Genomic DNA, 64873 nt, shown 5'->3' with positions numbered 1-64873 from the left:
ATTTAGAATCTAAAAAAATAATTAAAATTTTATTAACTAAATTAAAACACAGATACAAATAAGAGACCAAATTAAATATTAATTCGTAAAAAAATTAAAAAAAAATGTATCATATATAATATCCAAAAAAAATAAGTACGTGCACTTGCACTCTTTTTAGGAATATCTGCATAAGTATCAACGTAAGTTCCAAAATACCCAAGTTAAATAACATTATATGCTTAGTTTATTTTTTTCTTTCTGTGTATTTTGAAATTGGTTTCAAACTTCCTTTGCTACCAAACTATTTATGTTTGATGCATCAATCATAAGAATCTTAGTAAGGATATGTGGTGTTATAATGTTTAAGATAAAGTATAGTATATACTTTTGTATACACTTTAATAATTTGAATGAAAAATATATCCCTTTAAACTTATAGCTTCTGCCGCCGTCATCGTCCATTGCGCTCAGGAGCCACCGCCACAGGGAGTAAGAAACTGCCTTCGTTCGCCGCGTTGTCGTCCTGCTCCAAGTCTCCCCCTGTTCCCTCTCATGGTCTCACCAATCGCAGCTTCTTCCTTCTTTTAATTAGCCCGCTTTATATGGCTGTCCGTGGTAGCTTCGTGTATTGTGGTAACTAAGAATATTATAGTTCCACTTCGATATGATGTGTTGGTTGCATGATGATGCGGAATTACATAGATACGAATTTTGTCTCACAATAGCATTTTCAAATTAAAATAAAATGATTACAATTAAATCAAGAATTAAGAATATCTAATTACTAGTCATTAGAAACTTTAGACTTTGGATTTTGAACAATTTTCTATTAACTAAGCCAGTGATAGTGACCCTTTAATTTCTTTCATCTATCAAGGAGTTTACTTGGAACTATTATTTGACGGTAAAACTCACTTGTAGTCGACTTTACATTAAGTTATTTTTGGATAGATGACAAGTGTTACTATTTGCACAAAATTCATCTGTCACATTAACTAAACTCATTTATTTACGTAAAATTTATTTATAGACTGTAAACTTATTTATGTTTTAATACGATTTAAATTGTATTAGTATATTTTTATTTTTTAATCAATTTAATTTTATTTAAATAACTATAATTTTAAATTATAAAATTTATATTAATTTATAATTTAAAATTTAAATAGATATAATTTAAATTAATAATTTATAAAATTGTATATATTCGTATTATTATACTCATATAACTAATTATATTTATTCGATTTTTTTAAAAAAATAACGGTTGTTAATGGGTATCAGTGTACCAGTCAAATACATTGGTACATATAAAAACTAATGCATGCAAGTTAAAAAATATCTCATCTGGTTGCTAACTTGAGGAACATTATACAGAAAATATCTTGTGACAAAATATTCTCAACACACACTCTCTCTTTTTCTATCCTCCAATTTTGATAGACACTATAAAATTGGTGATATAATAAATTCATTTTAAATTTCAGCAATATAGGGGTTTGAAGTATGATTTTTTTTAAGCAGCTTATTATTACCCTCCATCTTTTATATTTATACCGATAGCGCATATATTTTGTGCTGCATATTTATTTCTCTTTTGTTCCACCACAAACGTCCACAACAATAACGATGCATACTTTCATGATCAAAAAGAAAAAAAAAACATTTTCCGGTAAAATAAAACAAAGATGATAAATACAATGGGGCCTCAAAATGATAATGCATATTTTTTAGGTGATTTTAGTAGGCCAAATACAATGAAATAATGAAATAAAGGTCAACCGCGGCTTACAATGTGGCCTCAAAGAATAATTAGGACTAACCTAAGTATGCAAAAAAAATATTATGGGTTGACTCGTTTATTTTTTTTTCTAACAATACAAAAAAATAAAATAAATAGACCGTTCCATTTAATTTATATTTTTCAGTTCATTTAGTTTTAAAATTTAATTTTAGAGACAAAATTATTAGTTGTAACAAAATTAAATTTGAAGTTTGAAAATCAGTTAGGAAATGAGTTTAGAATTTTGAAATTTTGGATAGGAACTTGGTAACCACCCTCAGTTTGAAATTTAAAATATCCCAACCACCCCATCCCCAAATGTATATAAATAGGGGAGCACCATAGGAAGAAAATCACTTCTCTCAAACACTTATCCTCTCCCTTCTCTCTCTACAAAGAAATAACATTCTGTGGGCAAATACAAGAGGCAAGCTCAAAGAAGCGTTAGAAAAGAAGGTAGGGAATTATGCCTTTCTTACTTATGTTGGCATGTAGTATGCTTTATTTTGTTTTCTTCCATCCATGCATGGCTACCACCTTTCATGTATTTTATGGCATGAATTATTCTTTGCTTATCTCTCATCTACATTGAGCATGATTATCTATTTCGTCAATTATACCCTCTTGAATCCATTAATATGTATCCCATACCTTTTCTATGTGCATTTACATGACCCTTTAATCACTATTCCTTTTATGTTGAGAGTATATGCCCCTTTATAACGTTTTATTAAATTATTTAACATTTCCTAATTTTACTATGTGCCCTTACATGACTTTTGATACCGTTACATTATTATTATTCCTTTTATGTTGAGAGTACATGCCCCTTTACAACGTTTTATTAAATTATTTAACATTCCCTAATTTTACTATGTGCCCTTACATGACCTTTGATACCGTTACATTATGGAACCCTATTTTATTATACGCAACTAAATGACCCCTTATATCATTATTGCTCCTTTATTTTAAAGATCAAGGGTACATACTTCTTATAATATCTAATCCAAGTATTTCAAATACTCACTTTCTTACTATATGCACTTAGATTATACTTTTTACATTATATCATTAATATCTTCTTAGGGCCAAGAGTACATGCCTTCTTATGTCTTGTTCAACATTTAGGTATATGTGTGATCTCTTACATGGTTATATTATTATTTATAATATTTTAATTCAATTATTTAAATTACCCTATTTCATCATGTGCATCCATGTAACCTATTATACCAGTATGTTATCATCATTCCCTTAAAGTCAAGAGTACATGCTTTCTCAAATATTTTATTTAAAAATTTAATCCTATGTGCATCTATGTGATCTCTTCTATCATTATTCATTTAAAGTCAAGAGTACATGTTTTTCTTCAAAATATTTAATATTCTTATAATGTGCACTTATATGATTTTTCCCTTGTGTACGTTTAAAACAACCTAAATGTAAATTAAACTGAGGGAATGATCCTTCGGTAAGGGAAGGTGACCCCCAAAGACAAGATATCGAGATGATCCCTCAGTAAGGGAGGGTGATCGATCGAGATGATCCTTCGGTAAGGGAAGGTGATCGAAAAATGTTTGGGATAAGAACCTTCGGTAAGGGAAGGGGACTATCCCATCAATTTTATATAATAATATATCTTTTTATATGACTCTCTTCTTGTGTATGTCTAAATAACCTTGATTGTAAATTAAACTAAGGGAATGATCCTTCGGTAAGGGAAGGTGACCCCCAAAGACAAGATATCGATATGATCCTTCGGTAAAGGAAGGTGATCGAAAAACATTTGGGATAAGAACCTTCGGTAAGGGAAGGGGACTATCCCATCAATTTTATATAATAATATATCTTTTTATATGACTCTCTTCTTGTGTATGTCTAAATAACCTTGAGTGTAAATTAAATTGAGGGAATGATCCTTCGGTAAGGGAAGGTGACCCCCAAAGACAAGATATCGATATGATCCTTCGGTAAGGGAAGGTGATCGATCGAGATGATCTTTCGGTAAGGGAAGGTGATCGCCAAAACGTTTGGGATAAGAACCTTCGGTAAGGAAAGGGGACTCCCACTTATACCGGTTTGAGTTCAATACCCTCCATATAAGTTATAAATTAAGAAAGAAAGAAGGCACGAATGAAAGCTTGAGTTCTATGTTTTCCTTAGATTTAATTATGATTATGTTGATGTTATCCTTCTATTTTCCTATATGTTTTCCCTTTCTTTTACACACATGTTTTACAAAAAAGAAGATGCATATTACATGCCATGTTATACGCTTGTTTTTAAAATCCCGCACGTGGGCTGGAGATGGATATGGAGGTGTTACATAGCACTCCTACTGAGACGTTAGGTTCTCATTCCCTTTCTTTTCCCATACTATCTCCAGAGGAACATGGCATAGCGGATAGAGACGACGCAGTGCCCCCCGAGGGTAACTTCTGAGTATGACCCCTCGAAGCACGCGTGGGTAGTCGCGACCACTACTACCATACTCCAAACTATCTACTTAGGTCGAGAACTCGTGGAAGAAGAACCCCAGCTGCCCGTCATAACCTTCCTAGATAGGGACGCTTCAACATCTAGGAAGCGGTCATCCAAGGTGGTACACCTTGAGTCCGACCCCGAGACCGAAGAAGAGAAATCCGACAACCCTGGCCAGAAGGAAGACACTATGGAGGAGGACCCAGAGGAGAAGTTGAACCCTTGTGGAGGCCCAAAGGTGGAATACGTGCCCTACTCCCCCATTTCGGCACCCCGTCGAGTTTTGGTTCATCCCACGCAATGGAACCAGGTCTTCACTGCGCGAAAGGGTGTTGGAGGGAGACCCCTGGTACCTCGATTCGTGAATAACTAAAGACTCCTGATCAAGGATAGGATAGGATGCAAGTAGGGAAGCCTCTTCGACGAGATTAGTTTAGGTCGTAGTTAGCTTCTTTTCCTGTTTTAGTTCCCTATAAGTATTTTGAAACGTACTCATGGTTAGGATGTTTATTTCACTCTAATTCAAATTCCAACGTTTTAGCACTACTCGTTTTCCGCTCTACACGTATTTACTCCTGCCTCGCGTAACGATTTAGTCATTTCTTTGCTTAATCAAGTGTGGCACCTTATTTTAAAAACCTCCACGATAGTATAAGAACTTAGGGTGTTACATTAGTCTAATGAGTTTAGTTCATTTTAACGACCTAGCAATAGGTATTAAATAGAGTAGGATGGAATCGTTTAAATTTCACCCTAATTCTGCTTGCAAATTAAATTTTTTTTTAAAACTCAATTTTATCTTATTTACGAATTGAAAATCTCTTAACTCTAATTCTATCTGTACTCTAGAAGATATTTTTTACTAAATAAACTGATTTTTGAGGGTAAGAGAATTTGTCACCAACAAATTTTAGAGACAGCTAGTAAATTAGGTAGCGTTTGTTTTGAGGTACTGAGACAGAGACTGAGAGACTGAGATTCAGTATCGTGTTTGTTGGTTCAGAGACTGGTACTAAAATTTATGTTTCTGTCTCCAAAATTTCAGTATTTCAGTACCTCCAAAAAGTAGGGACACAGGAGACTAAAATTTTTAGAGATAGAGACTAAAACTTTAATAACATTTTATACCTAAAATACTCTTATTTTAATTAATTAATTCCAATTTTATCCTTTGTGCAAATTAAATTAGAGTTTCATTCTTATTTCAATTCCTGTCTCATATTTTGCACCAAACAGAATACTGAGATTTATTTCAATCTCTGTCTCTTAGTCTTTGTCTCTCAGTCTCAGTCTTTCCATCTCTGTCTCTCCACCAAACGCTACCTTAGAGAATGACTTTCAAGCACGGAAAAGAGAAGAAAGATGAAGCGCCTAAAAAATATTTTCTTTCTTTTTTTATGTGTAGGAAAGACTACATTATCTTGCAAAATAATGAATGAGAATTACAATGTTATCTGATAATAATAGTATTAATATAAAATTAAATAAATATATATATTTTTTCTTTTGCAAATAGCATATAGCTAATTGAAGTTTGGAGTTGTTTCATTCATTATATGTTTTGGTGGTCGATGCATGTCTATGATATTGAGCATCGACGTAGTGAAAGGTAACAAGTTGTTTGTTCATCATCTATGGCATACCTGAAATCAAGATGCAAAAATGGAAGTATTATTATTAGTTTATGTATGCTTTTGCTGTGCTTGGATTCTGTGGAGTCCAACGATGGCGATGGTGAAGGTGCATACAAATGTCATGGGCTTTCTAAAAAGGTAAAAAAGATGACCAATTCATTTGGTGAGAAATTAGGATTTTATTACGAGATAAATAAGAGAACTTTGATTTATGAATTCATGCCAAATGACTCTTTAGATAAATTTATCGATGAAAAAGCATCAAAATTATATTGGAGCAAACTCTACCAAATTATAATTAGTATTACTATGAGAATTAGAATATTTACGTTGGGATGTAATATTAAGATTTTATATTTTGATATTAAATTTTAAAATATTCTTTTGAATATAGATTTCGTCCTAAAATAGTTAATTTTGGATTAGTTAAAATATACATAAAAAAAGAGAGTATTGTATTTCTACAGTATGCAAGAGGAACAGCAAGATATGTTGCACACTTGTACCAAAAGTATATAATCAAATATACCGTGGAATTTTTTTGGTTTCTCAAAAATATAATGTGTACAGTTATGGAAAGTTGATTCTTGAAGTAATCGAATAAAAAGAGAATTATAATGGTAAAAATACACCTATCAATAAAATATACTTTACAGAGTGAATTTACAAGGAACTGAAGAAAGATAATTTTTCAACAAGATGCCTGACAAACACAGAGAATAAAAATGATTTAGTAAATAAGATTATTTTGGTAAGCATGTGATATATACAAAAAAATCTATTAGACATCCATGAAAATAGTGATTGAAACGTTAGAAGGACGACTTGATTCTATCCCACTTTCTCCGAAGCCAATGTGATTTTTTTCCCAAGGATCAAAGTTGCAATCTCCAGAAATAATTTATGACAATACACATGAGGCAGATTCATCAACTTTAGTGCAAAATGAATCCATCAATCCAAATGAGTTTGCCTAAGGTAACAAAATTTATGTAATTGTTGTGTAACATATTTCTCATTATATTCTTGACACCACTCTTGTACGGTATCTCTTTTTCTCAAATGGTATGTTTTGTGGAGCTATAACAACTTGTTGACGTGAGAAAAGTGAAGCTTCTCATGAGCAGTGTGTTTTGCTTTCTTGATGCCTTGCTATATAAGTAATATGTAATAATCGTTTCTTTCGTTTTCTTTTCTTCTTCTTGTTTTTACTTCAACTACAAGAATCAAATCTCTGTCTCACTGTGCAATCTGTCACAAAGAGAACTTTAATATAGTTTGTTTTAGTTTGATTTTGATTTTACATCATTGATATATACTCAAATTTCTTCATATAATACGTAAAATGAATAATATTACAATTTTATTCTGTATTTAAATCAAGTAAACTATCCGAAACATTACTAATATTTTCTCTTTCATTGAACGCATTTAACAATTTTATTGTATCTTACAGATTATGTCTTGAAAAGTCGAAAAAAAATATTTGAGTCATTGCTATCTTATACTCTAGTTTTTCTATTCAATTTTTCTATGATGGCTACTCTGCTTGTTATGTAAAAATAATGTTTAATGATATCTTAAAAAATTACCAAAATAGGTTGAATATTTGAATTCCTATATATTCTTATTACATATACTCTATATGTAAGTCAAATTAAACTCTACAATACGTTTATAAGTCTCACTTACTATCCTTTTCTTTGAAATTTCATATCTTGCAGTATCCCTTTAATCTTGTTTAACTATCTTATTCATTTTGCCAAGTTAATTAAACACAAACACTACGATCCTCAGCTATTTGCACTTAATGATCCTCTTGATAATGATTCAGATTCCTCCTTACTTAAGCCCCAATGATGATAACCATACAAGTTGTGCTAATACTCGCTATGATTGTGGGAAGATTAAACTGAAAGGTTTTATAGAACCACTTAAAAGATTCAGAGAAAGAAAAAAATAGTAAGCTCAGCTCTATGAGAAAGAGCAGTGATAGGTTTGGAAGGAAAAGAAAAATTAAAATAGAGACAAAAACTAGTAAAGAGAGTGTAATCAAGTTTCATTTTATTTCAGAATCACATACTTGCTAAGCCAAGTTTGCTATACATATATATACATGGCTAGTGACTATTGAAGCTCAAGACTTATCAAAAAGGACGCTAGTCACTAATCAAGAAAGACAGCAATACAAAGAAAGACAACAATGCAGTTTTACACACTGCTCTTGTACACTATTACTCTCTATCCTTAATACCACTAAGACTGCTACTTCCATATTGCTAATTGATGAAGTGTTTAAACTGCATAGCTATAAGCATTTCACAAGATTATTATGTATTATCTAAGTATTAATCTTGTCTTTAATTTTACCATGTCTAAGTTATTGATCTTTTACATTTTAGGATCATCTTCAAAGTGGAACTGGCGGCTTTTTAAGACTGTTGTAGGTAAACACTAAAGTTAATTAAATTTCTCTTTATAATTATTATCATCATCTCAGGGGGATAATGTTGTGTACAAAGGGAAGTTATCTGATGGTCATCTTGTTGCAGTGAAAGTGATAAATGAATGAAAAAGGGAGTGAAAAAGAATTCATAAATGAAATTGCTAGTATTAATAGAATATTTCATGTGAACATTATCTTTTTTTTAGAATTTTGTAACGAGAGAAACATAAGAGCACTCATTCATAAGTTCATATTTTAATAGTTCATTGGATAAGTTCATTTATGAAAATGGATCTCCAACTCCTACTTGCAATTTGGATTGGAACCAAATTGCAATTGGCATAGCTCGTTGATTAGAATATTTGCATTGAAGATGTGGTACAAGAATTTTATATCTTGATATTAAATTTTAAAATATTCTTTTGGATGAAGATTTTTGTCCTACAATTTTTTATTTTGGATTAGTCAAGATATGTCAAAAGAAAGAGAGTATTGTGTCCATATTGGGAAGAAGAGGAACAATTGGATATATTGCACCTGAAGTATTTAGTCGCATTAATGGTAGTGTTTTGCACAAATCTAATGTATATAGTTATGGCATGTTAATTCTTGAAATGGTTGGAGGAAGAAAGAACTACGAGAATAGACGGTCAAATTCCAGCGAAATGTACTTCTCAGATTGGATTTACAAAGATCTTGAATAAGGTAACATACTATCTCATATTCACTCACTTGTGACAGATGAAGAAAATGATCTGATAAAAAAAAATATTTTTAATGAGTTTATGATACATTCAATTTCAAACAAATTCATCACATAGACCATCAATTAATAAAGCAGTAGAAATGATAAAAAGATCACTGCACTCAATACCATTTCTTCCTAAGCCTTTCTTGTATTCTACTTCAAGTCTACGCTTACAAATTTCACGTATATCTTCCAGCAACATGGATGATGAGTCCAATTCAATGACCACGGTAAAAGATGGCTCCCTAGAATCAAATGAAGCAAAAGAGAGAAAGGTTGTGATAATTGGTGATGATTTTGATCCTTGATGTTTGATTGAGATGAGAGATAATTGATGATATTAAATTTGTTGGCTACAATTATCCAAGTGTGAGGATCTATAAATAGAACAGTTATGTAAAGGATACTTATCCTATTTAAACATATTTATTTAAGACTTTTTTAAGAGAATAATTTGTTCTTTTTATTTTATGAAGCACTAAATTATCTAGCATATCTATTATTTTAAAGCCCAATATATCACTCAAGTTTATGTTAGTGCATGCATTATGAGAACGACTATGTTATATGTACACTAAAATCAGTTATTAAAGTCGGCCATCAATATAAAATATATATTAGAATACAAATACTCATTGAAAATAAATTAAATCACACATGTATAATATGAATAATATTGTTGTTATGAATAATATTGTTGTTATGAAATCTGTAGAAATACATGATCTTCACGTGCAGGCTTGCATGCGTGGTAGAAGATAGCGGGCACAAAGAGGAAGGTATTCGAAAGTGGGCACAAAGAGAAGAAGCTTTGGAGGGAGGTAGTCCTTGGCTGGACAAGAGGTGAGTTAAAATAAGAGTTTGTTAAACTAAAGCTTTGGTTGAAGAAAAATAAGGTGATGATGATTTATTTTAACCCACCTCTTGAGTAGCAGAGGACTACCTCCCTCCAAAGCTGCTCGTCTTTTTGCCCACTTTCTAATACCTTCCTCTTTGTGCCTGATACCTTCTACCTCCCTCCAAACTCTCTTCTTTGTGCGCAGTTACATACCTTCTTCTTCAATAGCCATGAGTTCACCGACAGAATCAGGCTCCACACCGGCGGAGCCAATCTCAATGTGGAAGCTTGTTTTGGTGGCCTCCATTGTTGTCAGGATCCTCCTTGTCAACGCTGTCCAGATAGCATAGCTAATACCAATCTTTGTGGAGTTCAGAATACCGGATAAATGGATCTCTTTGGTGTGGCTCATCGGCGCCGTTTCTAGCTCTGAGTTCCATCCCTTACTTAGTTCAGAACACCTGTAAACTCGGGTGGCAGCACCGTCCTTTTATGTTTGCGGGTGCCGTTGGCCCCACCATAGCTTTTTTGACAATTAGATTCGCCAAAGACATTGGGCACGCCTTTGGAGACAACCTCTCCGAGTATACTCAGCATCGCGCCTTAATCATTTTTGGGATCGGATTATAGATGTTGGAGATTTCGATCAACATGATCGATGCCCGCTGCAGAGACTTCCTAGATGATCTTGCTAGCAGAGACCAACCAAAGATCAGACTGGCATACCAATTCTTCTCATTCTTCATGGCAGTCAGAAATAAACTGGGTTACTTGGCTACCTTATTTAGCATATTCGATGTTTTGTTGGCATTCACCGTGACAAAAGCATGTGATAGGTTCTGCGCAAATATGAAAAGCATATCAATTCTCTCAATCCTTCTTCTACAGTTATTGACGGCTGTGGTTGTGTTCTGCGTCCAGAAAAAGCTAGCATTACCTGAGAAGGAGTCAAGTGGGAGAGAAGAGGATGATGACAGATGCGCACAAGTTAAATGCTTTCGAGAAATGTTTCGGACCATGAAGAGGCGGAATAAAACCCAACATGTTATTCAGCCTCTTCATGGTCCGAAACATTTCTCGGAAGCATTTGACTCCTCTTCCCTCTTCCCTCACACTTGACTCCTCCTTAGGTAATGCTATCTTGTTCTGGACGCAGAACAGAGCCACAGCCGTCAATAACGATAGAAGAAGGATTGAAAAAATATATATGCTTTTCGCATTTGTGCAGAACCTATCACATGCTTTTGTCATGGTGAATGCCAACATAACATCGAATATACTAAATACTGTGGCCAAGTAACCCAGTTCATTTCCGACTGCCATGATGAATGAGAAGATGTAACAACCCAACCTTCAATACGTCATGATCGTACCAAAAGTAAGGTGTTACTAACCTATTTTCCTTACTAACTATTTAATATTGAGCTTTTAGTTCGAACTCGCACTTCAATCTTTAATAAAATGCTATAAAGTTGTTTATAACTCATTAAAAATCATATATCAGGCATCACCAATTAACAATAATTATATAATTACTAATAATAATAAATCTTATACAAGTAAAGCAAAATAAAACTCAGATACAATACCTATCCCTCTGTATAAAATAAAAATCTTAAGCAACAAGCGAGGGAACTCTATGAAGTAACACAACGCATAGATAAAGTCAATAATCGCCCGCAGCTTCAAACTGAGTCTTCGAACCTATCACTGAAAGGGTGGAAGATATTGGGGTGAGAACAAACCACACGTCCTCAGTAGGGAAGGGAATACCATCAAAGCAAAGAAATACTTGCAAATAGAATTAATTTCTTCATAAAACAGTTTATCCGTGAAATAACCTTTTTGAAAAGTTTGGTACAAAGCTTACTTTGAAAGGTGTTTAAAGAAATCCCTTCAATTTACAAATCAGTAAGATGAATAGTTTAAAGAAGCAAAAAGGATAAAATACGTGCCTAGTGACTTCCTATCCAACTTACCTCGCTCGCTCCTATCCAAATAATACATACATTAGGATACTCAGGGAACACCTAGTCCACCTACTTCAACTTTCATTACCACAAACAAAAAAAAAAACATCTTCATCACATCTCCTCTAAAAAAGGTCTCTCAGATAAACATACACATACAGGACAAACAAGAAAATCACAGATAAGATTCAAGTACAGCAAGTAAAGCAAGTAGCAGATAAACATGGCTAAGCAATTAGGCAAATCAAAACAACTGCACATTCAATCAAAACATACAAATGCATATGGTGCATGCTGTCCTATGGCTGATGAGGCTCATCTGTCGGTTATCCAGCCAACCCGACAAGTCTGAATTGTCCTTAGACTGTCCCCCGACGTGCATCCCCAAGAGTCTATGCATAGCTTTTTCTCAAATAATCAATATTGCTCAATAGGGGTAACATTTCCGGGAATTTATATAGTGCCCGGTCACACTTACGTCGTAGGGTCAACAAAGTATCGAGTCTCAACCTGGTACACATGGTGGCAAGCCACGGTACTTTACCCAGGGAAACTCGTATCTCAGATAATTCAAATAAATAAGTCATATGAATATTTCAATCATAATTCTTCAATATCCACATCATTCTCAACCATGTTTCATTCATCACAAATCTTGTCATCAATATCATGACCAACATTATCAATCACAGTCATCACTCCACACTACTATAATTATCCAGCACTATAATTATCCAAGATCATCACCAGACCTCAAACAACTCAATTGTCATTAAATTACACCTCAATTTCAAAGACAACCTTTAAATAACTCACTAAACTCGCCTCCAAATTAACACCACATGTTTTTCTTCATATCTCTTAAAATAACTTTCTTCCTCTTTTTCATTAAAAACCTTAGACTTCCTTTCCTTTCCTATTCCCAAACCCTTGAATTTATACTCAATTTACTATTTTAAAGTATTTTTCTAGTTAATCAAATCTCTTTTCATCATTAGAAATCACATGAGTTTTAAAACTACAAGTTAATCAAATCATAAAAATCCAAGTCTCTTCAATAATCTTTAAAAACATTCAAACATACTTCTCTCATTAAAGATGCTTAAATCAAAATCATTTTTGAAATCACATCCAAAATTACTTCGAAATTCTTAGAAAAATTTCGACAGCACCTCCCCTAAAAATTGGAGTTTGTCACCCATTACGGGTCCCCTCTTTTCAACTTCGGCCCAATCAAAACCAACATTTCAAATCAACATTTCCAAATCCATTTTGCATAATCAATAAAAACCACTTTCAAACAAAGGTTCAACATCAACATATTCAATAATTTTTTTGCCATAAACTCAAAAATTTGATAAATTAATAATCAATTCAGCCACAATTTCAATCACAGCAGAAAATCATTTCAAGTACAGAAATTAATTCACTTGCATTAATCTACTAGACTCATCAGGTATTCAATCCCAAAATATTTTAACTTTTGAATAATCCCCTACCTCAATTTAGTTAAACCCGCGTAGATTAAATGTGACAACTCCCTTCCCTTTTTATTTCATGGCAGCAGCGGCAACAATTCCACGATGATAATGGTAGTTACAGCAGAATAGAGAATCCAAATAGAATAGGTATTGAAAGTGAACACAGCCCTGAGAATTTCAAAACAGGGCATATACTAGAATTAAATCAAAACAAGCGTGGCAATGACAATAAAATGTGCAAATGGAACATAATCAAGGAGAAGAACAAACCAGAATTGAAGTAGCAATATCAAACTCATCAACAGCAGCTCTAACAGTTTCTTGTTGGCCTCAACACCACCATAATGGTCCTAACAACCAACAGGGAAAACAGAGTGGCAGTACTAAACAGAGACATAGGTTCCCTTAGCTAGAACAGGAGAAAGACAGGAAAAGGATGGAATCAAGGCAGGGATTAAAGCTTACAGTCTCAACAATGGAGGAATTGGAACCGAATCAGCCACTTCCATGACAGCTCTGGGAACATAGCAACGATTTTGACCCCAATTGACTGCAATGGCTAGGGCTCCAATTGGCAGCAGGACTGGGCGGCGGCTGGCAGGAGTGGTACGATGGAGCTCCCACGAAGCCCCCTGTTCTCTCTCCATGTGTTTCTTCTCAGCTCAGACCGGCGGCGGATACGGCTCCACTAGTGACAGCAAGGGCTCCCGCCGAGGATGACGATGGCGAGCCTTGAGGCGACGGCGGCAACCTCGTGCAGCACAACGATGGAACGCAACTTTGACATCCCTCACGAGCGCGCTTTCTCTTTCTCCACCGCGGATTTTCTCTCCCTCTGTCGCCTCTCTCCTCATCTGTGACGGCATAGCCGCAGTGACGCGACGGCAGTGGGCTCGGCGGCAACAACGGCGCGCAACGGTGGCGGCGGACCCAATAGCGCCGGCCAGCTCCTTCCTTTCTTCCCTCTCATTCTCCTCCGTTCCCCCCTGCTTTCTCGAATCTCCCTCTCTTCTCTGTCCCTTTTCTTTCTTCCTGCTTTTCTTTCTTTCTTTTTTTAGTGAATGGGTGAATAACTGGAGGTTATAGAGGTTAGATGGCGGTGCTGATAGTATTAGGGAGGTTAGGGTTTAATTTGGGGATAATGGGTTGATTAGGGTTTAGTAATTTTAATCAAATTAGGGTATATTTTATTAATTCGAAATCTAATTTAATCCCTTAAAATTACTTTAAAAATATTACTTAATTATCAATTTGTTAATTAAATTTTAATCAAGTATCTTAATTTAAAATTAGAGATGATATAATTTATTTTCCTTGCTTATGAAATTAAAATATTAAATTCTAAAATCTCAATTATTTAACCTAAATCATATAAAATTCATATTCTTTTACAACTGCTAAATTTTATAATTTAAGTATAGAAAATTATTCAATAATAATGAAATTAAGTAAAATTTATATTTTAATTATCAAAACCTGATTTAATTATTTTCAATGAAATAAATTCTGAAAATAAAATCTCTAATAAATAAATAATTTTGAAATTGGCTAATAATAAAATTTTTCCAAAATTTCTGGGTCTTACACCTTACCCTACTTATAAAAATTTTCGTCCTCGAAAATTAGCATATTACAGAAAACATTATATGTTTTTAACATTTTATGAAAAAGCAAAGAACCTTAGCATTCATATTTATATAGTTTTAAATACTTTGATTATCATATAGTATAAAGATATAAGGGTAGGAGTGTGTCTGCAAGGCAGAAATTAATAAGCAAGTTTGATGCAAATGATGACATGGTTCAAATATGTAATGGTAGAGCAAGGCGGCGAAAGGTTATAAAATAGGCTGGGCTTAAAACAACATGCTTAACATTCACACACTGATCTCGCACCAATTTCAGATATTCAACTATTCAAACTTCAATATAACTTATCTCTACCATTCTCAACTGTACTTCATTAAACAACTCATCCGAGGGTTTTCAACTTCGTCAAACATTTTGCAAATCTAACTACTCACAAACGTAACTTCAACAAAACTCTTTCGTATAAAACAAAGCTCCACAGCATTCTATGGCATCGCACATTTACCAATTTTACCTTTCGCATTCACTAACTGTGTGCTAAGAACTAATGTATCGCTTGCTATACCTAAAGGTCGCACTGACATTAAAACAAATCTCGAGTTTACTTAGAAGGACACAAGACCTCAGAAAAAGAAGGACAAGTGACAAAAACAACCCTTGCAAATATTTGAAGAACTACTAAGATCACAAGTAAATAAGGATATACAAGCAATGAGATTACTGGAAAGAAATAGATTCAAACTGAATCGAGGAAGTATGAGATTTTATAAAAGAAGAATGGTTAAGGACAATAGTGATGCATTGCAACGGAAGAACTTCAGACAACCCCAAGGGTTTCATAGCTCATGATAGAATATAAGATCAATAATTGTTTTGCAAGAGTTTTAATATAGTTAGAAGTGTAAACAGATCAAGATATGCGTATGGTACAAATTATGAAGCAAAAAAATATAAATTACATCTCAAAAAAAGAAAAAGGGCAAACAACACGCAAATTACACGGCACGATTGGAACATAAGCCAATATGGCCGGATTAAAAGGAACACTTAACATTTTCAAAGATTCAAGGATCGGTGTTGTACGAAGTTAATTTTAATGTCATGTCAAAGAGTATAGGATTTATATAAGGAAGTGTAATGACCAGGATAGGTACTCATACAGTTTCAAATAGTATTTTATAAAAATAAGAGGCGGATGTATGAAGAGTTCAAGGAACTTCAATAGAGACGATGAGAAGAAAATGGTACATTCGTTAGAATTGAATTCAAACTGAATTTAAAGTATAAGACTCATAAGAAGAGAATGACCAAAGTCAAGGACGTCGTTTACAAAATTTAAGAGAATGTTTAGGAACACAATTAAATGGAATGTCCGTAAAGAATATTTGAACTTAAGAGGAAAATTATGTTACTTTGTAAAAAGAGAAGATATGAAATAAATATTTAAAGAAATTAACAAAAGTATAGATGTTTGCTTTGCTTCAAAACATACCTGGGTTGAAATATATTACGTGAGGTTCGTAAAATGAAGGTTATGTAAAATAGAAACAAAATCTTCCTTCAAGAATCTCAAAGTATGCTTAAACATATAATCAAACAAAAATACGCATAAAATTGCAATAGGATTAGAAGGAAAATCAAGTTCTTTTAATTCAAAATTATTCTTAAAGTAAAGATAGAATATGTGAAGTTTGAAAGATGAAATTTAATTAAGCTAAAAACCAAAAGTAATTTCTCAAAAATTCATAAATATTTAGTCAATTAGAGATATGTAGTGAAATTGCAATAAAGTTGAAAAGAATCCAAATTTGTTTCAAAAAGGGGATTTGAGGCAAGGTCTCAAAATACATATGCTTTCAAGAACTCATATGAATAAAAGCATGCTAAATTCAAAACATCTTTATCAGATTTAAAAGAAGGCTATGGACACAATCAGGCAAGAAAAGATTGACTTGAAATTTCTTTAAAAAGACCTAAAACCAAAATTCCAAGGGTATTCTTGAAATCGCAACCTCATAAGGATATTCAAGGACATTGAGATGCGCTAAAAAGGAGAATCAAATCGTATTTCGAATAAAAAATTTAAATCAAAAGAATTTGATAGGACCAACAAAATGAAAAACAATACAATATTTTGAAATGAGTTCAAGCTAAATCAAAAAAGCATGAGATTTGCAGAAAAGAATATCTTAAACACAAAAAAAGGTTCACAGAACTCAAGAGTACGATTAAAAATATTTTTAAATGCATTATTCATAAAAGAATGGAAAATTTGCGAAAAATTTATTTCGCGGTCTAAAAGAAAAGATAAGCAGCAAACATCCTTCAAAAGAATAACAAGAACTTAAACGTGGCTTTATTCCAATATAAATTTAATTTGAAATAAACTATGCAAATTTTGAAAAGAAAAGATTTAATTTGGGTAAGGGCAAAATTATATTTTCTCAAACACTCCGAAAGGTATTTAAATACCGACTAAACAAAAGCATGCATAAAACTGCACTCTAGCTAGAAGGAAACCTGAGATAAAATTGTACTCATAAAAAGGAATAGAGGATGTATTACAAATAAACAAATTTAAACCGTACACAAAAATTTTCAAAGTTTAAGGTAAAGAAATGTAGGCAAAGTCAAAAACGATTTTATTAAAATTTCAATAGATGGTTATGTCGCACCAAACCAAGTTTAACTTACAGTAAAGGGATACACCGTTGAAGTAAAAGAATGCAAAATCAATAACAACTTGCACAACAATAAACCAAAAGTTCTTTAAAAAAAAAATTTAAAACAAGAGTGAATAGGACACTTAATATCACAATCCTATAAAGATTTTCAAGAGGATTGAAATATGCAAAAAGGAAATCAGTTCACAGAATATGACAATTCAAACAAATTTGTAGCTAATTCAAAAAGAATGCAATACTCTCAAGGAAAACAACTTAATCGATAGCAAAATCGCAAAGATCTCAATGATCACTCTGTTATTTCAAAGTACACGAGTTAAGAAAAAGAGTTTAAACAACATAAAGCAAAAAGCATATAAACGAAGGGATAGGGTTGGAAAATAGTCAAACTATTTTTCAAGAAAGAAATCTCAAATAAGGACTTCAGGGCACATCAAGGAGGAACAAGTCGCATGTCCTCAGCAGAATTTCGAGACATATAACAAAGTAACCTCAGGAATTAACCCCTAACTTTCCCAAATCGTGTTATAAGCGTTACCTATTACTTCTATTTCATCTATGATAACCCGTTAACTTTCGCGTACACATAAATTAACAATATTAAGTTGGCCAGACTTAATATCAACAGATATGCAACGGTAAGCTAGCAGTGTTAATCAATAGACAGTCATGTACATAAAGCTCTAATTCTCGTCATTCAGACAAGACCTATAACATGACAGACACTCAGAGTATACAATAAAGTATAGTCAGTCCATTCTCAAGACTCTAATCAGGATGAACTGCTCTGATACCATAATGTAACAACCCAACCTTCAATACGTCATGATTGTACCAAAAGTAAGGTCTTACTAACCTATTTTCCTTACTAACTATTTAATATTGAGCCTTTAGTTCGAACTCGCACTTCAATCTTTAATAAAATGCTATAAAGTTGTTTATAACTCATTAAAAATCATATATCAGGCATCACCAATTAACAATAATTACATAATTACTAATAATAATAAATCTTATACAAGTAAATCAAAATAAAACTCAGATACAATACCTATTCCTCTGTATAAAATAAAAATCTTAAGCAACAAGCGAGGGAACTCTATGAAGGTAACACAACGCATAGATAAAGTCAATAATCGCCCGCAGCTTCAAACTGAGTCTTCGAACCTATCACTGAAAGGGTGGAAGATATTGGGGTGAGAACAAACCACACGTCCTCAGTAGGGAAGGGAATACTATCAAAGCAAAAAAATACTTGCAAATAGAATTAATTTCTTCATAAAACAGTTTATCCTTGAAATAACCTTTTTGAAAAGTTTGGTACAAAGCTTACTTTGAAAGGTGTTTAAAGAAATCCCTTCAATTTACAAATCAGTAAGATGAATAGTTTAAAGAAGCAAAAAGGATCAAATACGTGCCTAGTGACTTCCTATCCAACTTACCTCGCTTGCTCCTATCCAAATAATACATACATTAGGATACTCAGGGAACACCTAGTCCACCTACTTCAACTTTCATTACCACAAACAAAAAAAACATCTTCATCACATCTCCTCTAAAAAAGGTCTCTCAGATAAACATACACATACAGGACAAACAAGGAAATCACAGATAAGATTCAAGTACAGCAAGTAAAGCAAGTAGCAGATAAACATGGCTAAGCAATTAGGCAAACCAAAACAACTGCACATTCAATCAAAACATACAAATGCATATGATGCATGCCTGTCCTATGGCTGATGAGGCTCATCTGTCGGTTATCCAGCCAACCCGACAAGTCTGAATTGTCCTTAGACTGTCCCCCGATGTGCATCCCCAAGAATCTATGCATAGCTTTTTCTCAAATAATCAATATTGCTCAATGGGGGTAACATTTTCGGGAATTTATATAGTGCCCGGTCACACTTACATCGTAGGGTCAACAGAGTATCGAGTCTCAACCTGGTACACATGGTGGCAAGCCACGGTACTTTACCTAGGGAAACTCGTATCTCAGATAATTCAAATAAATAAGTCATATGAATATTTCAATCATAATTCTTCAATATCCACATCATTCTCAACCATGTTTCATTCATCACAAATCTTGTCATCAATATCATGACCAACATCATCAATCACAGTCATCACTCCACACTACTATAATTATCCAGCACTATAATTATCCAAGATCATCACCAGACCTCAAACAACTCAATTGTCATTAAATTACACCTCAATTTCAAAGACAACCTTTAAACAACTCACTAAAATCGCCTCCAAATTAACACCACATGTTTTTCTTCATATCTCTTAAAATAACTTTCTTCCTCTTTTTCATTAAAAACCTTAGACTTCCTTTCCTTTCCTATTCTCAAACCCTTGAATTTATACTCAATTTACTATTTTAAAGTATTTTGCTAGTTAATCAAATCTCTTTTCATCATTAGAAATCACATGAGTTTTAAAACTACAAGTTAATCAAATCATAAAAATCCAAGTCTCTTCAATAATCTTTAAAAACATTCAAACATACTTCTCTCATTAAAGATGCTTAAATCAAAATCATTTTTGAAATCACACCCAAAATTACTTCGAAATTCTTAGAAAAATTTCGACAGCACCTCCCCTAAAAATTGGAGTTTGCCACCCATTTCGGGTCCCCTCTTTTCAACTTCGGCCCAATCAAAACTAACATTTCAAATCAACATTTCCAAATCCATTTTGCATAATCAATAAAAACCACTTTTAAACAAAGGTTCAACATCAACATATTCAATAATTTTTTTGCCATAAACTCAAAAATTTGATAAATTAATAATCAACTCAGCCACAATTTCAATCACAGCAGAAAATCATTTCAAGTACAGAAATTAATTCACTTGCATTAATCTACTAGACTCATCAGGTATTCAATCCCAAAATATTTTAACTTTTGAATAATCCCCTACCTCAATTTAGTTAAACCCGCGTAGATTAAATGTGACAACTCCCTTCCCTTTTTGTTTCATGGCAGCAGCGGCAACAATTCCACGACGATAATGGTAGTAACAGCAGAATAGAGAATCCAAATAGAATAGGTATTGAAAGTGAACACAGCCCTGAGAATTTCAAAACAGGGCATATACTAGAATTAAATCAAAACAAGTGTGGCAATGACAATAACATGTGCAAATGGAACATAATCAAGGAGAAGAACAAACCAGAATTGAAGTAGCAATATCAAACTCATCAACAGCAGCTCTAACAGTTTCCTGTTGGCCTCAACACCACCATAATGGTCCTAGCAACCAACAGAGAAAACAGAATGGCAGTACTAAACAGAGACTTAGGTTCCCTTAGCTAGAACAGGAGAAAGACAGGAACAGGATGGAATCAAGGCAGGGATTAAAGCTTACAGTCTCAACAATGGAGGAATTGGAACCGAATCAGCCACTTCCATGACAGCTCTGGGAACATAGCAACGATTTTGACCCCAATTGACGGTAGTGGCTAGGGCTCCAATCGGCAGTAGAACTTGGCGGCGGCTGGCAGGAGTGGTACGATGGAGCTCCCACGATGCCCCCTATTCTCTCTCCATGCATTTCTTCTCAGCTCAGACCGGCGGCGGATACGGCTCCACTAGTGATAGCAAGGGCTCCCGCCGAGGATGACGATGGCGAGCCTTGAGGCGACGGCGGCAACCTCGTGCAACACAGCGGCGGAACGCAACTTTGACATCCCTCACGAGCGCGCTTTCTCTTTCTCCACCGCGGATTTTCTCTCCCTCTGTCGCCTCTCTCCTCATCTGTGACGGCATAGCCGCAGTGACGCGACGACACTGGGCTCGGCGGCAACAACGGCGCGCAACGGTAGCGGCGGACCCAACAGCGCCGGCAAGCTCCTTCCTTTCTTTCCTCTTCTTCTCCTCCGTTCCCCCCTGCTTTCTCGAATCTCCCTCTCTTCTCTGTCCCCTTTCTTTCTTCCTACTTTTCTTTCTTTCTTTTTTTCAGTGAATGGGTGAATAACTGGAGGTTTTAGGGGGTGGATGGCGGTGCTGATAGTATTAGGGAGGTTAGGGTTTAATTTGGGGATAATGGATTGATTAGGGTTTAGTAATTTTAATCAAATTAGGGTATATTTTATTAATTCGAAATCTAATTTAATCCCTTAAAATTACTTTAAAAATATTACTTAATTATCAATTTGTTAATTAGATTTTAATCAAGTATCTTAATTTAAAATTAGAGATGATATAATTTATTTTCCTTGCTTATGAAATTAAAATATTAAATTCTAAAATCTCAATTATTTAAACTAAATCATATAAAATTCATATTCTTTTACAACTGCTAAATTTTATAATTTAAGTATAGAAAATTATTCAATAATAATGAAATTAAGTAAAATTTATATTTTAATTATCAAAACCTGATTTAATTATTTTCAATGAAATAAATTCTGAAAATAAAATCTCTAATAAATAAATAATTTTGAAATTGGCTCATAATAAAATTTTTCCAAAATTTCTGGGTCTTACAGAAGAACTGGTTTGCCAGTCTATTCTTTGGTTGGTCTCTGCTGGCAAGATCATCAAGGAAGTCTCTGCAGCGGGCATCGATCATGTTGATCGAAATCTCCAACATCCACAATCCGATCCCAAAAATGATTAAGGCGCGATACTGAGTATACTCGGAGAGGTTGTCTCCAAAGGCGTACCCAATGTCTTTGGCGAATCCAATTGTCAAAAAAGCTATGGTGGCGCCAACGGCACCTGCAAACATAAAAGAATGGTGCCGCCACCTGAGTTTACAGGTGTTGCTGTAATAACTAAAGGATGGAAAATAGAGCTAGAAACGGCGCCTACGAGCCACACCAAAGAGGTCCATTTATCCGGTATTTCGAACTCCACATAGATTGTTATTAGCCATGCTATCTGGACAACGTTGACAAGGTGGATCCCGACAGCGATGGAGGCCACCAAAACCAGCTTCCACATTGAGATTGGCTACGCCGGTGTGGAGCTAGATTCTGTCGGTGAACTCGGTGAACTCTTAGCTAACAAAGAAGAAGGTATGTAACTGGGCACAAAGAAGAGAGTTTGGAAGGAGGTAGAAGGTATCGAACACAAAGAGGAAGGTATTCGAATGTGGACACAAAGAGGAGAAGCTTTGGAGGAAGGTAGTCCTTGGCTGGACAAGAGGTGGGTTAAAATAAGAGTTTGTTAAACTAAAGCTTTGGTTGAATAAAAAGAAGTGAGGATGATTTATTTTAACCCACCTCTTGACCAGCAGAGGACTACCTCCCTCCAAAGCTGCTCCATTTTGTGCCCACTTTCTAATACCTTCCTCTTTGTGCCTGATACCTTCTACTTCCCTCCAAACTCTCTTCTTTGTGCGCAGTTACATTCCTTCTTCTTCGATAGCCATGAGTTCACCGACAGAAACAGGCTCCACACCGGCGGAGCCAATCTCAGTGTGGAAGCTTATTTTGGTGGCCTCCATCGCTGTCGGGATTCACCTTGTCAACGATGTCCAGATAGCATAGTTTATACCAATCTATGTGGAGTTTGGAATACCGGATAAATGGACCTCTTTGGTGTGGCTCGTCGGCGTCGTTTCTAGCTCTGTTTTCCATCCCTTACTTAGTTATTACAGTAACACCTGTAAACTCGGGTGGCGGTACCGTCCTTTTATGTTTGCGGGTGTCGTTGACGCCACCATAGCCTTTTTGACAATTGGATTCGCCAAAGACATTGGGTACGCCTTTGGAGACAACCTCTCCGAGTATTCTCAGCATCGCGCCTTAATCATTTTTGGGATCGGATTATGGATGTTGGAGATTTCGATCAACATGATCGATGCCCGAGTATACCATTTTCTCTCATTCTTCATGGCAGTCAGAAACGAACTGGGTTACTTGGGCGCCTTATTTAGTAGATTCGATGTTTTGTTGACATTTACTGTGACAAAAGTATGTGATAGGTTCTGCGCAAATATGAAAAGCATATCAATTTTCTCAATCCTTCTACCGTTATTGATGACTGTGGCTGTGTTCTGCGTCCAGAAAAAGCCAGCATTACCTGAGGAGGAGTCAAGTGAGAGAGAAGAGGATGATGACAGATGCGCACTAGTTAAATGCTTTCGAGAAATGTTTCGGACCATGAAGAGGCGGAATAAAACCTAACATGTTATTCAACCTCTTCATGGTCCGAAACATTTCTCAGAAGCATTTAACTAGTGCGCATCTGTCATCTTCCTCTTCCCTCACACTTGACTCCTCCTCAGCTAATGCTATCTTGTTCTGGACGCAGAACAGAGCCACAGCCGTCAATAACGGTAGAAGAAGGATTGAGAAAATTGATATGCTTTTCGCATTTGCGCAGAACCTATCACATGCTTTTGTCATTGTGAATACCAACATAACATCGAATCTACTAAATAATACGGCCAAGTAACCCAGTTCATTTCTAACTTCCATGATGAATGAGAAGAACTGGTTTGGCTGTCTGTTCTTTGGTTGGTCTCTGCTGGCAAGATCATCAAGGAAGTCTCTACAGCGGGCATCGATCATGTTGATCAAAATCTCCAACATCCACAATCCGATCCCAAAAATGATTAAGGCACTATACTGAGTATAATCGCAGAGGTTGTCTCTAAAGGCATACCCAATGTCTTTGGCGAATCCAATTGTCCAAAAAGATATGGTGGCGCCAACGGCACCCGCAAACATAAAAGGATGGTGCCGCCACCCGAGTTTACAGGTGTTGCTGTAATAACTAAGTAAGGGATGGAAAACAGAGCTAGAAACGGCGCCGACGAGCCACACCAAAGAGGTCAATTTATCCGGTATTCCGAACTCCACATAGATTGGTATTCGCCATGCTATCTGGACAGCGTTGACAAGGTGGATCCCGACAGCGATGGAGGCCACCAAAACCAGCTTCCACATTGAGATTGGCTATGCCGATGTGCAGCTTGATTATGTCGGTGAACTCGGTGAACTCTTAGCTAACAAAGAAGAAGGTATGTAACTGGGCACAAAGAAGAGAGTTTGGAGGGAGATAGAAGGTATCGGGCACAAAGAGGAAGGTATTCGAAAGTGGGCACAAAGAGGAGAAGCTTTGGAGGGAGGTAGTCCTTGGCTGGACAATAGTTGGGATAAAATAAGAGTTTGTTAAACTAAAGCTTTGGTTGAAGAAAAAGAAGGTGATGATGATTTATTTTAACCTACCTCTTGACCAGCAGAGGACTACCTTCCACCAAAGCTACTCCTCTTTGTCCCCACTTTCTAATACCTTCCTCTTTGTGCCTGATACCTTCTACCTCCCTCCAAACTCTCTTCTTTGTGCGCAGTTACATACCTTCTTCTTCGATAGCCATGAGTTCACCGACAAAATCAGGCTCCACACCGGCGGAGCCAATCTCAGTGTGGAAGCTTGTTTTGGTGGCCTCCATCGCTATCGGGATCCACCTTGTCAATGCTGTCCAGATAGCATAGCCAATACCAATCTTTGTGGAGTTCATAATATCGGATAAATGGATCTCTTTGGTGTGGCTCATCTGTGCGATTTCTAGCTCTGAGTTCCATCCCTTACTTAGTTATTACAGCAACACTGTAAACTCGGGTGGCGGCACCGTCCTTTTATGTTTGCGGGTGCCGTTGGCGCCACCGTAGCTTTTTTTACTATTGGATTCGCCAAAGACATTGGCTACGCCTTTGGAGACAACCTCTCTGAGTATACTCAGCATCGCGCCTTAATCATTTTTGGGATAGGATTATAGATGTTGGAGATTTCGATCAACATGATCGATGCCTGTTCCGAGGGTTACCTGAAACTGGAGGTCGATCTCGGATGAGATCTTCTGTACTGGTCAGAGATGACATGTCCGGCTGGCTGATGACGGCCAAAACTGTTGGGTCCGACTCGTTGGACTTGCTGCACTGCTGATCCTTGGCCACTGGAGGGTGGGGGGTACCTGCTAGAGACTCCGATGCTTAAGTTAGCACGGGTATTAAGTAGGTTTTTTATGTAGAATCAGAGTATGAGTTATACCTGGGTGCTCCAGTGTATTTATAGTAGCGTGGGCTGACCTTTCAGATAAGATAAATTAGTTATCTTATCTTATCTTATCTTATCTTCAGTGAAGTCAGCTTATCTTCAAGGGAACCGCCTTTATCTCTATAGGCTGGGATTGCCTTTGAATTCTGGGTCGTGTTCCTCTATTTGGGCCCTTTTATTGGGCTTTGCTGTCGATTTGGCCGAGTTCTTCGTAAAGAAGTCGGTCCGCTTGACCTGAACAGGTCGGTCGCTTCGCTACTGAACATCCCGGTTCGGACAGCTCGACCCCGGGTATGAACAGTGCCCCTGCTTGAGCTCGGTCTTCCTTTTGAGGTCGAGTTCTTGACCTCGGTCCTTCTCTAGTGAAGCCGAACTCAAGCATTTTGTCGATTCCTTTGCAGAAGCTTTTTTGAATGTAGAACGTTTTCCTTCTAAAAGCGCGCCCTTTTGTATTAGCACTTTGTCTTGGGGAACGTGCGAGGGTTTAATACCCTAATTAATTAGTATTAATTGCTCCGTTTTTCCTTTGGCTCTTTATTTTGATTTTTGAAAGCTCAGAGACGGTTTCTCTTCTTTGCTCTTTTGTAACTTCTTCACCATTTTCCTCCGTTTTTCTTGTTCTCTATTTTTCGCCTTCGTTTCCTCTTTTCCTTCGTGGCGGCGTCGCTTGATGATTCTCGGGACAACTTACCTCTCCTTCTTTCCTTTGAAGCTTTTCTCTTCTCCAGGTGAGTTCCATTCGCATTTTCTTTCTTTTTCGCTGCTTTTGGCCTTTTGTGATTAAGTTGCGATTTTGCTTTGAGGGAAGTTTGGATCTTTCTGCTTCTACTGTGCCTAGTTATAGTCGTAATGCGTGCTCTGAATCTTTTTCGCCTTTCCTATTGCGTTAATGTGCTTAGGGCTTCTGCATGTTGTTTCTCGTTTGTGCTTTTGATGATAATGCGTCTGATTCTGGAAAAAAGGCTGGTGTCTTTGATGATTTCTTGTTTGGTATGCTTGGTGTTGGTGCTTGCTTTTTGCTTGATTTCGAAAAAAGTTTGCGCCTTTCCGCTTGGTTATTTTTACTAAACTGTAGAAATAGTGCTTTCTTCTGATAAACTGTATGAGGGTGATCCTTTTTGCATTTTTGCTTTCTTTTGTTTTCTTTCTGAGAGATGCCGGGGTGCAATCTGTAGATTTTTCCTAGAAACTTTGCCTGATTATTGCCTCCAAAGGATGCCCCAAGATTTTGGTTTGAGTCTTGGGGTTTTCCTTTTCTGTGTGATCTCCTGCATCGTATTGAGTTGTTTTTTCCTTTGTCCACTTTCCCTTTTACTGCCTTTGAAACTGATTTGTTGTGGTCCTGCAACATTGCCCCATCCCAGCTGCATCCAAACTCCTGGGGTTTTATCAAAATATTTCAACTTCTTTGTCAGGAGTTGGATATAATACCTTCTGAAACTCTTTTCCTTTATCTTTTTGTCTCGGCCAAACCTGAGGGTTCCTCCAAAAAGAAAGCTTCCTAGGTTTCTTTCAGGTCGGCCCAGGGGCATAAAGTTTTTGCCATGTATGATGAGTCGTTTAAAGATTTTAAGAACTATTTCTTCCGAGTCCGTGCCATTGAGGGGGTTCGCCCCTTTTTTCTTGATGAAAATGATGAACCTGCTTTTCCTCTGGAGTGGCAAAAGAATGTAAGAGTGCCACGTTACACGTGGGAAATTCTTAGTGAGGTTGAGCGGGCCTTTGTGGTCGTTCTTGAAGATTTGTGGGGGAAGCCACCCCACCTGGATACGAAGAGGTTTTTGAGTGATCCATCTTTGGTTCGAGCTGTTTTGGGTATTGCCTGATTTGTTTTTATACTTGCTCCCGGGCTTTGTTTCTCCTGTGTTGTAACTTGTCTTTGTTTTTTGTGTTTTTCAGAGATGTCAAAGAATAACGATTCTATGAGAGCCTATAAGAAGGCGAAGAAGGCGACCGCAGCACTAAACCTCTCGGCCAAAGCGGCCGGAGAGGGGTCTTCTCAGCCTCTGGTTAAACCTCCTATACCGAGTTCTCCCGGGCCGAGGAGAGCAATTCCTACTCCTCGGGTCCGTCAGGTCGATCCTCCCCAATCTTCCGTTGCTGCTTCCGGTCCCCCTGCTAGTAAGAAGCAAAGAACAACTGAACCTTTCAACCTTGATGCTCCTGACTTTGATGCAGTTGAGTTTGTAGATCAACAAATCGGCCCTTATGGTGTTCTTCCTATGGATGACGTGTCGATTCTTCATCATTTTGATTATATCACCCGGAGTGGTATCAAGTTGGCACACATGGGGGCGGCCCTTTATCGGACTGCTCAAAGTCTTCCTCTCCATGCCACTAAAGCTTTTATGGAGGAGGCCAAACAGGAGTTTGATCGGATGAAGGATTTGAAAGGGGAGCTTGAAGTAAGGGTGGCCAGGTTGGAGAAAGATTTGGAAAATGAAAAGGCTATTTCTACTTCCTTGGCTGGCTCTCTGAAACTGGCCGAGGACACGGCTATGCGGCATAAGAATAGTTATCTGACGTCTTACCGGGAGGTGTTGCGTCTAAGAGAAGAGTTGGAGAATGCCCGGGAGAATTATTCCGAACTCCAAGGTCACCTTGTTGGCAGTGTAACTGCTGCCTATGAGAACCTGAAGGAACAAGTTCGGGTTATTGCTCCCGAGGCTGACCTGAGCCTCTTTAGCTTGGAGAACGTTGTAAGGGATGGCAAGGTTGTCCCTGATGACGAGGATGAGGATGACGTCGATCCTCCCCCTGTAACCTCTTCCAAGGTGTCGACTTCTGCTGCCCCTGCCGAGGTTGGTCCTCCTGTTTCTGATCCCGACTGCCAGATTTTGAATCGGGATGACGGTACTGTAGATGCAGTTCCTCTCCAGACTCGGCCTCCGTCTCCTCGGCCTGATGCTGCTAAAAAATCTTCTGACTCTTAGCTTTTTATTTTTATTCTGGACATGTAGTTGGCCCGGCTTGTGGGCTTTTTAAAACTCTTTATGTTTTGCTGATACTTTCTTGTTGCTTGCCTAGCAACTTTTGTTTTTTATAAAAACAAATGGTAGCATGCCTCTACTTTTTGCGGTAGGTTTTGGTTGCCTCCGAGGCTTGTTAACCTTGTGGATGATAACTTTGTCTTTGTGCTTGACTTGGTATTTCTTTTTCTGTGAATGTTGAAACCTTACAGCTTAACCTCTTTTGGATTGCTTTTGTATTTTGTATTTTGAATCCTTTGTGGTTGTGGCTAGGTAGGTCTAACTAAGAATTTTTTTGGTTCGTTCTCGTTCTGTTTTATTTCTGACGATTCGTAACCGATTCCTTCAAGTTGGTCTCCGAGTTGTTTTCACCGTCCATTTCCAAGTTATATTTGTAATCCCTTTCCTGGATCTTTGTCAGATCTCTTTCAGGAACTATTTTGATAACTTGTTTGTAGTGGGAGTCCGACTTGGTTATATCGATCTCCTTTAAGTTATTTGTAGTCCTCTTTCTTGAATCTTTGTCAGATCTCTTTCAGCGACTACTTTGATAACTTTTAGTAGTAGTAGGAGTCCGACTTGGTTATATCGGTCTCCTTTAAGTTATTTGTAGTCCTCTTTCTTGGATCTTTGTCAGATCTCTTTCAGGGACTACTTTGATAACTTTTAGTAGTAGTAGGAGTCCGACTTGGTTATATCGGTCTCCTTTAAGTTATTTGTAGTCCTCTTTCTTGGATCTTTGTCAGATCTATTTCAGGGACTACTTTGATAACTTTTAGTTTGGGCTGACTTTGTCATGTCGAGCCCTTATGAGTTAAAGTAATCCTCTTTAATAGGGTTGGCCAGACCTCTTTCCAGGGTTTACTTGTAACTCGGGTTGACTTGGTCCGACTTCTCAACGTCGGCCAGTCTTAAAGTTATTATTTTAGTGATCCGTAGGACCTCGTCAGGTTCTTTTTTAGATCACTTTCGATAACTTCTTACATTATCCTGTGTTCATCTTTGCCGATTTGTAGAAAGTGGTTGTCATCTCTAGATCGTCCTTTGGGTGAATCGCATTTTCACCTTTATCGGACGGTTTGTCTTTACCGTGATCGTGCAGTGAAATTATTTTTCACTTTCTGCCGATCTGTCGCTTTATAATCGGACGATGAATGCTTCAGATTAATGTGTCTTGAAATCTTTGTAGAATATCTCAAATATATTTTATTAAAAGAAAAAGTAGAAATACATATGAGATTGTCTGAGTCTCAACTTGGTGCCTCATTAAAAAACCTTTTTAGGAAAAAGAGTGCATCCAATGATGAGATCTTTTATATCCTCTTTTCTAACTGTAGTACCTTCTGAGGTTGCAGGCGTGCCATGACCTGAGAAGCTCTCGTCCGTCGAGTTCGGACATTCTGTAGTAGCCCTTTCCAAGTACTTCTATAACTTGATAGGGTTCTTTCCAGTTTGCGGCCAGCTTTCCTTCTCCCGGTCGAGTTGTTCCGATATCATTTCGGATTAGGATAAGATCATTCTCCACAAAACTTCTCGGCACTACCTTTTGATTGTATCTGGAAGCCATTCGGCGCTTTAGGGCTTCTTCCTTGATCCGAGCTCTTTCTTGGATTTCGGGTAACAAGTCGAGCTCTTCTCTTTGAAGTTGGGAGTTTGCTCCTTCATTGTAGTGAACTATTCTTGGCAATCCTTCCTCAATTTCTACTGGAATCATCGCTTCCGTTCCATATGCTAATCGGAAGGGGGATTCCTTCGTGGTGGAATGTGGAGTTGTTCGATATGCCCATAGGACCTGTGGAAGCTCTTCTGCCCAGGCTCCCTTTGCATTTTGTAATCTCCGTTTTAGCCCAGCTAATATGACTTTGTTAGCCGCCTCGGCCTGTCCATTGGCTTGTGGATGCTCAACGGAGGTGTACTGGTGCTTTATATTTAAGTCGGCTACTAGTTTTCTGAAGCCTGCATCTGTGAATTGAGTGCCATTGTCTGTAGTTATCGAATATGGAATCCCGAATCTCGTGACAATGTTTCTATATAAGAATTTTCGACTCCTTTGAGCGGTGGCATTAGCTAGGGGCTCTGCCTCAATCCACTTTGTAAAGTAATCTACTCCCACTATGAGAAATTTAACTTGTCCTGATCCCTGCGGGAAGGGGCCGAGAAGATCGAGTCCCCATTTTGCAAATGGCCAAGGTGAAGTCACGCTGATGAGCTCTTCTAGTGGGGCGATGTGAAAATTGGCATGTTTTTGACATGGTGGACATGTCTTTACAAATTCTGTGGCTTCTTTCTGTAGAGTTGGCCAATAAAATCCTGCCCGGAGTACTTTTTTGGCGAGAGCTCGCGCTACGAGATGATTGCCACAAATGCCGCTATGTATTTCTTCTAGCACTTCCTTAGTGTTGGAGGTCGGCACGCATTTTAGTAAGGGTATTGAGATTCCTCTTTTGTACAGGATGTTGTTTATGATGGTGTAGTACTGTGCCTCCCTTTTTAACTTTTTTGCCTCCTTTTCTTCTGCGGGGAGTGTTCCTTCTTTGAGGTAGTTGACTATGGGGGTCATCCATCCTTGGTCCTGACTTGTTATGGCCAGGACTTGTTCTTCTTCCGAGATTGACGGGCTTTGCAACATTTCCTGGATGAGGCTTCTATTGTTGTCCCCTGGTTTGGTGCTGGCTAGTTTTGAGAGTGCATCAGCTCGGGCATTTCGTTCGCGGGGTATGTGGCAAATCTTATATTCCCCGACTTGTCCGAGTAACTCCTTGGTTTTGTCTAAATATTTTTTCATGGTGGGGTCTTTGTCTTGGTAGCTCCCTGTTATTTGTGATGTGATCACTTGTGAATCGCTGTAAATGTTGAGTTTTTGGGCTCCGACCTCTTTAGCCAGCTTCAAACCAGCTAATAGTGCTTCATATTCCGTTTGGTTATTGGAGGCCGGGAACCTGAACTTGAGGGAAAGCTCAACTTGGGTTCCTTGGTTGCTTTCTATTATCACGTCTGCGCCACTTCCAGTTTTATTTGAGGAACCGTCCACGTAGAGATTCCATTCTTCGGGAGTTTCCGGGGTATCTGTGAATTCTGCGATGAAGTCGGCCAGATACTGTGATTTGATGGCCGTCCGAGCTTCATATTGGAGGTCAAACTCTGATAACTCGACTGCCCATTGTAGAATTCTCCCTGCTAAATCTGTTTTTTGCAGTATTCCTTTTATGGGCTGGTTAGTTCTAACCTTAATGGTATGAGCCTGAAAGTATGGGCGGAGTCGTCGAGATGTTAGGATGAGAGTATAGGCAAATTTTTTATTTTCTGGTAGTTCAGCTCGGATCCCTGTAGTGTTTTGCTAATGAAGTAGACGGGTTGTTGCCCATTTTCGTCTTCTCTGACTAGTGCTGAGGCTATCGCCCGGCTTCCTACTGCGAGATATAATATAAGTGGTTCTCCTTCTTGTGGTCGAGATAGGATAGGTGGCCGTCCTAAGAACTCCTTGAAGTCTTGGAAATCTTGTTCACATTCTGTCGTCCATTCGAACTGTTTTCCCTTTCTTAAAGTAGCATAGAAGGGGAGAGATCTTATCGCAGCTCCTGCTAAAAATCGGGATAGGGCGGCCAATCTCCCGTTGAGTTGCTGTACCTCTTTGACACAGGTTGGGCTCTTCATGTTGAGTATAGCTTGACATTTGTCTGGATTTGCTTCAATTCCCCTTTGTGTGAGCATGAAACCCAAGAATTTGCCTGCTTCAACTGCGAAGGTGCATTTTGCGGGGTTGAGTCGCATGTCATGCTTTCTTATAGTGTCGAATACTTGGGACAGGTCGGACAATAATGTATTTTCGTTCTGTATTTTTATCAACATGTCGTCCACATAGACTTCCATGATTTTCCCGATGTGATCTGAGAAGACTTTATTCATTAGCCTTTGATAAGTAGCTCCTGCGTTCTTGAGGCCGAAAGGCATCACGATGTAGCAGTAGTTCGCCTTTGGTGTTAAGAACGACGTTTTTTCTTGATCTGGTGGATACATGGGGATTTGGTTGTATCCCGAATAGGCTTCCATAAACGAGAGGTATCTATATCCAGAGGAAGCATCTACCAGAGCGTCAATACTTGGGAGTGGATATGGATCTTTTGGGCAGGCTTTGTTGAGATCAGTGTAATCGGTACACATGCGCCACTTCCCGTTTGACTTTTTCACCAAAACGATGTTGGCTAGCCATAGTGGATACTTGACTTCTCTTATGAATTCTGCTTCCAATAACGCTTGTACTTGTTCTTCCACAGCTCGGGATCGTTCTGGTCTGAGTTTTCTTCGTTTCTGCTGCACCGGCCGAGATCTTGGATAGACTGCTAACTTGTGGCACATTAACTTGGAGTCTATGCCTGGCATGTCTGCGGCTTTCCATGCGAAGAGATCGACATTATCTCGCAGGAATCGTATCAGTGAGTCCTTTGAGTCTCCTCTTAGGACCGTACCGATATTAGTCGTTTTATCTGCGGTGTCTCCAATCTGGACCTTCTCTACCTCACCTTCTGGGTGCGGACGGAGTTCTTCTCGACGCTGAGCTCCGCCAAGCTCAATTGTATGAAACTCGTCTCCTCTGCCTTTGAGGTTTAAGCTCTCGTTATAACAGTGACGTGCCATCTTCTGATCTGCCTTTACCGTGGCTATCCCCTCTGTAGTTGGGAATTTCATGCATAGATGTGGAGTTGAGACTATTGCGCCGAGTTGATTGAGTGTTGTCCGTCCTATGAGAGCATTATAGGCTGAACTTACGTCGACCACAATGTAGTCTATTTTGAGGGTCCTAGATTGGTTCCCCTTTCCAAAAGTAGTGTGTAGCGATACGTATCCCAACGGTTGTATCGGAGTGTCTCCTAGTCCAAACAAATTGTTCGGGTATGCTCTTAGTTCCCTTTTGTCTAAGCCGAGTTTGTCGAAGGCTGTTTTGAATAAGATATCGGCAGAACTCCCTTGGTCTACTAGTGTGCGGTATAAATTGGCGTTTGCCAGTATAATTGTGATGACCATGGGGTTGTCGTGTCCCGGGATGATGCCGGATGCGTCTTCTTTAGTGAATGTTATCGCCGGGATGTCGGATGCGTCCTCCTTTCCCTCAACGTGGTATACTTCTTTAAGGTATCTCTTTCGGGATGATTTGGAGATCCCGCCTCCTGCGAATCCGCCATGTATCATGTGGACGTGTCTTTCTGGTGTCCGAGGTGACCGTTCAGTTCGTCCATCATCTTCGTCTCTCCGTCTTTTTCTTTGGTCATCATCCCGGGTGGCCAGAAATCGATCTAATTTTCCTTCTCTTACCAATTTTTCTATGATGTTTTTCAAATCGAAACATTCGTTGGTAGAGTGTCCCCAAACTCGATGGTAGTCACAATACTCCTTCCGATTTCCTCCTCCCCTTTTGCCTTTGAGTGGTCGCGCTGGGAGAATTTTCTCAGTATGGCAAACTTCTTTGTATATGTCGACCAGGGATACTTTGAGAGGAGTGTAGTTGTGGTACTTTTTGATTTTTTCACCCTGTCGATCTTCTTTTCTTTTGGAGTCCTTGTCTTTGTCTCGGTAGGAGGCTCCAGATTTTGAGGTTTCTCCCAACCGAGCGTTCTCTTCCATGTTGATGTATTTTTCTGCTCGCTCCTGTACTTCGTCTAAGGAGGCGGGATACTTTTTTGATATGGATTGGCTGAAAGGTCGTAAGCCATTGATAAGCCCCATGATGGCGGCCTCTGTTGGTAAACTTTGTATGTCCATGCATGTTTTGTTGAATCTTTCCATGTAGTTGCGGAGGCTTTCCCGATCTCCTTGCTTGATCCCTAGTAAGCTGGGTGCGTGCTTGGCCTTATCCTTCTGGATGGAGAATCTGGCCAGAAACTTTTTGGCCAGATCGTCGAAGTTTGAGATGGACCTCGGAGGTAAGTTGTCGAACCATCTGATCGCCGTTTTTGTGAGAGTTGTTGGAAAAGCTTTGCAGCGAACGGCATCCGAGGCATCAGTAAGGTACATCCTGCTTCTGAAATTGCTAAGATGATGGTTGGGATCTGTAGTGCCATCGTACAAAACCATATCCAGAAGCTTGAAGTCCTTTGGAATTTTGGTCTTCATGATTTCCCTGGTGAATGGGTCATGTTCTTTGCGTGATTTTTCTTCAGGAGTGGTCCGAGGAGCTTTTGTTTTGAGGTCGGCTTCTAATTGCTGTAGTTTTTCTTCTAGTTCTCGACGTCGCCGTACTTTTCTTTGTAGATCTTTTCCGATTTCCCGTTGTTGCTGGGTTTCTTTCTCTAGCTACTTCAAACGATCTGGGAGTGCTTTCATGGCTCCCGGATTTGGTGAGTTTTTGTCTCCCTTGGATTCCGGGGTATCCTTTAGCGTAGTGTCCGCGTTCTTGTGCGGCATTCTGTTCTCCAGATTTGAATCGTGGTCGTTGTCATGGCCGTCCGCCATGGTTTTGGGATGACTTCCAGGTTCCCCGGCAACGGCGCCAATGTTCCGAGGGTTACCTGAAACTGGAGGTCGATCTCGGATGAGATCTTCTGTATTGGTTGGAGATGACGTGTCCGGCTGGCTGATGACGGCCGGAACTGTTGGGTCCGACTCGTTGGACTTGCTGCACTGCTGATCCTTGGCCACCAGAGGGTAGGGGGTACCTGCAAGAGACTCCGATGCTTAAGTTAGCACGGGTATTAAGCAGGTTTTTTATGTAGAATCAGAGTATGAGTTATACCTGGGTGCTCCAGTGTATTTATAGTAGCGTGGGCTGACCTTTCTGATAAGATAAGTTAGTTATCTTATCTTATCTTATCTTATCTTGAGTGAAGACAGCATATCTTCAAGAGAACCGCCTTTATCTCTATAGGCTGGGATTGCCTTTGGATTCTGGGTCGTGTTCCTCTATTTGGGCCCTTTTATTGGGCTTTGCTGTCGATTTGGCCGAGTTCTTCGTAAAGAAGTCGGTCCGCTTGACCTGAACAGGTCGGTCGCTTCGCTACTGAACATCCTGGTTCGGACAGCTCGACCCCGGGTATGAACAATGCCCGCTGCAGAGACTTCCTGGATGATCTTGCCAGCAGAGACCAACCAAAGATCAGACTGGCATACCAATTCTTCTCATTCTTCATGGCAGTCAGAAACGAACTGGGTTACTTGGCCACCTTATTTAGCAGATTCGATGTTTTGTTGGCATTCACCGTGACAAAAGCATGTGATAGGTTCTGCGCAAATATGAAAAGTATATTAATTTTCTCAATCCTTCTTCTACCGTTATTGACGACTGTGGCTGTGTTCTGCGTCCAGAAAAGCCAGCATTACCTGAGGAGGAGTCAAGTGAGAGAGAAGAGGATGATGACAGATGCGCACTAGTTAAATGCTTTCGAGAAATGTTTCGTACCATGAAGAGGTTGAATAAAACCCAACATGTTATTCAGGCTCTTCATGGTCCGAAACATTTTTCGGAAACATTTAACTAGTCCGCATCTGTCATCTTCCTCTTCCCTCATACTTGAATCCTCCTCAGGTAATGCTAGCTTGTTCTGGACGTAGAATAGAGCCACAGCCGTCAATAACGGTAGAAGAAGGATTGAGAAAATTGATATATTTTTCGCATTTGCGCAGAACCTATCACATGCTTTTGTCAAGGTGAATGCCAACATAACATCGAATCTACTAAATAATGCGGCCAAGTAACCCAGTTCATTTCTGACTGCCATGATTAATGAGAAGAACTGGTATGCTAGTCTGATCTTTGGTTGGTTTCTGCAGGCAATATCATCAAGGAAGTCTCTGCAGCGGACATCGATCATGTTGATCAAAATCTCCAACATCCACAATCCGATCCCAAAAATGATTAAGGTGCGATACTGAGTATACTCGAAAAGGTTGTCTCCAAAGGTGTACCCAATGTCTTTGGCGAATCCAATCGTCAAAAAAGCTATGGTGGCGCCAACGGCACCGGCAAACATAAAAGGATGGTGCCGCCACTTGAGTTTACAGGTGTTGTTGTTATAACTAAGAAAGGGATGGAAAACAGAGCTAGAAACGGCACTGACGAGCCACACCAAAGAGGTCCATTTATCCGGTATTCCGAACTCCACATATATTGGTATTAGTCTTGCTATCTGGACAGCGTTGACAAGGTGGATCCTAACAGTGATGGAGGCCACCAAAACTAGCTTCCATACTGAGATTGGCTCCGCCAGTGTGGAGCCTGATTTTATCAGTGAACTCGGTGAACTCTTGGCTTAAAAGTGAAGGTATATTACTGGGCACAAAAAAGAGAGTTTGGCGGGAGGTAGAAGGTATCGGGCAAAAAAAGGAAGGTATTCGAAAGTGGGCACAAAGAGCAGAAGCTTTGGAGGGGGGTAGTCCTTGGCTGGACAAGAGGTGAGTTAAAATAAGAGTTTGTTAAGCTAAAGCTTTGGTTGAAGAAAAAGAATGTGAGGATTATTTATTTTAACCCACCTCTTGACTAGCAGAGGACTACCTCCCTCCAAAGCTGCTCGTCTTTGTCCCCACTTTCTAATACCTTCCTCTTTGTGCCTGATACATTCTACCTCCCTCCAAACTCTCTTCTTTGTGTGCAGTTACATACCTTCTTCTTCGATAGCCATGAGTTCACTGACAGAATCAGGCTCTACACCGGCGGAGCCAATCTCAGTGTGGAAGCTTATTTTGGTGGCCTCCATCGCTATCGGGATCCACCTTGTCAACGCTGTCCAGATAGCATAGCTAATACCAATCTTTGTGGATTTCAGAATACCGGATAAATGGACCTCTTTGGTGTGGCTCATCGGTGACGTTTCTAGCTCTGAGTTCCATCCCTTACTTAGTTATTACAGCAACACCTGTAAATTCGGGTGGCGGCACCGTCCTTTTATGTTTACGGGTGTCGTTGGCACCACCATAGCTTTTTTTACTATTGGATTCGCCAGAGACATTGGGTACGCCTTTGGAGACAACCTCTCCGAGTATACTCAGCATCGCACCTTAATCATTTTTGGGATCGGATTATAGATGTTGGAGATTTCGATCAACATGATCGAGGCCCGCTGCAGAGACTTCCTGGTTGATCTTTCCAGCAGAGACCAACCAAAGATCAGACTGGCATACCAATTCTTCTCATTCTTCATGGCAGTCAGAAACGAACTGGGTTACTTGGCTACCTTATTTAGCAGATTCGATGTTTTTTTGGCATTCACCGTGACAAAAGCATGTGATAGGTAAAACCCAACATGTTATTCAGCATCTTCATGGTCCGAAACATTTCTCGGAAGCATTTAACTAGTGCGCATCTGTCATCTTCCTCTTCCCTCACACTTGACTCCTCCTCAGCTAATGCTATCTTGTTCTGGATGAAGAACAGAGCCACAGCCGTCAATAACGGTAGAAGAAGGATTGAGAAAATTGATATGCTTTTCGCATTTGCTCAGAACCTATCACATGCTTTTGTCATGGTGAATGCCAACATAACATCGAATCTGCTAAATAATGCGGCCAATTAACCCAGTTCAGTTCTGACTGCCATGATGAATGAGAAGAACTGGTATGCCAGTCTGTTCTTTGATTGGTCTCTGCTGGCAAGATCATCAAGGAGGTCTCTGTAGCGAGCATCGATCATTTTGATCAAAATCTCCAACATCCACAATCCGATCCCAAAAATGATTAAGGCGCGATACTGAGTATACTCGCAGAGGTTGTCTCCAAAGGCGTACCTAATGTCTTTGGCGAATCCAATTGTCCAAAAAGATATGGTGGCGCCAACGGCACCCGCAAACATAAAAGGATGATGCCGCCACCCAAGTTTACAGGTGTTGCTGTAATAACTAAGGAAGGGATGAAAAACAGAGCTAGAAACGGCGCCGACGTGCCACACCAAAGAGGTCCATTTATCCGATATTCCGAACTCCACATAGATTGGTATTAGCCATGCTATCTGGACAGCGTTGACAAGGTGGATTCCGACAGCGATGGAGGCCACCAAAACCAGCTTCCACATTGAGATTGGCTACGCCAGTGTGGAGCTTGATTATGTCGGTGAACTCGATGAACTCTTAGCTATCAAAGAAGAATGTATGTAACTGGGCACAAAGAAGAGAGTCTGGAGGGAGATAGAAGGTATCGGGCACAAAGAGGAAGGTATTCGAAAGTGGACAAAAAGAGGAGAAGCTTTGGAGGGAGGTAGTCCTTGGCTGGACAAGAGGTTGGTTAAAATAAGAGTTTGTTAAAATAAAGCTTTGGTTGAAGAAAAAGAAGGTGATGATGATTTATTTTAACCCACCTCTTGACTAGCAGAGGACTACCTCCCTCCAAAACTGCTCATCTTTGTGCCCAATTTCTAATACCTTCCTCTTTGTGCCTGATACCTTCTACCTCCCTCCAAAATTTTTTCTTTGTGCGCAGTTACAAACCTTCTTCTTCAATAGCCCTGAGTTCACCGACAGAATCAGGCTCCACACCGGCGGAGCCAATCTCAGTGTGGAAGCTAGTTTTGGTGGCCTCCATCGTTGTCGGGATCCACCTTGTCAACGCTGTCCAGATAGCATAGCTAATACCAATCTTTGTGGAGTTCAGAATACCGGATAAATGGACCTCTTTGGTATGGCTCATCGAAGCCGTTTCTAGCTCTGAGTTCCATCCCTTACTTAGTTATTACAGCAACACCTGTAGACTCGGGTGGTGGCACCGTCCTTTTATGTTTGCGGCTGCCGTTGGCGCCACCATAGTTTTTTTTACTATTGGATTCGCCAAAGACATTGGGTACGCTTTTGGAGACAACCTCTCCTAGTATACTCAGCATCGCGCCTTAATCATTTTTGGGAGCGGATTATAGATGTTGGAGATTTCGTTCAAGATTATCGATGCCTGCTGCAGAGACTTCCTGGATGATCTTGCCAGCAGAGACCAACCAAAGATCAGACTGACATACCAATTCTTCTCATTCTTCATGGCAGTCAGAAACGAAATGGGTTACTTGGCCACCTTATTTAGCAGATTCGATGTTTTGTTGGCATTCACCGGGACAAAAGCATGTGATAGGTTTTGCGCAAATATGAAAAGCATAACAATTTTCTCAATCCTTCTTCTACCGTTATTGACGGCTGTGGATGTGTTTTGCGTCTAGAAACAGCCAGCATTACCTAAGAAGTAGTCAAGTGAGAGAGAAGAGGATGATGACAGATGCGCACTAGTTAAATGCTTTCGAGAAATGTTTCGGACCATGAAGAGTCTGAATAAAACCCAACATGTTATTCAGCCTCTTCATGGTCCGAAACATTTCTCGGAAGCATTTAACTAGTGCGCATCTGTCATCTTCCTCTTCCCTCACACTTGACTCCTCCTCAGGTAATGCTATCTTGTTCTGGACGCAGAACAGAGCCACAGCCATCAATAACGGCAGAAGAAGGATTGAGAAAATTGATATACTTTTCGCATTTGCGTAGAACCTATCACATGCTTTTGTCATGGTGAATGCCAACATAACATCGAATCTACTAAATAAGGCGGACAAGTAACCCAGTTCATTTCCGGCTGCGATGATGAATGAGAAGAACTGGTATGCCAGTCTGTTCTTTGGTTGGTCTCTGCTGGCAAGATCACCAAAGAAGTCTCTACAGCGGGCATCGATCATGTTGATCGAAATCTCCAACATCCACAATCCGATCCCAAAAATGATTAAGGCATGATACTGAGTATACTCGGAGAGGTTGTCTACAAAGGCGTACCCAATGTCTTTGGCGAATCCAATTGTCCAAAAAGATATGGTGGCTCCAACGGCACTCGCAAACATAAAAGGATGGTGCCGGCACCCGAGTTTACAGGTGTTGCTGTAACAACTAATTAAGGGAATGAAAACAGAGCTAGAAACGGCGCCGACGAGCCACACCAAATAAGTCCATTTATCCGGTATTCCGAACTCCACATAGATTGGTATTAGCCATGCTATCTAGACAGCGTTGACAAGGTGGATCCCGACAGCAATGGAGGCCACCAAAACCAGCTTCCACATTGAGATTGGCTACGCCGGTGTGGAGCTTGATTCTGTCGGTGAACTCGGTGAACTCTTAGCTATCAAAGAAGAAGGTACGTAACTGGGCACAAAGAAGAGAGTTTGGAGGGAGGTAGAAGGTATCGGGCACAAAGAGGAAGGTATTCGAAAGTGGGCACAAAGAGGAGAAGCTTTGGAGGGAGGTAGTCCTTGGCTGGACTAGAGGTGGGTTAAAATAAGAGTTTGTTAAACTAAAGCTTTGGTTGAAGAAAAAGAAGGTGGTAATGATTTATTTTAACCCACCTCTTGACCATCAGAGGACTACCTCCCTCCAAAGCTGCTCCTCTTTTTGCCCATTTTCTAATACCTTCCTCTTTGTGCCTGATACCTTCTACCTCCCTCCAAACTCTCTTCTTTGTGCGCAGTTACATACCTTCTTCTTCAATAGCCATGAGTTCACCGACAGAATCAGGCTCCACACCGGTGGAGCCAATCTCAGTGTGGAAGCTTGTTTTGGGGGCCTCCATCGCTGTCGGGATTCACCTTGTCAACGATGTCCAGATAGCATAGCTAATACAGATCTATGTGGAGTTCGGAATACCGGATAAATGGATTTCTTTGGTGTGGCTCGTCGGCACTGTTTCTAGCTCTGTTTTCCATCCCTTACTTAGTTATTACAGTAACACCTGTAAACTCGGGTGGAGGCACCGTCCTTTTATATTTGCGGGTGTCGTTGGGGCCACCGTAGCTTTTTTTACAATTGGGTTCGCCAATGACATTGGCTACGCCTTTGGAGACAACCTCTCCGAGTATACTCAGCATCGCACCTTAATCATTTTTGGGATCGGATTATGGATGTTGGAGATTTTGATCAACATGATCGATGCCCGCTGTAGAGACTTCCGGCATGATCTTGCCAGCAAAAACTAACCAAAGATCAGACTGGCATACCAGTTTTTCTCATTCTTCATGGCAGTCAGAAACGAACTGGATTAATTGGGCGCGCTATTTAGTAGATTCGATGCTTTGTTGGCATTTACCGTGACAAAAGCATGTGATAGGTTCTGCGCAAATATGAAAAGCATATCAATTTTCTCAATACTTCTTCTACCGTTATTGACGGCTGTGGTTGTGTTCTGCGTCCAGAAAAAGCCAGCATTTCCTGAGGAGGAGTCAAGTAAAAGAGATCAGGATGATGACAGATGCGTACTCGTTAAATGCTTTCGATAAATGTTTCGGACCATGAAGAGGTTGAATAAAACCCAACATGTTATTCAGCCTCTTCATGGTCCAAAACATTTCTCGGAAGCATTTAACTAGTGCCCATCTGTCATCTTCATCTTCCCTCACACTTGACTCCTCCTTAGGTAATGCTAGCTTGTTCTGGACGTAGAATAGAGCCACAGCCGTCAATAACAGTAGAAGGATTGAGAAAATTGATATGTTTTTTGCATTTGCGCAGAACCTATCACATGCTTTTATCATGGTGAATGCCAACATAACATAGAATCTACTAAATAATGCAGCCAAGTAACCCAGTTCATTTCCGACTGCCATGATGAATGAGAAGAACTAGTATGTCAGTCTGATCTTTGGCTAGTTTCTGCTGGCAAGATCATCAAGGAAGTCGCTGCAGCGGACATCGATCATGTTGATTGAAATCTCCAACATCTACAATCCGATCCCAAAAATGATTAAGCCACGATACTGAGTATACTCGAAAAGGTTGTCTCCAAAGGTGTACCCAATGTCTTTGGCAAATTCAATTGTCAAAAAAGCTATGGTGGCGCCAACGGCACCCGCAAACATAAAAGGATGGTGCCGCCACCCGAGTTTACAGGTGTTGCTGTAATAACTAAGTAAGGGATGGAAAACAGAGCTAGAAACGGCACCGACGAGCCACACCAAATAAGTCCATTTATCTGGTATTCCGAACTCCACATATTTTGGTATTATCCTTGCTATCTGGACAGCGTTGACAAGGTGGATCCCGACAGCGATGGAGGTCACCAAAACCAGCTTCCATACTGAGATTGGCTCCGCCGGTGTGGTGCCTGATTCTGTCAGTGAACTCGGTGAACTCTTGGCTTAAAAGTGAAGGTATATTACTGGGCACAAAAAAGAGAGTTTGGCGGGAGGTAGAAGGTATCGGACACAAAGAGGAAGGTATTCGAAAATGGGCACAAAGAGGAGAAGCTTTGGAGGGAGGTAGTCCTTGTCTGGACAAGAGGTGGGTTAAAATAAGAGTTTGTTTAACTAAAGCTTTGGTTGAAGAAAATGAAGGTGATGATGATTTATTTTAACCCACCTCTTGACCATCAGAGGACTACCTCCCTCCAAAGCTGCTCCTCTTTGTGCCCACTTTCTAATACCTTCCTCTTGGTGCCTGATACCTTCTACCTCCCTCCAAACTCTCTTCTTTGTGCGCAGTTACATACCTTCTTCTTCGATAGCCCTGAGTTCACCGACAGAATCAGGCTCCACACCGGCGGAGCCAATCTCAATATGAAAGCTTGTTTTGGTGGCCTCCATCGCTATCGGGATCCACCTTGTCAATGCTGTCCAGATAGCATAGCTAATACCAATCTTTGTGGAGTTCAGAATACCGGATAAATGGATCTCTTTGGTGTGGCTCATCTGTGCCATTTCTAGCTCTGAGTTCCATCCCTTACTTAGTTATTACAGCAACACCTGTAAACTCGGGTGGCGGCACCGTCCTTTTATGTTTGCGGGTGCCGTTGGCGCCACCATAGCTTTTTTTCCTACTGGATTCGCTAAAGACATTGGGCACGCCTTTGGAGACAACCTCTTCGAGTATACTCAGCATCGAGCCTTAATCATTTTTGGGATCGGATTATAGATGTTGGAGATTTCGATCAACATGATCGAGGCCCGCTGCAGAGACTTCCTGGATGATCTTTCCAGCAGAGACCAACCAAAGATCAGACTGGCATACCAATTATTCTCATTCTTCATGGCAGTCAGAAACGAACTGGGTTACTTGGCTACCTTATTTAGCAGATTCGATGTTTTTTTGGCATTCACTGTGACAAAAGCATGTGATAGGTTCTGCGCAAATATGAAAAGCATATCAATTTTCTCAATCCTTCTTCTACCATTATTGATGACTGTGGCTGTGTTCTGCGTCCAGAAAAAGTCAGCATTTCCTGAGGAGGAGTCAAGTGAGAGAGAAGAGGATGATGACAGATGCGCACTAGTTAAATGCTTTCGAGAAATGTTTCGGACCATGAAGAGTCTGAATAAAACCCAGAATGTTATTCAGCCTCTTCATGGTCCGAAACATTTCTCGGAAGCATTTAACTATTGCGCATCTGTAATCTTCCTCTTCCCTCACACTTGACTCCTCCTCAGGTAATGCTATCTTGTTCTGGACGCAGAACAGAGCCACAGCCGTCAATAACGGTAGAAGAAGGATTGAGAAAATTGATATGCTTTTCGCATTTGCTCAGAACCTATCACATGCTTTTGTCATGGTGAATGCCAACATAACATCGAATCTGCTAAATAATGCGGCCAATTAACCCAGTTTATTTCTGACTGCCGTGATGAATGAGAAGAACTGGTATGCCAGTCTGTTCTTTGGTTGGTCTCTGCTGGCAAGATCATCATGGAGGTCTCTGTAGCGGGCATCGATCATTTTGATTAAAATCTCTAACATCCACAATCCGATCCCAAAAATGATTAAGGCGCGATACTGAGTATACTCGCAGAGGTTGTTTCCAAAGGCGTACCTAATGTCTTTGGCGAATCCAATTGTCCAAAAAGATATGGTGGCGCCAACGGCACCCGCAAACATAAAAGGATGATGCCATATTGGATTCGCCAAAGACATTGGGTACGCTTTTGGAGACAACCTCTCCGAGTATACTCAGCATCGCGCCTTAATCATTTTTGGGATCGGATTATAGATGTTGGAAATTTCGACCAAGATGATCGATGCCCGCTGCAGAGACTTCCTGGATGATCTTGCCAGCAGAGACCAACCAAAGATCAAACTGACATACCAATTCTTCTCATTCTTCATGGCAGTCAGAAACGAAATGGGTTACTTGGCCACCTTATTTAGCAGATTCGATGTTTTGTTGGCATTCACCGTGACAAAAGCATGTGATAGGTTCTGCGCAAATATGAAAAGCATAACAATTTTCTCAATCCTTCTTCTACCGTTATTGACGGCTGTGGATGTGTTTTGCGTCTAGAAACAGCCAGCATTACCTAAGGAGTAGTCAAGTGAGAGAGAAGAGGATGATGACAGATGCGCACTAGTTAAATGCTTTCGAGAAATGTTTCGGACCATGAAGAGTCTGAATAAAACCCAACATGTTATTCAGCCTCTTCATGGTCCGAAACATTTCTCGGAAGCATTTAACTATTGCGCATCTGTCATCTTCCTCTTCCCTCACACTTGACTCCTCCTCAGGTAATGCTATCTTATTCTGGACGCAGAACAGAGCCACAGCCATCAATAACGGTAGAAGAAGGATTGAGAAAATTGATATGCTTTTCGCATTTGCGCAGAACCTATAACATGCTTTTGTCATGGTGAATGCCAACATAACATCGAATCTACTAAATAATGCGGCCAAGTAACCCAGTTCATTTCCGACTGCGATGATGAATGAGAAGAACTGGTATACCAGTCTGTTCTTTGGTTAGTCTCTGCTGGCAAGATCATCAAGAAAGTCTCTGCAACCGGCATCGATCATGTTATCGAAATCTCCAACATCCACAATCCGATCCCAAAAATGATTAAGGCGCGATACTGAGTATACTCGGAGAGGTTGTCTCCAAAGGCGTACCCAATGTCTTTGAAGAATCCAATTGTCCAAAAAGATATGGTGGCGCAAACGGCACCCGCAAACATAAAAGGATGGTGCCGCCACCCGAGTTTACAGGTGTTGCTGTAATAACTAAGTAAGTGATGGAAAATAGAGCTAGAAACGGCGCCGACGAGCCACACCAAAGAGGTCCATTTTTCCGGTATTCCGAACTCCACATAGATTGGTACTAGCCATGCTATCTAGACAGCGTTGACAAGGTGGATCCCGACAGCAATGGAGGCCACCAAAACCAGCTTCCACATTGAGATTGGCTACGCCGGTGTAGAGCTTGATTCTGTCGGTGAACTCTTAGCTATCAAAGAAGAAGGTATTTAACTGGGCACAAAGAAGAGAGTTTGGAGGGAGGTAGAAGGTATCGAGCGCAAAGAGGAAGGTATTCGAAAGTGGGCACAAAGAGGAGAAGCTTTGGAGGGAGGTAGTCCTTGGCTGGACAAGAGGTGGGTTAAAATAACAGTTTGTTAAACTAAAGCTTTGGTTGAAGAAAAAGAAGGTGATGATGATTTATTTTAACCCACCTCTTGACCAGTAGAGGACTACCTCCCTCCAAAGCTGCTCCTCTTTGTGCCCACTTTCTAATTCCTTCCTCTTTGTGCTTGATACCTTCTACCTCCCTCCAAACTCTCGTCTTTGTCCGCAGTTACATACCTTCTTCTTCGATAGCCATGAGTTCACCGACAGAATCAGGCTTCACACCGGCGGAGCCAATCTCAGTGTGGAAGCTTGTTTTGGTGGCCTACATCGCTGTCGGGATTCACCTAGTCAACGACGTCTAGATAGCATAGCTAATACCAATCTATGTGGAGTTCGGAATACCGGACAAATGGATCTCTTTGCTGTGGCTCGTCGGCGCCGTTTCTAGCTTTGTTCTCCATCCCTTACTTAGTTATTACAGTAACACCTGTAAATTCGGGTGGCGGCACCGTCCTTTTATGTTTGCGGGTGTCGTTGGGGCCACCGTAGCTTTTTTGACAATTGGATTCGCCAAAGACATTGGGTACACCTTTGGAGACAACCTCTCCGAGTATACTCAGCATCGCCCCTTAATCATTTTTGGAATCGGATTATGGATGTTGGAGATTTCGATTAACATGATTGATGCCCGCTGCAGAGACTTCCGGCATGATCTTGCCAGCAGAGACCAACCAAAGATCAAACTGGTATACCAGTTTTTCTCATTCTTCATGGCAGTCAGAAATGAACTGGGTTACTTGGGCGCCTTATTTAGTAGATTCAATGTTTTGTTGGCTTTTACCGTGATAAAAGCATGTGATAGGTTATGCGCAAATGTGAAAAGCATATCAATTTTTTCAGTCCTTCTTCTACCGTTATTGACGGCTGTGGCTGTGTTCTGCGTCCAGAAAAAGCCAGCATTTCCTAAGAAGGAGTCAAGTGAGAGAGAAGAGGATGATGACAGATGCGTACTAGTTAAATGCTTTCGAGAAATGTTTCGGACCATGAAGAGGTTGAATAAAACTCAACATGTTATTCAGCCTCTTCATGGTCCGAAACATTTCTCGAAAGCATTTAACTAGTGCGCATCAGTCATTTTCCTCTTCCCTCACACTTGACTCCTCCTCAGGTAATGCTAGCTTGTTCTGGACGTAGAATAAAGCCACAGCCGTCAATAACGGTAGAAGAAGGATTGAGAAAATTGATATGTTTTTCGCATTTGCGCAGAACCTATCACATGCTTTTGTCATGGTGAATGCCAACATAACATCGAATCTACTAAATAAGGCGGCCAAGTAACCCAGTTCATTTTCGACTGCCATGATGAATGAGAAGAACGGGTTTGCTAGTCTGATCTTTGGTTGGTTTCTGCTAGCAAGATCATCAAGGAAGTCTCTGCAGCGAACATCGATCATGTTGATCGAAATCTCCAACATCCACAATCTGATCCCAGAAATGATTAAGGCGCGATACTGAATATACTCGGAGAGGTTGTTTCAAAAGGTGTACCCAATGTCTTTGGCGAATCCAATTGTCAAAAAAGCTATGGTGGCGCCAACGGCACCCGCAAACATAAAAGGATGGTGCGGCCACCTGAGTTTACAGGTGTTGCTGTAATAACTAAGTAAGGGATGGAAAACAGAGCTAGAAACGGCACCGACGAGCCACACCAAAGAGGTCCATTTATCCGGTATTCCGAACTCCACATATATTGGTATTAGCCATGCTATCTGGACAGCGTTGACAAGGTGGATCCCGACAGCGATGGAGGACACCAAAACCAGCTTTCATACTAAGATTGGGTCTACCGGCGTGGAGCCTGATTCTGTCAGTGAACTCGGAGCCACACCAAAGAGGTCCATTTATCCGGTATTCCGAACTCCACATATATTGGTATTAGCCATGCTATCTGGACAGCGTTGACAAGGTGGATCCCGACAGCGATGGAGGACACCAAAACCAGCTTTCATACTAAGATTGGGTCTACCGGCGTGGAGCCTGATTCTGTCAGTGAACTCGGTGAACTCTTGGCTTAAAAGTGAAGGTATGTTACTGGGCACAAAAAAGAGAGTTTGGAGGGAGGTAGAAGGTATCGGGCACAAAGAGGAAGGTATTCGGAAGCGGGCACAAAGAGGAGAAGCTTTGGAGGGAGGAAGTCCTTGGCTGGACAAGAGGTGAGTTAAAATAAGAGTTTGTGAAACTAAAGCTTTGGTTGAAGAAAAAGAAGGTCATGATTTATTTTAACCCACCTCTTGACTAGCAGAGGACTACCTCCCTCCAAAGCTGCTCGTCTTTGTGCCCACTTTCTAATACCTTCCTCTTTGTGCCTGATACCTTCTACCTCCCTCCAAGATCTCTTCTTTCTGGGCAGTTACATACCTTCTTCTTCGATAGCCATGAGTTCACCGACAGAATCAAGCTCCATATCGGTGGAGCCAATCTCAGTGTGGAAGCATGTTTTTGTGGCCTCCATCACTGTCGGGATCCACCTTGTCAATATTGTCCAGATAGCATAGCTAATACCAATCTTTGTGGAGTTCGGAATACCGGATAAATGGACCTCTTTGGTGTGGCTCATCGGCGCCGTTTCTAGCTCTGAGTTCCATCCCTTACTTAGTTATTACAGCAATACCTGTAAATTCGGGTGGCGGCACCGTCCTTTTATGTTTGCGGGTGCCGTTGGCGCTACCATAGTTTTTTTTACTATTGGATTCGCCAAAGACATTGGGTACGCTTTTGGAGACAACCTCTCCGAGTATACTCAGTATCGCGCCTTAATCATTTTTGGGATCGAATTGTGGATGTTGGAGATTTCGATCAACATGATCGATGCCCGCTGCAGAGACTTCCTTGGTGATCTTGCCAGCAGAGACCAACCAAAGATCAGACTGGCATACCAATTCTTCTCATTCTTCATGGCAGTCATAAACGAACTGGGTTACTTGGCCACCTTATTTAGCAGATTCGATGTTTTGTTGGCATTCACCGTGACAAAAGCTTGTGATAGGTTCTGCGCAAATATGAAAAGCATATCAATTTTCTCAATCCTTCTTCTACCGTTATTGACGGCTGTGGATGTGTTTTGCGTCTAGAAACAGCCAGTATTACCTAAGGAGTAGTCAAGTGAGAGAGAAGAGGATGATGACAGATGCGCACTAGTTAAATGCTTCGGAGAAATGTTTCGGACCATAAAGAGGCTAAATAAAACCCAACGTGTTATTCAGCCTCTTCATGGTCCGAAACATTTCTCGGAAGCATTTAACTAGTGGGCATCTGTCATCTTCCTCTTCCCTCACACTTGACTCCTCCTCAGGTAATGCTATCTTGTTCTGGACGCAGAATAGAGCCACAGCCGTCAATAACGGTAGAAGAAAGATTGAGAAAATTGATATGCTTTTCGCATTTGCACAGAACCTATCACATGCTTTTGTCATGGTGAATGCCAACATAACATCGAATCTACTAAATAATGCGGCCAAGTAACCCAGTTCATTTCTAACTGCCATGATGAATGAGAAGAACCGGTATGCCAGTCTGTTCTTTGGTTGGTCTCTGCTGGCAAGATCACCAAGGAAGTCTCTGCAGCGGGCATCGATCATGTTGATCGAAATCTCCAACATCCACAATTCGATCCCAAAAATGATTAAGGCGCGATACTGAGTATACTCGGAGAGGTTGTCTCCAAAGGCATACCCAATGTCTTTGGCGAATCCAATTGTCCAAAAAGGTATGGTGGCGCCAACGGCACCCACAAACATAAAAGGATGGTGCCGCCACCCGAGTTTACAGGTGTTGCTGTAATAACTAAGTAAGGGATGGAAAACAGAGCTAGAAACGGCACCGACGAGCCACACTAAATAAGTCCATTTATCTGGTATTCCGAACTCCACATATATTGGTATTAGCCTTGCTATCTGGACAGCGTTGACAAGGTGGATCCCGACAGCGATGGAGGCCACCAAAACCAGCTTCCATACTGAGATTGGCTCCACCGGTGTGGAGCCTGATTCTGTCGGTGAATTTGGTGAACTCTTGGCTTAAAACTGAAGGTATGTTACTGGGCACAAAAAAGAGAGTTTGGAGGGAGGTATAAGGTATCGGGAACAATGAGGAAGGTATTCGAAAGTGGGCAGAAAGAGGAGAAGCTTTGGAGGGAGGTAGTCCTTGGCTGGACAAGAGGTGGGTTAAAATAACAGTTTGTTAAACTAAAGCTTTGATTGAAGAAAAAGAAGGTGACGATGATTTATTTTAACCTACCTCTTGACCAGCAGAGGACTACCTCCCTCCAAAGCTGTTCCTCTTTGTGCCCACTTTCTAATTCCTTCCTCTTTGTGCCTGATACCTTATACCTCCCTCCAAACTCTCGTCTTTGTCCGCAGTTACATACCTTCTTCTTCGATAGCCGTGAGTTCACCGACAGAATCAGGCTCCACACTGGCGGAGCCAATCTCAGTGTGGAAGCTTATTTTGGTGGCCACCATCGCTGTCAGATTCACCTTGTCAACGACGTCCAGATAGCATAGCTAATACCAATCTATGTGGAGTTCGGAATACCGGATAAATGGATCTCTTTGGTGTGGCTCGTCGGCGCCGTTTCTAGCTCTGTTTTCCATCCCTTAGTTAATATAGTAACACCTGTAAATTCTGGTGGCGGCACCGTCCTTTTATGTTTGCGGGTGTCGTTGGGGCCACTATAGCTTTTTTGACAATTGGATTCGCCAAAGACATTGGGTACGCCTTTGGAGACAACCTCTCCGAGTATACTCAGCATCGCGCCTTAATCATTTTTGGGATCGGATTATGGATGTTGGAAATTTCGATTAACATGATTGATGCCCGCTGCAGAGACTTCCGGCATGATCTTGCCAGCGGAGACCAACCAAAGATCAGACTGGCATATTAGTTTTTCTCATCCTTCATGGCAGTCAGAAATGAACTGGGTTACTTGGGCGCCTTATTTAGTAAATTCAATGTTTTGTTGGCATTTACCGTGACAAAAGCATGTGATAGGTTATGCGCAAATATGAAAAGCATATCAATTTTTTCAATCCTTCTTCTATCGTTATTGACGGCTGTGGCTATGTTCTGCGTCTAGAAAAAGCCAGCATTACTTGAGGAGGAGTCAAGTGAGAGAGAAGAGGATGATGACAGATGCGTACTAGTTAAATGCTTTCGAGAAATGTTTCGGACCATGAAGAGGATGAATAAAACCCAACATGTTATTCAGCCTCTTCATGATCCGAAACATTTCTCGGAAGCATTTAACTAGTGCGCATCAGTCATCTTCCTCTTCCCTCACACTTGACTCCTCCTCAGGTAATGCTAGCTTGTTCTGGATGTAGGATAAAGCCACAGCCGTCAATAACGGTAGAAGAAGAATTGAAAAAATTGATATGTTTTTCGCATTTGCGCAGAACCTATCACATGCTTTTGTCATGGTGAATGCCAACATAACATCGAATCTACTAAATAATGCGGCCAAGTAACCCAGTTCATTTTCGACTGCCATGATGAATGAGAAGAACTGGTATGCTAGTCTGATCTTTGGTTGGTTTCTGCTAGCAAGATCATCAAGGAAGTCTCTGCAGCGGACATCGATCATGTTGATCGAAATCTCCAACATCCACAATCCGATCCCAAAAATGATTAAGGCGCGATACTGAGTATACTCGGAGAGGTTGTTTCCAAAGGTGTACCCAATGTCTTTGGCGAATCCAATTGTCAAAAAAGCTATTGTGGCGCCAACGGCACCCGCAAACATAAAAGGATGGTGCGGCCACCTGAGTTTACAGGTGTTGCTGTAATAACTAAGTTCTCGGAAGCATTTAACTAGTGCGCATCAGTCATCTTCCTCTTCCCTCACACTTGACTCCTCCTCAGGTAATGCTAGCTTGTTCTGGACGTAGAATAAAGCCACAGCCGTCAATAACGGTAGAAGAAGGATTGAGAAAATTGATATGTTTTTCGCATTTGCGCAGAACCTATCACATGCTTTTGTCATGGTGAATGCCAACATAACATCGAATCTACTAAATAATGCGGCCAAGTAACCCAGTTCATTTTCGACTGCCATGATGAATGAGAAGAACTGGTATGCTAGTCTGATCTTTGGTTGGTTTCTGCTAGCAAGATCATCAAGGAAGTCTCTGCAGCGGACATCGATCATGTTGATCGAAATCTCCAACATCCACAATCCGATCCCAAAAATGATTAAGGCGCGATACTGAGTATACTCGGAGAGGTTGTTTCCAAAGGTGTACCCAATGTCTTTGGCGAATCCAATTGTCAAAAAAGCTATTGTGGCGCCAACGGCACCTGCAAACATAAAAGGATGGTGCGGCCACCTGAGTTTACAGGTGTTGCTGTAATAACTAAGTAAGGGATGAAAAACAGAGCTAGAAACGGCACCGACGAGCCACACCAAAGAGGTCCATTTATCCGGTATTCCGAACTCCACATATATTGGTATTAGTCATGCTATATGGACAGCGTTGACAAGGTGGATCCCGACAGCGATGGAGGACACCAAAACCAGCTTTCATACTGAGATTGGCTCCACCGGTCCTTTGGAGACAACCTCTCCGAGTATACTCAGTATCGCGCCTTAATCATTTTTGGGATCGAATTGTGGATGTTGGAGATTTCGATCAACATGATCGATGCCCGCTGCAGAGACTTCCTGGATGATCTTGCCAGCAGAGACCAACCAAAGATCAGACTGGCATACCAATTCTTCTCATTCTTTATGGCAGTCATAAACGAACTGGGTTACTTGGCCACCTTATTTAGCAGATTTGATGTTTTGTTGACATTCACCGTGACAAAAGCATGTGATAGGTTCTGTGCAAATATGAAAAGCATATCAATTTTCTCAATCTTTCTTCTACCGTTATTGACGGCTGTGGCTGTGTTCTGCGTCCAGAAAAAGCCAGCATTACCTGAGGAGGAGTCAAGTGAGAGAGAAAAGGATGATGACAGATGCGCACTAGTTAAATGCTTCGGAGAAATGTTTCGGACCATAAAGAGGCTAAATAAAACCCAACGTGTTATTCAGCCTCTTCATGGTCCGAAACATTTCTCGGAAGCATTTAACTAGTGGGCATCTGTCATCTTCCTCTTCCCTCACACTTGACTCCTCCTCAGGTAATGCTATCTTGTTCTGGACGCAGAATAGAGCCACAGCCGTCAATAACGGTAGAAGAAGGATTGAGAAAATTGATATGCTTTTCGCATTCGCACAGAACCTATCACATGCTTTTGTCATGGTGAATGCCAACATAACATTGAATCTACTAAATAATGCATCCAAGTAACCCAGTTCATTTCTGACTGCCATGATGAATGAGAAGAACTGGTATGCCAGTCTGTTCTTTGGTTGGTCTCTGCTGGCAAGATCACCAAGGAAGTCTCTGCAGCGGGCATCGATCATGCTGATCGAAATCTCCAACATCTACAATCCGATCCCAAAAATGATTAAGGTGCGATACTGAGTATACTCGGAGAGTTGTCTCCAAAGGCGTACCCAATGTCTTTGGCGAATCCAATTGTCCAAAAAGATATGGTGGCTCCAACGGCAACCGCAAACATAAAAGGATGGTGCCGCCACCCGAGTTTACAGGTGTTGCTGTAACAACTAAGTAAGAGATGAAAAACAGAGCTAGAAACGGCGCCGACGAGCCACACCAAACAGGTCCATTTATCCGGTATTTCGAACTCCACATAGATTGGTATTAGCCATGCTATCTAAACAGCGTTGACAAGGTGGATCCCGACAGCGATGGAGGCCACCAAAACCAGCTTCCACATTGAGATTGGCTACGCCGGTGTGGAGCTTGATTCTGTCGGTGAACTCGGTGAACTCTTAGCTATCAAAGAAGAAGGTATGTAACTTGGCACAAAGAAGAGAGTTTGGAGGGAGGTAGAATGTATCGGGCACAAAGAGAAAGTTATTCGAAAATGGGCACAAAGAGGAGAAGTTTTGGAGGGAGGTAGTCCTTAGCTGGACAAGAGGTGGGTTAAAATAAGAGTTTGTTAAACTAAAGCTTTCGTTGAAGAAAAAGAAGGTGATGATGATTTATTTTAATCCACCTCTTGACCATCAGAGGACTACCTCCCTCCAAAGCTGCTCTTCTTTGTTCCCACTTTCTAATACATTCCTCTTTGTGCCTGATACCTTCTACCTCCCTCCAAACTCTCTTCTTTGTGCGCAGTTACATACCTACTTCTTCAATAGCCATGAGTTCACCGACAGAATCAGGCTCCACACCGGCGGAGCCAATCTCAGTGTGGAAGCTTGTTTCGGTGGCCTCCATCGCTGTCGGGATTCACCTTGTCAACGATGTCCAGATAGCATAGCTAATACCAATCTATGCGGAGTTCGGAATACCGGATAAATGGATTTCTTTGGTGTGGCTCGTCGGCGCTGTTTCTAGCTCTGTTTTCCATCTCTTACTTAGTTATTACAGTAACACCTGTAAACTCGGGTGGCGGCACCGTCCTTTTATGTTTGCGGGTGTCGTTGGGGCCACCGTAGCTTTTTTGACAATTGGGTTCGCCAAAGACATTGGCTACGCCTTTGGAGACAACCTCTCCGAGTATACTCAGCATCGCGCCTTAATCATTTTTGGGATCGGATTATGGATGTTGGAGATTTCGATCAACATGATCGATGCCCGCTGCAGTGACTTCCGGCATGATCTTGCCAGCAAAGACCAACCAAAGATCAGACTGGCATACCAGTTTTTTTTATTCTCCATGGCAGTCAGAAACGAACTGGGTTACTTGGGCGCGTTATTTAGTAGATTCGATGTTTTGTTGGCATTCACCGTGACAAAAGCATGTGATAGGTTCTGCATAAATATGAAAAGCATATCAATTTTCTCAATCCTTCTTCTACCGTTATTGACGGCTGTGGCTATGTTTTGCGTATAGAAATAGCCAGCAATACCTGAGGAGGAGTCAAGTGAGAGAGAAGAGGATGGTGACAGATGCGCACTAGTTAAATGCTTTCGAGAAATGTTTCGGACCATGAAGAGGTTGAATAAAACCCAACATGTTTTTCAGCCTCTTCATGGTCCGAAACATTTCTCGGAAGCATTTAACTAGTGCGCATCTGTCATCTTCCTCTTCCCTCACACTTGACTCCTCCTGAGGTAATACTATATTGTTCTGAACGCAGAACACAGCCACAGCCGTCAATAACGGTAGAAGAAGGATTGAAAAAATTGATATGCTTTTCGAATTTGCACAGAACCTATCACATGCTTTTGTCATGGTAAATGCCAACATAACATCGAATCTACTAAATAATGCGGCCAAGTAACCCAGTTCATTTCCGACTGCCATAATGAATGAGAAGAACTGGTATGCCAGCCTGATCTTTGGTTGGTCTCTGCTGGCCAGATCGTCAAGGAAGTCTCTGCAGCGGGCATCGATCATGTTGATCGAAATCTCCAACATCCACAATCAGATCCCAAAAATGATTAAGGCGCGATACTGAGTATACTCGGAGAGGTTGTCTCCAAAGGCGTACCCAATGTCTTTGGCGAATCCAATTGTCAAAAAAACTACGGTGGCGTCAACAGCACCCGCAAACATAAAAGGATGGTGCCGCCACCCGAGTATAGAGGTGTTGCTGTAATAACTAAGTAAGGGATGGAAAACAGAGCTAGAAACGGCACCGACGAGCCACACCAAATAAGTCCATTTATCCGGTATTCCGAACTCCACATAGATTGGTATTATCCATGCTATCTGGACAGCGTTGACAAGGTGGATCCCGACAGCGATGGAGGCCACCAAAACCAGCTTCCATACTGAGATCGGCTCCGCCGATGTGGAGCCTGATTCTGTCAATGAACTCGGTGAACTCTTGGCTTAAAAGTGAAGGAATGTTATAGGGCACAAAGAAGAGAGTTTGGAGGTAGGTAGAAGGTATCGGGCGCAAAGAGGAAGATATTCGAAAGTGGGCACAAAGAGGAGAAGCTTTTGAGGGAGGTAGTCCTTGGCTGGACAAGAGGTGAGTTAAAATAAGAGTTTGTTAAACTAAAGCTTTGGTTGATGAAAAAGAAGGTGATGATGATTTATTTTAACCCACCTCTTGACCAGCAGAGGACTACCTCCCTCCAAAGCTGCTCGTCTTTATGCCCACTTTCTAATACCTTCCTCTTTGTGCCTGATACCATCTACCTCCCTCCAAATTCTCTTCTTTGTGCGCAGTTACATACCTTCTTCTTCCATAGCCATGAGTTCACCGACAGAATCAGGCTCCACACCGGCGGAGCCAGTCTCAGTGTGGAAGCTTGTTTTGGTGGCCTCCATCGCTGTCGTGATCCACCTTGTCAACGCTGTCCAGATAGCATAGCTAATACCAATCTTTGTGGAGTTCGAAATAACGGATAAATGGACCTCTTTGGTGTGGCTCATCGGTGCCGTTTCTAGCTCTGAGTTCCATCCCTTGCTTAGTTATTACAGCAACACCTGTAAACTCGGGTGGCGGCACCGTCCTTTTATGTTTGCGGGTGCCGTTGGCGCCATCATAGCTTTTTGACAATTGTATTCACCAAAGACATTGGGTACACCTTTGGAGACAACCTCTTCGAGTATACTCAGCATCGCGCCTTAATCAATTTTGGGATCGAATTATGAATGTTGGAGATTTCGATCAACATGATCGATGCCCGCTGCAGAGACTTCCTTGACAATCATGCAAGCAGAGACCAACCAAAGATCAGACTGGCATACCAGTTCTTCTCATTCTTCATGGCAGTCAGAAACGAATTGGGTTACTTGGCCGCCTTATTTAGTAGATTCGATGTTATGTTGGCATTCACCGTGACAAAAGCATGTGATAGGTTCTGCGCAAACATGAAAAGCATATCAACTTTCCCAATCCTTCTTCTACCGTTATTAACGGCTGTGGCTCTGTTCTGCATCCAGAACAAGCCAGCATTACCTGAGGAGGAGTCAAGTGAGACGGAAAAGAAAGATGACAGATGCGCACTAGTTAAATGCTTCCGAGAAATGTTTCAGACCTTGAAGAGGCTGAATAACATGTCATCTTCCTCTTGTCTCTCACTTGACTCCTCCTCTGGTAATGCTAGCTTGTTCTGGACGCAGAACACAGCCACAGCCGTCAATAACGGTAGAAGAAGAATTGAGAAAGTTGATATGCTTTTCACATTTGCGCAGAACCTATCACATAATTTTGTCACGGTGAATTCCAACATAATATCGAATCTACTAAACAAGGCGGCCAAGTAACCCAGTTCGTTTCTGACTGTCATGAAGAAATCGAAGAACTAGTATGCCAGTCTGATCTTTGGTTGGTCTCTGCTGGCAAGATCATCAAGGAAGTCTTTGCAGCGGGCATCGATCATGTTGATCGAAATCTCCAACATCTACAATCCGATCCGAAAAATGATTAAGGCGTGATACTGAGTATACTCGGAGAGGTTGTCTCCAAAGGCGTACCCAATGTCTTTGGCGAATCCAATTGTCAAAAGCTATGGTGGCGCCAACAACACCCGCAAATATAAAAGGACGGTGCTGCCACCCGAGTTTACAGGTGTTGTTGTAATAACTAAGTAAGGGATGGAAAACAGAACTAGAAACGGCGCCGACGAGCCACACCAAAGAGGTCCATTTATCCGGTATTCTGAATGCCACATAGATTGGTATTAGCCATGCTATCTGGACAGCGTTGACAAGGTGGATCCCGACAACGATGGAGGCAACCAAAATCAGCTTCCACAATGAGATTGGCTCCGCCAGTGTGGAGCCTGATTCTGTCGGTGAACTCATGGCTATCAAAGAAGAAGGTATGTAACTGGACACAAAGAAGAGAGTTTGGAGGGAGGTAGAAGGTGTCGGGCACAAAGAGGAAGGTATTCGAAAGTGGGCACAAAGAGGAGAAGCTTTGGAGGGAGGTAGTCCTCGGCTAGACATGAGGTCGGTTAAAATAAGAGTTTGTTAAACTAAAGCTTTTGTTGAAGAAAAAGAAGGTGATAATGTTGGAGGGGTAACGATCTTAAAAGCGAAGGTCAACATAGTGCTCCAGTCGCTCGTCCTAAGCTAGCTTGCTGATGTAAACCGTCGTAACCAAGCCACCAGCAAGATAAAATTTTCAGCCCCCAAGGAATTTTTGTCCCACAAAGAGCACGTCCAATGGGTTCCACAGCCAAAGACATAGCACCCATAACAAACCAATTTAGTATAAGACCACAATTTATATACCGATAGCCTATGTCAGACACTGTATCCACTTTAATCCCAGACTTCCCACTGTATACCTCCCTCTCCATCCAATCATAAATGTACATGAAGATCATTGACCACGCCAACCAATTTATTGGTGTAACCGTCATTAGCGACATCGGCTTCTTCAACCCTTTCATCGCCGCTAACATTTTCCGAAAACATGTAACCACCGTCCATCTATCATCTTCCTCTTTCTGCTCACTTGACTTCTCAGGTAATACCTGCTTGATCTTGAGGCAGGAAAGAGCCACACCCGTCAAAGACACTAGAAGGAGCATCGAGAATAATAAACCGCCTGTCAGGTTTGCGCAGATAGGGTCGGATGCTTTTGTAATCGTGAATGGGAACATTGTCGGGAATCTCTAAAGGAATGTGGCCAAGTAACCCAACACACTTCTCACTGCCATGAAAAATGCGATGAGCGTGTTTGGCAGTCGAATTTTTCGTTGGTCGCTGGCCGTAAGGTCATCAAGGAAGGCTCGGCAGGGGACTTGGATCATGTTAATCGACATCTCCAAACACCAGAACCCAATCATAAATAGGACTATGATGCGTGCCCAAAGTTCTGTACAGGAGAGTAAGTCTCAAAAGGCGTAGTCGATGTCTGCGAAAAAGCCAATCATCAAAAGATCTCTTATAAGGGCAACGGCACCGGCATGGATAAAAGGACAGGGTTGCTGCTGTAGTAACCGAGGATGGGCTCGAGAACCAAGTTGGAAACGGGGCCGTCGAGCCAGACGAATGAGATTCTTCTGATAGGTACTCCAAAAATCTGGCAGACAGTTATTAGCATTGTTAGCTATACAGCCGAGGCTAAGTGTATTCCAGCAGCGACGAAGGCCACCATGACCAGCTTTTGGACTAGGCTTGGCTGCCCCAGTGGTGACCCCTATTACGACTGCACCGGTGCTGACCCCGACTCTAGCTGCGCCGGTCTCATGGCTACATAGTGTTACATTCGAGGGATGGAGAGAGTGTTTGACGAAGAGCACGTTCGAGAGATGCGGGGAGTGCATTCAAGGGATGGAGAGTAGGTTTGACAGAGAGAGATAGAGGCGTTCGTGGGATGGGGAGTGTGTTTGATGGAGAGAGACAGAGGTATTTGAGGAATGGGGAGTGTGTTTGACGGGGAGAAACTGATGTGTTTGTGTTCTTCTTGTACAACACTGATTGGATGGGGAAGGAGGTATACAGTGGAAACCTAGGGATGCAGCGTATAACATCGACGTGTCGTATAAAGCTCGGGGTCTTTTGATAAACTGGGTGTTTATGGGTGTTGTGTCTTTGGGTGTGGAACCCATTGAGTGTGCACTTGGTGGCTCCAAGAACGTTTGGAAAATTCTCAATTTTATCCTTGATGTTGGCTTCTCATTCTCCATGGCAATAAATACGCTTCCTACTACCATGAAGAATGAGAAGAACACGTTTGCTAGTCTGGTTTTCGGTTCATCACTGGCGGCAAAATTCCCAAAGAATGAGATACTTGCTTGTCTTGGGTGCAGGACAGAGCCACACCCGTCAAGAATAGTAAAAGAAGATGCAACCTTTCAGGTTTGGACGGAACTCATCGCACACTTCTGTCAGCCATTGCTATTTTCTAAATTTAACATATCTATTGACAAAATTAAACATCCAAATTTAATTGGCAACAAGAGTAAAACGGAGTAAGCATAGTCCTAGAATCTATTGATGTTGTCCCTAAACTCTTGGCTATGTCTTGATAAACTCATCCAATTCTTGGAAAAACCTAACTGTTCATAGTGATATTACTATTAAACTAAGAATTTTGGTAGCAAAAATAATGTAATTTTTATGTCCGCTAACACCACCTTAAAAAAATATTAATAGATGAATGAATTCTATTAATAATTCAAAGGTAGGCAAACATTTCATCAAAAGAACAATATATATAAAAAAAAAGTGCAAAAAAATAACATAAACATATAAAAGCAAATAAGTATAAGATAGAAATATCTTACAAAGTCATGACGCAACAATTTGCTATATATGTACAATTTGCATTTAGTGTTTGCTAAAGATCCATAAATATTTTTTATCAATCTCCTTTAAGAAAAAAAAAAAACAAACACCAATATTAACAATTAATAATAACTAACTATATTAGAAGAAAACAGCAATAGCTAATGAGAGTAGTTTGTTTTAAGAGGACAACAAGGAGAAATAATTAATATAAATTCTTTTAGAGCAGCTTGATTTTTCAGTCAAAAAAATAAGAAGGAATAATTAACATAAATTCATAGAAAGCTTAATATCTAAAATAAAATAAAAAAATAATTTACTTAACATAAATAATTTACTTAACATAGAATGTAAATAAAAGAGAGAGAGAATGACTCGCAAAGTATAATTTTGTAGATATACACCTACATATCTATTATAAATGTAGACGGTTTAAATTAGTGGTAATAGTCAAATATAATTCCTTGATAAGATTCAAAGTTATCAATAACGAACTAATTAACAATTTTGGTCTGGTCCTAATTCTAAAATTATAGCTATGACAATGATGTTTGTCACTGACAAAATGAACTAAATTCTTCCATTGCTGATAATCATTGCACGTTAGAAATTAACAAGTTTCAGCATAATTATCATTTAGCAACAAAAAATATTGATATTTGTGATGATCATTTTTCACCTGGATAGGCTTGGGATCAAATGAAACAACCACATCATTTAGCAATAAAAAATATTGATATTTGTGATGATCATTTTTTACCTGGATAGGCTTGTACTATATTATTTAAAATAAGAAAAACAAAGAGAAATAAAAGAAAAAAAAGCTGGTGATAAATGTTAAATAGATCTCTATAATTAAAAATGATTTTTTTCTCATTCTTTTTAAATTTTCTGTTTCTTGACTTTTGTTTATTTACTTATTTATAATATATTAAAGGTGAAACTAAATATTGTTATCTTGAAAAACTAACACATAATATAAGTAAAAAATATTACACATATATACATCTTAATAGTGAAGTTGATATATTTTTTTCATTCAATATTTTCTTTGTCCATCTTTAATTTATTAATATTAAGATCCTTTTCGTTTCATTTACTTTTCTTAATTATCATGGGGAATGAAAAAAAATTAATAATAATACTTATTAAAATCTAAATTAAAAGATAATTATTCTAAATAAATTCTAAAAAATCACAACAAATAATTTCATATGTGCTCATTTATTTCTTTGATAAGAATTACCATTATTTTTGAAAATGTTAAAACTAAATTTCATCAAAAAACAAAATAAAAAAAAGACTTAAAAACAAAAGAATATTAATTTAGCACAATTATAATTCTAAAATTTTTTATCTAATCCATTATAAGTAGCATAAGTAGTTATCTATCCTTAACTTACAAGTGTAAGCAATTAGTTAATCTAACTTAACGATAATAGATTTAATATTAATATTATTTTTTTATTAAATGGTTTCTTATATACAAAAAAAAATTAATTTATTATAGCTTTACAAAATTTGAGAGTCTATAATTCTAGGGGTTTTTCTTTAATTTGACTACTGATGCCTTTCATCTAAAGATGTTAATTGATAACTTAATATTTTAATTTTCTTAATAAATATTCTTCACCAATAATGTTATAGATGCACAAAATTTATTATTTATTTTTTCTATTAACCCCTTATTATTTATCTATTGTCAATTTCTAAGTTATTTCTTGACAAATCCTACCCATAAAACTATTCATACTACTATTCTATATCATAATTTAGTTAACAAGAATTATAAGATTAGTTTTTTTCCTAAGACTTATCATTAATTAATTAAAAAAGATTTTAATTAATTTATTTCTTTAATTAATAAATATTAGATAAAATTAATTTATTGTGAAATTCTATATTATCCTTAAAATTTAGCACAATAAATTTAATACTTCTACTTTGAAATGAGTTTAGTCGATAAAATTAAAATATAAGTAATATTGTTTTTGCACAAATTTTTGTTAATATTATTACAGTGGTACTTCTTTGACCAATTAAATTTAGCTTATATTAATATTAAAATTGTCCTATTTATTGTTCTATTCATTTAAAGAAAATATATTTTTTTTAACTCATTTTACATTCAATTAATTAAATTAAAAACATATTTTGTAACAATTCCAGTTAATATATCATATTTATTTTTTTTATTTTTTTTCCAATAAAACAAATTAATAACACTTACCTTACTAGTAGAATATCATTTTCTATTAAGCAACTTTTTTTTATTAAGCAAATATGTAAGCTTATTTTTTATAAAAAAAATAGAAATTTTACAACAAAATCATCAGCTTAACTCACCCAATGCTACAATTTTAATATATATCTACTCAAACTAGCTTGAAGCTACTTTGGATAAAAAAAACATTTTCAAGTCAAATAAACTGACCAAAGGATGTAACAGTTGCATGTCCACCATACACTTTCTTTGTGAATGTCCACAAAATTTTTTTTTCTTAAATCTAGACTATTTGTATTTTTTATATAAAATCTGGTTGGTTACAAACAATGAAATAGTCATACTCCAAAGAGTACACTGGAACAGGTGAAAAGCTTCCTATATTATAATTATTCTTTTCATGTGTGGTTCCAAGAATCGAGAATCCTACCAAACAATTTTTTATTGATTTCTTCTGGTTCATAGTATCAAACACTTTGATTATTTATACAGTAGTTGAAAAAATCAAATCAAGAATTAATTACAAAATTGTTTATCCAAGTATGCTTTTTAAATAATTAAATATTCTAAATGCTTTTTTATTGTACTCGATATTGTGTAAAAAATAAAAAAAAAAAGTTGATAAACACTCATAAATTAAAATATATCTGCGGTAGGTGAATGATGAATGTAATCTTTGATCATAGTCATAGGTATTATTGACTATTAATGAAATCAATTGTGAAATGTGTTCAGTTCAAAAGTGTACCAAAATATGCAATAGTATGAGGGTGATTCACAAGGAGCCAATGATAAATAATAATAAAGTTAACAAAGATGATGGTTATAATGGTAAACATGTTCATGTGAACACACTATTAAAAAGAAAAGCAAAATGCTTTAACACACAGATCGAGGACTTTAATAGAGTAAGAAATTTTTCTTCTTTTTGTTCTTCATACACAAAGTCCCTTATATATACATGTATGCCTACCATAAAAGGTGTCAAAAAGTGGTTGCTAACAAGAACAAATAGGAAGCAAGAGTTGAAAAAGAATATCAATGGCAAGATCTAAAGATGCATTAAAGTTCAGACTTGTAGTTTATCCACGAAATTCTAGGCATCTTATAGTTATATTATAAGATGAATCAGCAATTAAAATTGAAATTGGCCACTTGAAATTATCAAAAAAACAAAGAACACTGTTTCATACGATGAAAAAGCTAAACTTTAAGCAACAATTTAATCACATCCTCCCCCAGCAAATAAAAAAACTTTATTGTGAAATCCTAACAGTGAAGAAGAATGAAGGGAGCCGAAAAAGAATATCAATGGCAAGATCTAAAGATGCATTAAAGTTCAGACTTGTAGTTTATCCACGAAATTCTAGGCATCTTATAGTTATATTATAAGATGAATCAGCAATTAAAATTGAAATTGGCCACTTGAAATTATCAAAAAAACAAAGAACACTGTTTCATACGATGAAAAAGCTAAACTTTAAGCAACAATTTAATCACATCCTCCCCCAGCAAATAAAAAAACTTTATTGTGAAATCCTAACAGTGAAGAAGAATGAAGGGAGCCCAACAAATGAAAAAGAACTAAAAAGGGGAAGGAGGAACAGAGATGTTTGAAGAGTTAAATAATAACCTTTGTATCAAACCAACAAACACTTGGCGTGCGTGCTGTTTCAATGCCAGCAAAAGACTCCTTCTGCTTTGTTTCTAAAGTACTCTCTGTGTTTCTTCTATGATGGTTCCTCTGAACCTTCGGAGAAACTTGTCCCTTGGAGAAGAAAAGAGAAGAGAGAGTAAATGTGTTTGTGGTAGAGTGCAGTATTTCTATACCCTCCCCTCTCCTCCCTTTGTATAAAATTTGAAGAAACGGAGAGAAGTCGGAGTGGAGAGTAATGGAGAGTGAATGAATGTGGAAGTATGGGTAAACTCTAACTCTGCTTTGTGGTAGAGACGTGCGTTAAATATAAGACTTCAATATTCAATCATAAATTGCCACATCAGTAAAATTACCTTACTTCCGCGGTGTATGAACACGTTTGTATACACTTCTCTTGTACACCTTTCAAGTTAGTTATACAAAATGAACGATATGAAGTCAAAACAAAAAATGTTTTTTATATCACAAAAAAAAAGTTTATAAGAAAGGTGTAAACAAAAAATGGTTCAAATATCATTTCTAAGGGGTAAAAAGAAAAGAAAGGAATGCATCAACTCAACCATCGACTAACTTTGAAATCTTGCAATTAGAACCATGTAATTGGATGGAAATATAAAAAATTTTTACAATATATTGTATCAAAAAAAAAAATTTTTCTTGTAAACACATTATAGTTGGTGACTTGGTGTGAATCATAAGACCATAGGATTCCCTTAGTAACTGCATATTCAAGATCAAAAAGATTATTATTGCTATAAAGTAAGATAGTACTTGACATAGGCCAAATCAAAGTGAATATCTGACAAGAACTTCCAACTTTAGCATCATTA

At 39.5% G+C, this 64873-nt stretch overlaps 7 protein-coding genes, 3 long non-coding RNA genes and 2 pseudogenes across 10 annotated transcripts; 3 read left to right on the top strand and 9 right to left on the bottom strand.

Annotated features, from left to right (window-relative positions):
- LOC107636984 lies at positions 4076–9385 on the top strand (annotated as a pseudogene).
- Positions 13439–14489, bottom strand: LOC110271206. Its single transcript, XR_002361656.1, has 2 exons — positions 13832–14489; positions 13439–13534 (listed from the first exon to the last, which is right to left on the bottom strand). It is a non-coding gene; the product is annotated as an uncharacterized LOC110271206 (long non-coding RNA).
- On the bottom strand, positions 19558–21777 carry LOC110271207. Its single transcript, XR_002361657.1, has 3 exons — positions 21018–21777; positions 20823–20902; positions 19558–20720 (listed from the first exon to the last, which is right to left on the bottom strand). It is a non-coding gene; the product is annotated as an uncharacterized LOC110271207 (long non-coding RNA).
- Positions 22569–23784, top strand: LOC107636983 (sucrose transport protein SUC2-like). Its single transcript, XM_016340447.1, has 3 exons — positions 22569–22671; positions 23024–23144; positions 23256–23784. Exons 1-3 carry the CDS (start codon positions 22569–22571, stop codon positions 23782–23784), a joined length of 753 nt encoding a protein of 250 aa, XP_016195933.1.
- Positions 23821–24549, bottom strand: LOC107636982 (putative sucrose transport protein SUC6). Its single transcript, XM_016340446.1, has one exon. The coding sequence runs from the start codon at positions 24547–24549 to the stop codon at positions 23821–23823; it is 729 nt and encodes a 242-aa protein (XP_016195932.1).
- Positions 35988–37313, bottom strand: LOC107636981 (sucrose transport protein SUC1-like). Its single transcript, XM_016340445.1, has 2 exons — positions 37220–37313; positions 35988–36835 (listed from the first exon to the last, which is right to left on the bottom strand). The coding sequence occupies exons 1-2, from the start codon at positions 37311–37313 to the stop codon at positions 35988–35990; spliced, it is 942 nt and encodes a 313-aa protein (XP_016195931.1).
- LOC107636980 (putative sucrose transport protein SUC6) lies at positions 38126–38623 on the bottom strand. Its single transcript, XM_016340444.1, has one exon. It carries the CDS (start codon positions 38621–38623, stop codon positions 38126–38128), a length of 498 nt encoding a protein of 165 aa, XP_016195930.1.
- Positions 46404–47006, top strand: LOC107636979 (putative sucrose transport protein SUC6). Its single transcript, XM_016340443.1, has one exon. It carries the CDS (start codon positions 46404–46406, stop codon positions 47004–47006), a length of 603 nt encoding a protein of 200 aa, XP_016195929.1.
- LOC107636978 (sucrose transport protein SUC1-like) lies at positions 49122–50405 on the bottom strand. Its single transcript, XM_016340442.1, has 2 exons — positions 50312–50405; positions 49122–49933 (listed from the first exon to the last, which is right to left on the bottom strand). Exons 1-2 carry the CDS (start codon positions 50403–50405, stop codon positions 49122–49124), a joined length of 906 nt encoding a protein of 301 aa, XP_016195928.1.
- On the bottom strand, positions 51200–51685 carry LOC107636977 (putative sucrose transport protein SUC6). The gene has a single exon (XM_016340441.1). The coding sequence runs from the start codon at positions 51683–51685 to the stop codon at positions 51200–51202; it is 486 nt and encodes a 161-aa protein (XP_016195927.1).
- LOC110271209 lies at positions 54664–60929 on the bottom strand. The gene is made up of 2 exons (XR_002361659.1): positions 60842–60929; positions 54664–60246 (listed from the first exon to the last, which is right to left on the bottom strand). It is a non-coding gene; the product is annotated as an uncharacterized LOC110271209 (long non-coding RNA).
- LOC107639746 overlaps positions 63792–64873 on the bottom strand; it is a 5878-nt pseudogene continuing 4796 nt past the window's right edge.

The sequence above is a fragment of the Arachis ipaensis genome, chromosome B04 (genome assembly GCF_000816755.2).
Source record: "Arachis ipaensis cultivar K30076 chromosome B04, Araip1.1, whole genome shotgun sequence".
NCBI classification, from domain to species: Eukaryota; Viridiplantae; Streptophyta; class Magnoliopsida; order Fabales; family Fabaceae; genus Arachis; species Arachis ipaensis.
This window is presented reverse-complemented; position numbering and strand designations above follow the sequence as displayed.

Coding starts and splice junctions, on each gene's coding strand:
- LOC107636977 (XM_016340441.1), bottom strand. CDS start 51,685: ATGTTTGCGGGTGCCGTTGGCGCCACAATAGCTTTTTTGACAATTGGA.
- LOC107636980 (XM_016340444.1), bottom strand. CDS start 38,623: ATGTGGAAGCTGGTTTTGGTGGCCTCCATCGCTGTCGGAATCCACCTT.
- LOC107636979 (XM_016340443.1), top strand. CDS start 46,404: ATGTTTGCGGGTGTCGTTGGGGCCACCGTAGCTTTTTTGACAATTGGA.
- LOC107636983 (XM_016340447.1), top strand. CDS start 22,569: ATGGAGGCCACCAAAACCAGCTTCCACATTGAGATTGGCTACGCCGGT. Junction 22,672..23,023: donor CTTAGCTAACAAAGAAGAAG/GTATGTAACTGG, acceptor CTTCTTCGATAG/CCATGAGTTCACCGACAGAA. Junction 23,145..23,255: donor AACGATGTCCAGATAGCATA/GTTTATACCAAT, acceptor TAGTTATTACAG/TAACACCTGTAAACTCGGGT.
- LOC107636981 (XM_016340445.1), bottom strand. CDS start 37,313: ATGGAGGCCACCAAAATAAGCTTCCACACTGAGATTGGCTCCGCCGGT. Junction 36,836..37,219: donor CATGGCTATCGAAGAAGAAG/GTATGTAACTGC, acceptor TGATAAAATCAG/GCTCCACACTGGCGGAGCCA.
- LOC107636982 (XM_016340446.1), bottom strand. CDS start 24,549: ATGTGGAAGCTGGTTTTGGTGGCCTCCATCGCTGTCGGGATCCACCTT.
- LOC107636978 (XM_016340442.1), bottom strand. CDS start 50,405: ATGGTGGCCACCAAAATAAGCTTCCACACTGAGATTGGCTCCGCCAGT. Junction 49,934..50,311: donor CACGGCTATCGAAGAAGAAG/GTATGTAACTGC, acceptor ATTCACCGACAG/AATCAGGCTCCACACCGGTG.